The sequence below is a fragment of the Pleurodeles waltl genome, chromosome 1_1 (genome assembly GCF_031143425.1).
Source record: "Pleurodeles waltl isolate 20211129_DDA chromosome 1_1, aPleWal1.hap1.20221129, whole genome shotgun sequence".
Taxonomy (NCBI): Eukaryota; Metazoa; Chordata; class Amphibia; order Caudata; family Salamandridae; genus Pleurodeles; species Pleurodeles waltl.
This window is the reverse complement of record NC_090436.1, coordinates 251187142-251259230: the sequence shown is the minus strand read 5'-3', so window position 1 is coordinate 251259230 and position 72089 is coordinate 251187142.

Below are 72089 nucleotides of genomic sequence, written 5' to 3'. Positions count from 1 at the left end.
AGATAACAGTGTTTTGTTTTGAGCAGAAACATGTTATTGCATTTTTAAAAAGGTTACAGTACTTAACTGCAAATGTTTAAATAAGTCTAGACATATTTAAACATTTCCATTTTTATAAAATATTTGTGAAAAATTCTGAGGGGGCCCCAATGATTTTTTTTTTTCAACTGGGGGGTGCAGCATTAAAAAGTTTGGAGACCACTGCTCTAGAGGGTAGAAAGTGCACTAGAACTGGGGAGTTGAAAAAAAATAATAATTGCATGAGGATACCAGCCCATCTGGCATTAGGCCGCCCCCACAGCTCATAGCCCAAGCAATCTTTCTGTCCATCTGAGGTGGCAGATTAGGTGATTTGCCCATATCTGCCTTCCCCAGGCCCCCCCACCCTGGGGATGCAATGGGCATTAGTATTGACCCCTTGCACTTCCTAAGCTTTCTGGTAATATAGAAGGGCCCACAGACGCTTGAGTGCCCTCTTCAACACAACGGATCATGCCGGCACTCATCATACACCAGGATGATCATGACGGGGCATTTCCCATTTGTATAGGTTGGGGCCCCTTGCAAATGAGGAAGCACTTTGCCTTTGCAACTGCACCATATTACACACACAGGCGCAGAGGCAAAAAACACTTGGGAGGCACACTGATTGTACACCACATAGAGGCAGGTGACAGTCAGTGTGCCACTTAAGGAGGATGACACAGGATTCACAGGTACTCCCAATCCACCCCCCTACAAAGAGCGGCCATTTCTACCTACAATGTAAGATGGAGCTGCAGTTTCAGCACCTTAGTCCCATCTTTCAACAACAAGCTCTCCTCAGGTCAGGCACTGCAGCACAAAAAGGTCAGTATGCCCAAAGTACAATTCGGGCCCAGGATTTGTTTTAAATAATTGTGTGGGAGCCACACCTCCCAGCCCTGGAGCCTAAACATTCTTTGTGCCTCTCAGAGCTCAGTATTTGATGTTTCACCCATCCTCATATCAATTGAAAAGACATTTGGATTATTTTGGGTGTCGTGACATATGTGCCAGCAGAGAAGGAGTAGCCCACACTACTCTGCCTCCCTTAGGTGTAAGACATATTATCTGGTTTAGAACCCAATACAAAGACAGGCTGACGTCCCATAACATTACATTTTTGGACATAGGTCCCTATTGTTAGTGGGCTTCCTGCCCGTGAAGCAGGAATACTGTATAGCAGGTGACACATCGTGTTGCTGCCTGTTAGAAATGGGGTCTTTGGTTGGCAGACAGGTTAGTCCCTGTCAAAGCGAGAACCCTCTCTCTAGTCAGGGTAAATCACACACAATCCAAATTATCCTATGCCCACCCTCTGATAGTTTGGCACTGAGAAGTCAGGCTTAACTTAGAAGGCAATGTGCAAAGTGTTTGTGGAATAAATCATGCAATAACACAGTATAAATACCACAAAAATACACCACACAGGTTTAGAAAAATATAGAATATTTATCTGAGTAGAATAAGGTCAAAACAATCAAGATTTTGATAAGTAACAGTTGAAATATCACTTTTATAATGATAAGATGAGGTTTAAGTTCTTAAAAGCAATAAGTGTCTCTTGCAAGCACAAAGTACCTGGTTTGCGCCTAAATTATCGGCACAGGACGACAGAGGAGGAGATGCATGGAAAACGGGGAGGTGTGTGTCGGTTTCTCCGGCTGCACACAGACAATGCGCCAATGCTTTTCCACGCAACAAGGGCTTTGCTTCGATTTCCGGCGTGCAGGCTTGGATACTTTTCGGGTTCCTGGGCGTGCAGGACGAACCACAGCAGCTGCGTCGATCCAGTGAACGATGCGGGGAAATTTCTGTTGCATGGCAGGCGCTGCGTCGATTCCTCTCGCAGGAAGTCAGGCTGTGTCGTTCCGGCTTGGCTATGCGTCAAAGTTCTGGTCGCAACGCTGGTGCTGTGTCGATCTCCCCTCGGGGAGCTGGGCCACATCGTTCCGGTTCATCGCGAGGTGATTTACTCACTATGATGCAGGCTGTGCGTCGATTCCGGTAGGCTGTGCATCGATTTTTTACCGCACAAGGACTTCTTTGCAAAGATGAAATCTTTTTGGCCCTGAGACTTCAGAAAAATAGGAGGTAAGCTCAATCCAAGCTCTTGGAGAGCACTTCTCAGCAGAGCCAGAGGGCAGCAGGGCAGCAGGGCAACAGCAAGGCAGCAATTCTTTACAGCAAAGCAGTCAGGTGAGTCCTTTGGGCAACCAGTCAGCTTCTCTTGGCAGGTTGCAGGTTCTGGTTCAGAGTTTCTTCCCCAGTTGGTATCTTGTCCAGAAGTGTCTGAGTTGGTAGGGTCAGGGACCCAGTTTATATACCCAAATGTGCCTTTGAAGTGAGGGAGACTTCAAAGAGTGGCTTAGAAGTGCACTAGGTCCAATTTCAGTACAATCCTGTCTGGCAATCCATTGTGTGAAGGTAGGCCCCTGTCCTTTGAAATGTAAGTGTCAGGCCCTCCACTCTTCCAGCCCAGGAAGACCCATTCAGTATGCAGATGTGTGCAGGTGTGACTGAGCATGCTGTGTTTGTGGTTGTCTGGATAAAATGCACAAGGGAGCTGTCAACCAGCCCAGACGTGGACTGTAAGGCACAGAAGGTTTTAAGTGCAGAGAAATGCTCACTTTCTAAAAGTGGCATTTCTCAAATAGTAATATAAAATCCAACTTCACCAATCAGCATGATTTTGTATTACCATTCTGGCCATACTAAATATGACCTGTTTACCCATTTCCAATCAGAATCTACCACTGAGTTTGTGAGGATATTCGTAGTGTTAACCTATGAAAGGAGCAGGCCTCATAACAGTGTAAAACAAATTTAGGAGTTTTACACTACCAGGATATATTGAACACATATGTTCATGTCCTGTATTTTTTCTTACATAGCACCCTGCCCTATGGGTTACCTAGGGCCTACCTTAGGGGTGACTTATATGTACAAAAAGGGGAGTTTAAGGCTTGGCAAGTACTTTTAAATGCCAAGTCCAAGTGGCAGTGAAACTGCACACACAGGTCTTGCAATTGCAGGCCTGAAACATGGCTACGGGGCTACTTATGTGGGTGGCACAATCAGTGCTGCATGCCCACTAGTATCATTTAATCTACAGGCCCTGGGCACATGTAGTGCACTTTACTAGGGACTTATAAGTAAATTAAATAAGCCAATTGGGTATGAGCCAATGTCACTATGTTTGAAGTGAGAGAGCATATGCACCTTAGAACTGGTTAGCAGTGGTAAAGTGTGCAGAGTCCTAAAACCAGCAAAAACAGTGTCAAAAAGTGGAAGGAGGCAGGCAAAATGTTAGGGGTGACCACCCTAAGGCTGTCAGGTCTAACATGTGTCCCCCCCAGCTGAAAGTGGGGAGAGCTACCTAACACCCTGGGAGCTGTCATCACTAGGGTAGAAGTATCTGGAGAGACCATCAGCGTTGGCGTGGTCAACCCTGGGCGATGCCCCACCGTAAAGTCCATCCCTTGTAGGGAAATGGACTACCTCAAGAGTTTAGTATGTTTGCCCCTCATTTGCAAGAGCCATCTGAGGGGCCTGTGGTCTGTCTGAACCTGGAAATGAGTCCCATACAAGTATGGTCTCAGCTTCTTCAGTGTCTAGACCAGAGCAAATGCTTCTCTCTCAATAGCACCTCAACCTCTGTTCCCGTGGTAATAGTCTTGTGCTATGGTATGGCAGGCCTGAGACATGGTTAAGGGGCTACTTATGTGGGTGGCACAATCAGTGCTACAGGCCCACAAGTAGCAGTTAATCTACAGGCCCTGGGCACATGTAGTGCACTTTATTAGGGACTTATAAGTAAATTAAATAAGCTAATTGGGTTTGAGCCAATGTCACCATGTTTGAAGGGAGAGAGCATATGCACTTTAGCACTGGCTAGCAGTGGTAAAGTGCGCAGAGTCCTAAAAACAGCAAAAACAGTGTCAAAAAGTGGAGGGAGGCAGGCAAAAAGTTAGGGGTGACCACCCTAAGGCTGTCAGGTCTAACACTGCCCTAAGGGGTCAGGAAGTCTCTCCTGTGTCTGAGAATTGGGGTTGCAGCCCAGGGACCTGCACCTCATTAAGTTTCACACTTTTTCCCCACATGGTCTGATGGACTTTCGGGCTCCCTGGCTTCAGCTGTGTAGTTTTGGGGTAAACACCTTATTTGTCCACCCGGGGGGACAGAAATCCTACAAGACTACCAGGGGAAAAGGTGAGAAAAACAATAGGGTGCTAAACCTTCTTGGCATGGGGAGTCACTCCCTGACACTAGACAATATTTCTGCTCCAAGAGGCAGGCAAAATGGGAGGAGGGTTACCTCCTATCTTCCAGCCCATATGTCAAAACCTAGCCCATAGTAAACAATTGAATGTCCAAGAAAAGAACAGACGCGTTGCCACGTTTCTTAACCAGTCTAAAGCCCTGATTCTGAATTGGTTGCTGTTTTCCAATCCCTGGGTAAACTCTTGTCTGCGCAGGGGTCAGAATTTTTAGTAGTTTGTATTGAACACACCCGGTGAATCCTGGGTGCATTAAATGGCTCAGCAGTCATTACATTTTGGCAGGTAAAACCTATTGGAAATTAACAGGGGAAAAGTGTACGGTGTCTGGACTCATATTAAGTGCTATTTCTCAGAAGTGATGACCTGGGTACACTCTGGCCCGTGTCACCTTCTTCACGTGGCTGCACAATGTGTCATTTCTTCATTTACAAAATGAATTCAGCTGTGTGTTCGTGGCCTCCATGCCTGGGGAACAAAATAGAAGCGATGAGATGCTAGCCTGTTTTTCACTTAGGGGTCGTTTATTGGGGAGGATTACTAAATGACTGGGAGCTTGAAGCCTGTCATTCTGTTTCTTGTTAAGTAGAGGTGATACAGCTGGCTCACACGGCCTTCGTTATTTCAGGATGGTAGGCTACACAGCTTAAAGAATTTCAGTTGTTAAGGCATGCTTACTTCAAATGTTAGGCATTTGTAATTTAAGAGCATGCAGTTCTCAAAGCAATGTGTCCGAGCACACGGGTCTGATTTAAACATGACAATAAATGTATTCCTAGAACAGGTTCATTTTTCTGTCCGTTTAATTAAACAGAATTACGTTTTGGTAATTTCTGAACAAAAATAGTCTTCCTGTGAAGTTGGATGGCGGATACTTTCGAGACTTTCTCTTTACAGAATGTGAGCAGATAGTACCTAATTCACAAAGTTAGTACCTCATTCACACAGTTAGTACCCAATTCACATCGAAATGTGCTTAGGTGTATATCTACCCATTGTAAACAGTTCCTAATGTTAACATATAGGTTCTGTACAAGCTTCATAACATAAATACCTAAAAGTATGATTACTTTTCTGACACAGACCCGTTATCCCAACCCAAAGTGCACGCATTTGCCACATTGCAGAGAATCTAGGTATGTAAAGTTTGGAAATTGAAGTAATATAACAAAAATTGACCTTTTCATTTTTCTTTTTCCTGGACATATATTTTTTGTTATGTGTGTTTGTAGGAAAGTCCTCCTTTTTGCCCTGGTCACCCCCACACGTTTTGGACAGGTACTGGTGGTTACTGACTCTGATGGCGCCCTGGGTACTGCTTACCAGTCCCAGGGCCAGTGCTCTGTGTAAAGTGGATATGCAAATTAGGCTAATTATAATTGGCTAAGTTAACCTACCTATAAGTCTCTAGTATATGGTAGGGCATGTAGGTTTAGGGACCACAGCATAGGTAGTGCACCCATAGGTGTACTGCTGAGGTGCCCAGTGTCATTTTAAAGGCAGGCCTGCCTTGCTGGCTGCTTTTAAATTAAAGTTATATGCAAATTCGACTTTGGAATTAAAAGTAGTTCCAAAGTCTTAAACTACCTTATTTTTACATATAAGTCACCCCTAAGGTGTGCACTATGTGCCCCTAGGGCTGGGTGCCATGTAACTATCAGTAGGGACCTTATAAAAATAGTTTTATAAGCCCTGGTGAGGTAAAAACAGGCAAATTCGTTTTTCCCTCATTGTAGTAAATGGCCTTCATAGGCTACAATGGAGAGACTTTATTTTAATTTTTAAAGTCCCCTTAAATGATGGATACCAAGAGTTTGGTATCAAATTAATTGTTATAATAAATCCCACAACTTCCAGTTGTGGGATTTAATATAACTTGTTCAGGTAAAGAGTTTTAAACTTTACCTGAAAAGTTGCCAATTTCAGCCCTGCATTGTTTTTGTTGCTGTGCTCTGATTGGCCAGCCTCTGGCAGCCTGGCCGCGCTGCCTTGATGAGGTGTGAAGTGGCCTGGCTTCACACAAAGAGATGTGCCTGTGGGAGGGAACTTCCCCTCAGCAGATGGTGAGGCAGGAAGGGGGAGGGCTGCCAAAGTGGTCTTCAAAGGCAGAGAAGGACATTTAGAACAACCCACAACACCCCAACATCCTGCAACCCCAGACAACTAGGTGCCCCTTTGATTAGATTAGGAAAGGGCAGGAGAGGGGTGTGTTTATGATTTTTAGCCACACCAGTGGGTGGGCTCAGCCAGATGTAACCTCCAAAAATCAGATTCAGCCATGATGGATTTTTGAAGAATGTTGCCTCCTGGGATTGATTTTTGCCACACTTACCAGGAAGGGGTTATCACAGGGGAAAGGACTCTGCACCTGATTTGAGAATCAGGACCCCCCTGCTTTTCACCCAGGAGCAAGGATAAAACTGGCAGACCTGCACCCACACCTCAGATCCCCATCAGATTCCAACAAGGAAGAACCAAAGGAGAAGAAGGACTGCCCTGCTGGACCCCTGGCCTGCACCTGGAACCTGCACTCAGAAGGACTGCACCAGCTGCACACTTGGGCTTCACCACAAGAAGGACTTTGCCTGGCTTCAACTGGTTCAAGGATGGACTCCCTGTTTGCTACAGGTGAAAAATTGCTAACCAGAGTCCCCTGCACCAACTCCTGAAGAAATCAACCAGCTGACCCCTGCCCAGTGGCCAAAAAGGAGTTTGTGCCAGGTGCATTCTGGGAGTTGTAGTCCGCACCTCCCAAGGATCATCTCAGAGCTTTTGGACCCCTGGGGTGAGCTGTGGACCCCAAAAGAACCTTAAAAGAACATCTGGGAGAAGCACCAGAAGTTTTGAGAACTTTTGAAAAAAAGCTCCATAAAGGGACCGACCCGCCGCGTCAACTCTAGCCGGCTTGCCTCAACCGCGACCCAGCCTGATTTGCGGGTTCATCTCGGTAAAGAAAATCTCCCAAAAAGAGACAATGGGCCATATGTGCAAACACATTTTCCCATAGACATAGTATGGGGAAAACCCTTTCGTACATCTGGCCCTAAGTCCGAAGGTAAAAAGTTGACCGAGACCTCCCAGCCAGCGTGTCGGAGGGGGGCTCCAGGGACGTTGGATCAAGATCCAGGTTTACCCCGGTCGAAGGATTTTCACCTTGAAAAAACGACTAAGTCCGAAGGTAAAATTCTCCACCGAGGATTCCCGCGACGCATATCCGGAGAAGGGCTCCAGGAGGTCAGATTGGACTGGCAGATTCATCCCGCTGAAGAAAATCTTCAGAAAAACGACTAAGTGTGAAGGTAAACTTTTGACCGAGGCCTCCCGTGGCCTGTAGCCGAGCCAGGCTCCATCACGGTCGGCCTGAAACTTTTACTTTGCCCCGGTCGAGGTGCAACCAGATGACCCAATTGGCGCTTTTGGTTTTTAGGCGCTAAAAAACATTAATTCTTTAAAAATTTATATCTCTGGTTCCCCTTATCCGATTTCATTAGTTTTTGTGTAATTTTAAAGATAAAAATATAATCTACTGTTATTAATTGGTTTTTGATTTTTAAACTGTTTCCTGTGTTTTATTTAATTACTGTTTTGTGATATTTGAATGCTTTACACTCTGTCTCCTAAGTTAAGCCTTGACGCTCGTTGCCAAGCTACCAAGGGTTGAGCTGGGTTTAATTTACTGAGACCTAACTGGACCTAAGTGGAGGTTAGTGGCCTATTGCTAAGTGTACGTACCTACCTGCCCTTACCAATGACCCATTTTCCAACAATGTTAATTAAAAAATCAAAAGGTATGGCCTCACACACCTCTTGGGTGTCATACTTCATCATGGGCCGTCCTTACCCGCCAAAGCATTCTGTAATAGCAGGCTGACTCACCAATAGGTTTGCAGGGAGCCTATACAGACGTGGATTGGGATAGGATGCACAAAAAGTAAAGGCTATAAATCGCCTCAGGAACCTTCACTCAGGTAGTGTCTTTTATTTAGCTATTAAGAAACAAGATGATTTGAAACTCAACAATGCCTAGGAATCATAATTACTCCTGTGTTTAGTGGGTCAACATGTTTCAGACACTGGTCCCACCTGGGGTCCACGGCTTTCTTGAGGACCAGGGATTCCTATTTCCTATATTCCCACAACACACATCATACATAGATGGCATGTAAACACAATACCCATTGCTTTACATTGTCTCTCCGGCTAATTAAGGAACGCTTCATCACCGTGTGTTTAGAGGGTCCTGCTGTGACATATAAACAGAAATAAAAATTGAAATTAAAATGAAATTGACAACAAGAATAGACAATGTATAAAGCTGGATCTTTATTGGTGGACCAAAATGAGGTACACTGTGCAAAGAGTCCAAGCAATCCCTAGAGGCATTGGAGAGGCACAAATTACATCCTAAATGCTCTCTTTTTGGGTTGTGAGGTTGAGCAGTGAGGCATACCAGAGGTAGCGATAAGAATGGAAGGCACACACTCATGCAGTAAGTGAGACACACACCCAATAAAGAAATCTGACAGCAATTTATAAAAATAACCCACACTTTTATATAAATTTGGATACTAAGATCAACGGAATCAGGTAAGTACTTTTCGAGTTAAGAATTTTTAACATTTTCCAAAGTATACAGTGCATTTTCAGGAGGCTGCAATGCAATCCTATGGAAAAACAAAGACGGCAATCCAGGTACAGTACAATGGCTTACAGGACCACTCTCCTGGACTTAAAGGGTATGGGCAATGTCCAAGGCCACACCAACAGGTCACCTCAGGGAGCTCTGGTGCATTTGGGTGCAGAGGTGTGTAACGGCATCGGGTGTCCCATTCACGCCTATGGGGATTATTCCAGTTACAAAGTAGCTGAAGGGATGGACTGGAAGGACAGTCCAGGGTAACCCACAAGGGGGCTTGACCCTGGAGATCCTCTTGCACATGGGGACACTGTCGGTCCACTCTTTCTTGGGCTGTAGGGTATGGGAGCAGGGGTGTCTTCTGGCATTGGGTTCAGCACTGGAATTCCTCGCCGTTACAGGGGAGCCCCACAGAAACACTCTGCAGGCGTGGACTGGGTGTCCAGTCCGACCCAGCTAACAAGTGGGCTCAGGCTCACAAAGTGGGGAGATGTGGGGACACCCTTAGTTCTCCTTTTCTGGGTCCAGGTCATACGGGGGCAGAGGTGTCCCAGGGTGTTGGGTTTGCCTCCTGGTGACTCGCAGTTGCAGGGGAGTCTGCAGAAACAATCTGCAGACACCCTTATGAAGTCCACAGTGGACAAGCACAGGGTTGGCTTCTCTTCTGGAGGGTCTGAGGACCATGCTAAAACTGTTGGCCCCTACAACATTGGCTAGGCAGCTCGGATGCAGTGGTGATGTCCGGCATTGGGATTTTGGCAATCCTCTCAGTTCTTTCTTGGGTGTCTTCGGATGCAGGAGCTGCTCCCCTCCTCCAAGGGAGTTCCTCCTGGCAATTGGTGAAGCACTGGCAGTCCTCCCCATTTCTTTTAGGCTGCAGCAGCAGGACAGGTTAGTTGTTCCTCGAGGGTAAGATGCGGCAGGCAGGCCGGCAGCGCTGACGTCAAGTAAGTCATGTTCCTCAGTTCTCTGGTCCAGCAGCCTTCTTGTGCACTCTTCTTTTGGGCCCAGTGAAGATCTGAGGATCTGGTATCACGAGGTCCCCTAAATACTCAATTTAGGGGGTGTTAATGGGAGTGCAGAGTAGTAGCCAATGGGCTACTTACCTTTACGGTCACTACACTCCCTAGATGACCACCTCCTGTGGGGAGTGGGCATCATACTAACCATAGTTCCTAAATTCCACCACACACAAGATGGTAGAATTTCTAAAGTGGTTTCCACTTCAGACTGGCCATCCTACGGGTGTTCCCAGTCTGAAAGTGTGACACGTCTCCTGCATTGCAAATTTTCCCCTCTGTCCAGTTGCCAGACGAGCCCTGAGGACGGGGGCTGGCATCTTCCTATAAGGAAGGCCAGTTCTGCATATCAAAGGTGATGGGCTTTTTTGAAGCTCCTGCCTTGGAATGCAGGTCATCCTAGGGGGAGGAGTGGGTCACATCCAAGCCCGGACATGCTTTTGTTTCTGGCCTCTCGAGAGTGGAGACTTTCCCCCGGGATGTCAGATTCTCATCTGTTGGTGGCAGAAAGGCCAGTGAGCTCCCCAAGAGTTGGTATGTTTTTCAGGGTGCACCTCTAAGGTGCCCTCCCCCCAATACATGCATTAATAAAGCCATCACTGGAATCAATGAAGGTTTATTAATACAAGATGTTTAATACCAAACATCCCAAGGTTCAGAGAAGCCATCAGGTAGCTGGGGAACTCCTAGTGACCAATGTCCTGTACATGTATTTAAAATGGCTTCCCTGTACACTTACTATGTCTAGAAATTGACAAAGACATAGTAGGGGCATATTTGCTCATGCATTCGTGCCCTCACTTGTAATATAATGCACTCTGCCTTAGGGCTGAAGGCCTGCTGTAGTGGTGACTTACAGATATTGCAAGCAGTGTTTTAGGGGACATGGCACACAAGTGTGTCCCATGTCATGTTTTCAATTTTGGGAGCACCTTGTCATGCAGCCTGCAGCCTGCAATGGCAGCCTGTGTAATGTGGGTGCTGGGTCCCTCAGAGTGGCACAGGTTGTGCTGCAGCTCTGAGGGGCCCTTTTCATTACCCATGCCCAGGTACCAGGGGAACCATTTACTAGGGACTTACATGGGGATTAAGGGCCTGGTCACTTGGGGATCAAATGACCAGGTGTCTTGTTTAGTACCAGCCAATTACGAGAAGTCATGCTGAAGACGTGAATAAGTCTGTGAGAAAAATATGTGAGCATTCTGGAATGCACAACGGTGTGAAAACAAGTGAGTAGGGATCACACAATCACATGCAAATCCTATAACGCATTAATTATTTCACAGACCCTAACCTGATTATGGGCCTGATTTAGATATTGGTGGAGGGGTTACTCCGTCACAACTGTGACGGATATCCAATCTGCTGAAATCTAAATCCCATAGGATATAATGAGATTTAGCTTTCGGCCAACGGGATATCCGTCACTACTGTGACGGAGTAACCCATCTGCCAATACCAAAATCAGGCCCCATGTCTTTTCACACCTAAAGTGTTCTGGTTCCGAGGAGGTAAATTTCCTGGTTTCAAAGAAAAAGCCACACATGTATTCCGGAAGGGAGTGAAACTTTTATGTAAAGGGAGTCCTTCCTTGTGTGGAGCAGTGGAATCTCTAGGATTCTTTTTCTGTTGGGGGGGGGGGGTGGAGACCACACAAGGGTTCACAGATAAAACAGTGGGGCCACCTACAATGGTAATCACGAAGATTGTGCACATGTGAGGAATTTGGCCTGAACTCCAAAGATCACAAACGTGACCCTAAACAATCACTCCCACACAATGAACTCACAGACACCTAGAAGTAACTCTTTTGACATAATGTACTATCCATGATATTAATATTTGCCATGAAAAACTAAGTAAATCCTGAGATGTAAATCGGAGTAGTATTGTTATTTCAAGGTTGAAAGGGCAGTGTCTGTTTTTTCCAACTGGGGCTGTTGCCACGTGGTAGGGTTCGCGGGGTGGAGGGAGGTTGTGGGTAGAAGCAAGACAGTGACATTCCCCAGTGATGCCATTAGAGTGGAGTCACACACAGCAATGGATAATGACAAAGAGCTAGGGCAGGGTAAGTGATGTTCTTAGATCCTTAGTGGCAGTAACTGGGCTACACCTGGTTTACTGAAATGTAAAGTTTCTTCTGTAGTGAAAGGGTCCCTGGGACAGCATTTGTTAGAACACTAAGGAAGAACCAGGTCATCTTGCTGAAAATTGTAGGACAAGCAACTGCAGGAAGTTTTGTACAATTCATCCAGGGCTTTTTGGTTTTACTTATTTGACGAACTCTGAGCCACGAGTGCACCCTAAGAAGAAGAGAAGTCTAGTCAGAACTTTGTATAGCACGACACTACTGCAAAGGCTGTCTCATGCATTCACAGAATTCCTGTCTGCCTTACAGTGTACTGCAGAAAGATAGCTTCTCCTGTTCTGGCTTGGATGTGTGGGTCTGATAAGCAGCTTCAGAGAATAGAGACGCTATCCTCCAGCTGAACCAGAGATCCATTCTTTGCCTGTGAATCCTGACTGACATTTTGGAACTTTTGTTCTTGAAGGTGGAGTAAGTGCAGGAGTTTTTGGAGACAAAAAGAGACAGTGTCACCTAGAAGCCATCACTAAGCCATTGCAACTGTGCATGTGAACTGCCTGTGCAAGTAAAACATCGCCCCAGTTACTGGGTAGCGAGAGAAAAGAAGGCACTTTGGATAAGGTGATTTTGTGTGCTGCAGAAGACTCCCAGAAATCATTAATAGGCTGACATTTTGCTGTGGACTTGAAATTAAGTTACAAGTGTAGTGAATCCTACTTCATTTTAATGGGATAACAGGAGTTAGCTTAGCCTTTGGCTTGCAGACTTGTGCCCCTGTCACCTAGTGACTTTTAACCTACTTAGCTTGCTCTGTCTTAGCACATTTAATTATTTATTTCTTCTAAAATGGCTGCCTTGTTTAGAGTTAGGCCACTTGTTATGAGTTACATTATCAGTGTCACTGCACTAAGGCGTCAAGAACAAGCACCAAAGACAAACAAACAGTAGGTGTTCATACTTAGGGATTTTTCCTCTCCATACTTTTGAGGGATTGTTTATATTAATTCCCAAGCATGTCTGTTATCTATTGTTTGGGAACACACCTACGTCAGGGGTCCTTGAAGATCTGTACAAATATATCGCACTTTAGACAGATAATCAGAGGGATTCCGACCAGAGGGCATTGCCACCATCGCTGATATCGATGCTGCAGTCGTCTTGACGCTGACCCAGTCTTCGTGTCCCGGCGGAGTCTGAGATAGAGACCTCATTCCAAGATAACGAGGGTTGGGGGCTCCTCTGATGGACATGGTATTGGCAGATTAGGTTTAACAAACCCAGCTCTCCTTTAGGTAGGAGGTTAGGCCTTTCACATTAGGGTATTAGGGCATATTACATCTTGTATGTCTTTTCTATGCATTGCAAGATGGTGGGGGTCTTTGTAATAATGACTCTCGTCTTAAAAATTCTGTTACTTGCATTATTCATTATCCTAGTCATTGCAGCCCATGCAACTTATCGCAAATTGCAGTTATGTTGAATAAAAACTATTGAAACTTTACTGCATCTTTGTCATTGCCTGTGTTTGTATGAGACATGATACATCTGTGAGAAAGGGGTGATCTCCGTTTAACCACGACACTCCCTGAGATGTCTTACTCTCTAGTCCATGCGTAAAGGCTGCCCCAAATCACTTTCTATTATTGAGTTTCTGGTGAGGTGCTGCTAGTGAGCCGGTAAGGTTGGGACAACAGTTGCGACTTGTTGTAGGAAAGACGTAGTCGCCTACAAACAAAAGTACTGTCATCCTTTAACCAGCAGTCTTGCCTAGAGCAAGAGTCCAAACTACGACACAAGAAGCCTCCAACGTATTCAAGACAATGGCTGGTATCTGAGGAAGCAGTCTTGAAACTCTGCCCTTTTACCCTCAATATGTGTTTTGGAAAGAACATTGGCGGCTGATGAAAGTCAACAGAAGATTTACTTTTTATAATAATATATAAATAATATATTAATAATATTTTCTAAAGATAGTCTTTTCACTGATATTTATGCTTCTGTGGAATTAATTTATTTCAGTGCAACACAATATGCACTAGTATTCATTAAGGTTGTTTTTAGGGACAACCTAATTAAACAAAATCCTGGTGGGGGTGGCTGGAGCACAAGATGGCCACAGTCTTGGTAGGTTTGACCTGAAAGATCCATTTCTCTCCCATTTGTATGATCCTGGGCGGCCAAGGGCCCCATATGAGGGTGCAACCAAGGGCGTTGCTTGGTCAGTAAGCCTGTGTGGGTGTGAGCTTCAAATTTTCCAACAATCACCCTGGCATATCATGTTAATCATGTTATAAGAAGCAGTTCATGAGGTGGGCCTAAGGACCAGCGGAAAGGGGAAAGGAGTGTGGATTTTGAAGGGTACTCAAAGTACAATATTTTGTAAAATAACCATGTTTTAAACAAAACATAGATGAGTGTATATGTGTGTGTTTCTGTTGGAGTGAGTACTTAAAAATCCCAGATGAAATCCGACAGACATCTTACCATACCCAACTATTTATTAAATAAGACATTTATCAAGGGGGTGTAACACCCCACACCTGCCCTGGAGCTACGTCCCCGGGTGTAACCGCTGATGGACTGGTCTGGCAGCATACAGAGACAGCTTTGAAGGGTGTATTGGAGTTGTACCCTTCCCTTACTCTAACGTCGGTGATCTTTGGCAGGGTCCCTTACTGGCTCCGTGAGAGACTCCCCAGCTTGGAAAGAGGATGGGTTGTCACATGTGATGCTGGACATTTGGTGTAGCAAGTAAATTTGTTGTGGGACGCTGTTGGTGCTTGGCATCAATATACACTGATGATTACGGGACATATTTATGAAAGGGTTACATAGCTTTTTCACCATGCAGTGGGGTGCAAAAGCGGCAAAAACCTTAAAATGTGATTCATCAACTCAGCAAGATCACCCCTGGGGGTGTACCATGGGTGGTGCATTGGTGTTACCACGCAACACCCATGGATTTTGATGCACTCCTAGATTTACCATAAATGGTAGACCTGTGAATATACAAAAACAAAGAGGGAGAAGGAGGTTGTGGGACTGGATCTGTCTTCCTTATAGCCTATATAACATCACAACAGAGGCCCAGCTAAAAGAACTACCACAGGATAGGTAGGAAAAAGGATTTTCTTGTTAGAAAAACCCTCACCAACCAGTGTTACCCCTTGGTGGCCTGCTTCATCATTGGGTTTCTTCCCGTTCTGCTACAGAGCAGGGCGTGCTACGACCTATGGGATACATTGGAGCACTGATGTAGTCTTGTCAATGTGAATCACAGCAGGGATAGGAGTGGTGGGAAATTGAGTAAGTTAAAAATACCTGTCTCCTAGTAATACCAATGATTTAATAGATCTCTTGGAGGCGGTATGATTAAAAAGGGGGCTGCGGAAGTGTGGGATGTTATGTACCTGACATTGAAGAACAGGGGACATCTTTATGAAAGGGTTACATAGCTTTTTAACCATGCAGTGGGGTGCAAAAGCGGCTCAACCCTTCAAATGTGATTTATCAAGTTGGCAAGATCTCCACTGGAGGCATTCCACGGGTGGTGCATATGTGTTACCGCACAACACCCATGGATTTTGATGCATTGCTAGATTTACCATAAATGGTAGACTGTGAATTTGCCAAAACTGCTACTCCTCTGAGGTGAGATTTAACAAAGTGAATGTGTTTATTTCTCCTCATTTATTTTTCTTCCTAAGTATGCTGCATTCTGCAGCACATATAAAAAGAGGAACGTGCCTTAGGGGATTGTTTATATGCAGGAACGTGTCCCTTCCTGCACAAAAACAATCCTGCTTACAATGCAGGCACCCTTACACCATGGTGCAGGGGTGTCTGCTTTGGCGCTAGGCAGCCAAAAGTGTGCCAGTGTTGGGAAATGACAGGAATGTGCTTTATATTAAGTATGGTGCATTCATGCCCTTTCTGTTTTCATGCCATCCAGCAAGGTGACTTGCTGTGCTGCGCTCTGTGATAATTTCATAAATATTCCCCTCTGATTGTGTAAAGAACAAAGGGCCTAATTTAGAGTTTAGCGGGTGGGTTACTCCGTCACAAACGTGACAGATATCCTGTCCGCTATATTATGATTTCCATAGGATATAATGGAATCATAATACAGTGGATGGGATATACGTCATTTTTGTGACAGAGTAACTCCTTCCGCCAAACTCTAAATCAGCCCCAAAGTTACTGGTGAAATAAGACACAACGATCACCCAACTTCCACAAACCTGTTCATAGTTGATTGTAAAAGCAGTATGCAAATTTATATATTATTATCCTCTGCTGCAGCCATGTTGTTGGATACGAAACCAAATGCATTTTTACAGCGGAAAACACTTTAATTCTTACTTTTCGGCGGGACATTGTTAAGTCCATTTTCTGCAATGGAAGAAAGACACTCCAAGATTAAATGTACAGCTGGTAGGTTTAATCCTAAATGTTAATTAAACCCCATCCACAGGAGGTTTCCTCACCAAGTGGAAACTTAGATAACAATAGCATGATGGGAAAACCCACAGTTGGTCCAGCGCCGGAGGATGAAATTATGTCGCTTAGTGAAGTGCTCATAGACTGGAAAAGGCACCAGAGGGGTTGGAGATTTCACATTTGCAGATTGCCACCAAGTGTGTAGGGCCCTGCACATTTTGATGTCCAGGCAGGTCTCTCACTTCTATGGTGGACCCTGGAGGGAAGCAATGAGTGACAAGGTCGGACTGACCGTACCGGGCTGCGGACTTTTGCCAGAGAGGCTGCAATTATGGAGGCCGGTTTCTCAACTAGTTGGAGGGCACTGTGTTTTGCAAATTGTTATGGGCTTAAAAGCAAATGCTGCAGAGTTCCTTTTATATCCAGCAGTTTTCAGGCAACAATACAAATGTCAAGATAACTCGGAGGACTAATGTTCCTGCCTGAGAAGGATCGTCCTCCAAGAAGACTCAGAAAGAGATACCTGAGAAATCTACAAGGATTTTGAATTGTCAAAGTGGAAGAGAATGTTAATGTGCTCTCCGTCTACTATACTTAAAGATGTGAAGGAAAACAGTAGTAGTATTGAGACTGGTAAGTGATGAAAAAACTGAGAGTTTGACTGGTTGACTGGTCGGTGTGCAGAAAGCTATTGTGGCAGTGAGCGACAGGATTCAACCATTGTAAGGGCATGGAGAAATAACTAAAGGTGCTTCGCAAACTAGGGCCTCTTTCTTCAACTGTGTGGTTGGCAGTATCATGAAATTAGATGCTGACATAGAAGTACCGGACGATGTTAGGCAGAGTACCTCGCTAAAGGGTACTGGGGGGCCCCCATTCAGATCCAAAAGCAGAGAGGCTGACCGAGACATTTAAGGATTTGATGGAGCTGTAAGAGGCTGCATGCCAAGGACAACTGATGTAACAGTCCTACAAACTACCCACAGGGGCAAAGAATAGAAACTCTTCGGGACATGAGACTATAACGGGGCTCTTTGTTCAGAAGAGTGATGTAAAAAGGGAGCTACCAGCGGCGTATCACAAAAGTCAAGTGCGGACCCAAAGCCTAATTCAACCGGGCATGCTTGTCCATGGGCAAAATTTGAAGAGAATGGTGTCAACGACTGACAGTAGTGGAAAAGGAGGACAACCGGAAAGGGTGGATGTAGAAGAGTAGGAGGGGAGAGTACAGGGAGATAAAGACATGAGAAAAATGGAGATGAATGTTGGAGGGAAACTATGAGCTATAAAGAGTTATGAAGTTATAAAAAGTTATAAAGATATGAGATTAGGGGTAGAGATTTAGATGCAAAGGAGCTGAGAATGTGAGATTTGGAGAACTGGATATGATAGGAAGAAGCTGCAAAAAATAAATATGAGAAAGCTAGAGGGGGAAGTATAGGGGACCTTTTTTAAATGGATGAGAAGTAAGAGGGCGACGAAAGGAACATTGTGAATGATGCCATTGGGAGATAAGAGGTGAGAAAATGGTCTTGTGGTGAGATGCATAATTGGAAAGATAGGCACAACACATTGTTTTAGGTGAGAGGGACACTAAGAATACTTGAGAGAGCGGCTACGGTGCGAAGACAAGTAGGGCATATAGAACCAATTGTGGGACTATTAGAAAAAAAATCAAGGAGTGAGCGAATGAGAGCGCTTGAAGGTGGAGCATGAATGAGGTGAAGATGAGGCGAGAATACACGAAATGGGTGAAACATGCAAGAAATTACTGGAAAGGACAGAGGCAATCGTATGAAAGAGGTGAAACTGAGAGGGCGATTGGAGAAGATGTCAGTAAAAATGGGGCATTCGCAGAGGCAGATACAAGGATGGGCCTCAGACAAAGAAGGGAGGTGTGTGTGGTAGAAGAGCAAAGGTAGAACCTAGGGGCCAGATGTAGCATGCATTTTGCATGGTGCAAACTGCGAAAATCGCAGTTTGCGCCATGCAAAATGCAGATTGCGATGCTCATTCACAATTTGCGAGTCGGTACCGACTCCCAAATTGTGAATGCGACTCGCAAATAGGAAGGGGTGTCCCCTTCCTATTTGCGACTCGCATCAATATGCTAAAATGCTTTGTGACCGCGAATGCGGCCGCAAAGCAATTCGCAGTTACCACCAGTGTCACACTGGTGGTAACCCATTCGCAAAACAGAAGGGGTCCCTATGGGACCCCTTCCCCTTTGTGAATGTTCCCCAAAAGGGTTTTTCAGAGCAGGCAGTGGTCCAATGGACCACTGCCTACTCTGAAAAACCGAAACCAAATGGTTTCGGTATTTTTTTATTTTGTAACCTTTAAGGAAAACGGGCTGCAAAATAAAAAAATAAAAACTGCTTTATCAAAAAAGCAGTCACAGACATGGAGGTCTGCTGACTTCAGCAGGCCACCATCCCTTTGAGTGCAGGGACTCGCTATGGGGTCGCTAAATGCGACCCACCTCATTAATATTAATGAGGTGGGTCTCTGCGACCCCATAGCGACTCGCAGTCGGTGTCTGAGACATTGTACTGCATCCGATTTTGCGAATCAGAAATTGTGGAAAATGCTACATCTGGCCATAGATTCCTAAACATATAAGAGAGTGCAAGAGATAGCAGGGATACAGAGGCAGACACTAGGGGCATATTTGTACTCTTTTTGCGCTGAATTAGCATGATTGTTTTACGCTAATTCGGCGCAAACACAGCGCCATATTTATATTTTGATGCTAGACCGTCTAGTGTCAAAATATTGGTGTTAACGTAATTTTTCGGATGCATGAAACCTCCTTGCGTCAATGAGATGCAAGGTAGGCGTTGCCATCCAAAAAATGACTCTAACCTCCTAGCGCCATATTTAACCACCTGGGCAAAAAAGAATCACGAGTGGGAGGCAGACCCAAAAAATGACGTTAACTCTGATTTGCGTCCAAATGTAACGCCTGGGTCAGGGTAGGCGTTAAAATGAGGCAAACACATTACTACTAAAGGAAAACACACAGAAGCAACATTACCAGCCCACAGCAGAAGATGGAGGTGATAATGAGCCAGCTTGCGAGACAATGCGGAGGACAGCAACAACTACAGCAATCACCACAACGCGGACCACAAAGGCAACGCAGAAGGCTGGTGAGGGTCTTCAGAACCAGGACAACCGTCCTTGGCCTCAGAGACCAGGACATCATAAGGACCTAAAGACTGAACCGGCAAGCCATACTACACCTGCTGCACCACATTGATCCACAAATCACAGCCAGCCTGTAGACCCTACACAACATACCACCTGTGACAAAGCTGCTAGCTGTCCTGCACATGCTGACAAGTGGCTCATTCCAAACAACGGGTGCCCTGGTTGCTGGTGTCTCACAGCTGTCATTCTCTGCTTTCCTGCCAAAGGTGTTAGACGCTATAATCTCCCCGACACCACGCCACATTAGCTTTCCTAACACCCACCAAAAGCATGAGGAGACAAAACAGGGGTTCTACCAAATCCATGGCTTCCCGCATGTGCTCTGTGCAATTGACTGCAGAAGTGTCCAGCTCGTACCACCTGCAGCAACAGAGCACCTATACCGGAATTGCAAGCACACACATTCCAATAATGTGCAAGCCATAGTGGATCCCTGGGGACTATTCATAAACATTTTGGCCAAGTATCCTGGGAGTGTCAATGACGCCTTCATATTCCAGCACAGCAGGATCAATGAACAATTCCAGGATGGACAATATGGAAATGGCCTACCTGTGGGTAAGTCAAAAACCTAGCAATATACACACACCCCACCAACCCTGTAGGACACACAAGACATACACCAATACATTAACACATGGCCAGGTTCACACAGATGTGCAGGCAACAACACATATGCACCATGCTGTAGTACAGCACAATCAGTGCACACCACAAACACATACACCCACATGTACGTAACACATCCACTACTTGACAAGTAGACCACGTGAAGGACAGGTGCAGATATGTACTCTTTGCTAACAGAAGAACTACAAAGACAACTACAAGTGCCCACAGGTTGCCTACTACGTATACTTTACACACAGTACACCAAATAAAGAATAGCACAGCCATGTCAATGGCATACACTATGCTCATGTTACGTAAGTCTCATATAGGTACAGATAGATCCCTCAAATCATGCCGTGCAAGTCACTGCCAGAACAAACATAAATGCTAGACAAATGCTGCTTATACCAACTACATCTCATCAACACATACCTGAATTTCCTGTAGTGTGCATAGACATCTGCCTGACGCATTGGCTCACAAACATAGGAAAACAAGATCAATGCCCATTTCATACCATGTGCCAGATGTGTGTTAAGTGGCACCACACCTACTGTAGTGTCACCTCACATGCACCACATACTGACCCACAACACCATCATGTCTGTACCATAAACAATAAATGGCCCACCATGGGGCAGAGTCACTGTCAGACAGTGCAGATCATGGATGCCATAGTGGGACCCTGTAGGAGTATACAGGACATCACTGACCTCACATGCACTGTGACAAGAGACACATTTGCTTAGTGTTAGAAATTGGGTCTTTGGTTGGCAGTCAGGTTACCCCCTGTCCAAGCAAGGACCCTCACTCTACTCAGGGTAAGTCACACACAATCCAAATTATCTTGTGCCCACCATCTGGTACTTTGGCACTGAGCAATCAGGCTTAACGTAGAAGGCAATGTTTAAATAAATCATACAATAACACCATATAGCACCACAAAAATACACCACACAGTGTATAGAATAACATATAATATTTCTCTGATAAGATGCAGGTCAAATCGATTAAAATGCAATAAGTATATGTTGAGATATCACTGAAAAGTGATATAAAGGCCCTCATTACAACCCTGGCGGTCCGTGATAAAGCAGCGGTAACACCGCCAACAGGCTGGCAGTAAAAAAAATGGAATCATGACCACGGCAGAAACTGCCAACACAAACAGCCACTTTAACACTCCCACCGCAACAGCCGGTAGCAACAAACACAGCGGCGGTAACCGCCAACAGCCAGGCGGAAGACAATGTACCGTCCACAGCATTACAACAGGCCTATCAGCCACCTTTTCCTGGGCGGTACCAACGTCATCAAAAGCACAGCGGAAACAGTACATTGAAGGGAAACGACTCACCTCTTGACATTCAAGGAAGAACCACAACACCATGGAGCCCGAACTGCACTTTTTTCCAATGCTGGTGTACCTTCTCATATACCAGGAACACGAACGCCGGCGAAGACGACCACAGTGAGTACTGCACCTAGCCCAAAAGGGAGGGGGGAGGAAAAAGAGAGTGACACACACACACGCAACACGCAACATCCCCACACCCATCCCAACACCATACACACAAACAGATGCAACAACATCACATATACACCCCGTAACCCTCAGGAATAACGCAAGGACAAAAGGAATGGATTCAAATGAGTGTAATAGTACAGTTTGAGATAAATACGGCCTTAAACAATAAACAGTATGTACAATATATACAAAAGGAGGGACAATGACCACTCCAAAATGTCCGTGGCCCAAGGGGCCATAACACATAGGCCAAGGCCACACTTGACTCCTGCCTCAATATGTAGAGAACACTGCAGGTGCATCAGGTCAAAAAAACACAGGCACCTCAGTGGGACGGGATGGGGGGGGCACCTCAGCCGGAAGATGGTACAGCACCACTGGCCTGGAGGGGGCTACATGCCCACTGCTTGGTCCTGGGGAGTGCAAAGCCACAGTCTCTCTAGTGGGAGGTTTGCCCACTGCTTGGTCCTGGGGAGTGCAAAGCCACAGTCTCTCTAGTGGGTGGTTTGCCCACTGCTTGGTCCGAGGGAGTGCAAAGCCACAGTCGCTCTAGTGGGTGATTTGCTCACTGCTTGGTCCTGGGGAGTGCAAAGGCACAGTCTCTCAAGTGGGTGGTTTGCCCACTTCTTTGTCCTGGGGAGTGCAAAGCCACAGTATCTCAAGTGGGTGACTTCTCCACTGGTTCTGGAGGGGGCTTTGTGCCCAGTGTGCTTCATCCTGCCAAGGAGGGGGTGAATGGATGCCTTCTTCCACTGGTTTTGGAGGGGCTTTGTGCCCAGTGTGCTTCATCCTGCCAAGGATGGGGTGAGTGGATGCCTTCTTCCACTGGTTCTGAAGGGGGCTTTGTGCCCCGTGAGCTTCATCCTAGATGGGGCAAGGTCACAGTCTCTCACCTGAGTTTCACACCGACAGGTGTTACAGGGGCCAGAACGCACTGCAGCCAATGTAGTCACTACTACACATTGCTCACCGGCAGTGACAGCTGCTCAGTGGATGTCAGTTGCACTGCAGGTGGTGGTACTGTCAGTGGTGGTGGTAGGCTCCAGCCCTTCATCTGCAACCTCGGACGGCTGCTCACTGGGGCTACTGCTGCTGGCAGTGGTGCTGCTGGCAGCGGGGCAGGTGGCGGCCCTGGCCGCTGTGGTGATAGGCTCCAGCCCTTCACCTGCAGCTTTGGACGGCTGAAGTGCCATGGCTGGTGTTGTGTGCCTCTTCCTGCCCTTGGCAGATGGTGGTGCCTCCTTGCTTCTTCCAGCTGGTGTTTTTTCTTGCCCTTCCTGGCTGGTGGTGCCTCCTTCCCCTTTCTGGCTAGTGGTGCCTCCTTTCCCTTGCAGGCTGGTGTCCCCTTGCTAGGTGGCAGACCCTTCTTGGCCTTGGCAGGTGTTGCTGGCACACTGGCTGTGCTGATGAGTGCCTCATTGGAGCCTGTCACACCAGCATAGCTGCAGAAACAGCAGTGGTAGTGGACTGGGTGGCTAAGGTGCTGGGCTGGGTTCTGGCCACCCTGGCCCGAAGTGAAGGACGGGGGGAGGGGTCGGGAATAGGTCAATGGTGGTTTGGAAAAGCTTCTTAGGGACACTGGGGCGGGAAGAGGGTGAAGGTGTGGGAGTCGAGGAACAGGGAGTGGTTGTAAGAGGTGTCTGTCTGCTGTGTTTGGGTGCAGGCGCATGGGCTGGATGTTGTTGTGAGGTGGATGGCTGTTGGGTGTCTGTGTGCTTGCATTTGTGTACTTTGGGAGGAGGGGTCACAGACACAGTGGGAGAGGACACAGGGGATGTGTGCATGGATGTGGGGGTGGTGACTGCTAGTGAGGGGCGTGTAGTGATAGGCGTGCTGGTGATGGAGGTAGTGGATGAGGATGTAGTGAATGCAGGTGTGAGTGGAGACACTACTGGGAGGGAGGTGGACGAGGAGGGGGACACAGTGGAGGCAGTGGATGTTGGTGTGTCTGCATGTGGACGGTGCTTGTGTGAGTGCCTGTGAGATGATGAGCCATATGTACGAACACATTTTCCCATAGACACAGAATGGGCAAAACTGCTTGCTATATCTGTCCCGAAGTGGTGTGCTTGTGTTTGCCTGAGCCACTTCTGTGTGTTGATTTGGGTAAATGCTGGTCTGAAGGTGTGCTTGGGATAGGCTGGGTTTGAGGGGATTGGGACTGGGTAGAGGAAGTTGGAGGGGGGAGGCTGGAGACAGGTACAATGGCTGCCATTGGTGATTTGGCCAGAGCCTGTAATGCTCTCTGTTGGGCTGCCACGCCAGAGTGAATGCCCTCCGGGTATGCATTTGTTTGTTGCAAATGTCCTGCTAGACCCGTGATGGCATTCAGCATGGTTGACTACCCAACAGAGTGGGATCTCAGCAGGTCAATAGCCTCTTCACTGAGGGTAGCAGGGCTGACTGGGACAGGGCCAGAGGTGCCTGGGGCGAAGGAGATGCCCACCCTCCTAGGTGAGTGGGCACAGGAAACAAGCTGAGGAGCTGCTGGGAGAGCGGTGCTGGTACGGGGGTGGCAGATGTAACTGTAGTTGGGGTGGACACAGAGGTGTCCGCCACCGCAAGGGAGCTTCCATCAGAGGAGGATTCGCTGTCGGTACTGTCCCCTCCTGTCTCCGTCGTGGTGCTCCCCTCGCCCTCCGTCCCACTGGTGCCCTCACTGTCGGTGGATTCGGCCTCCAGGCCCATGTGGGATGCAGTGACAAAACAAAAAGGGGGGGGAGAGACAGAGGATACACTTGGTCAATGTAAGCAACAACACTACCGTTGGCGTACACAACTCACATGGAACAGCCCTATGCACTAGTCCATGCACTACCAGTTACAATGCTAGTCACCAGCCCATGGGGTACAATGCCTAATGCCATTAGCTGCACACCTGAAAACCACAGGACCCTGCCCAATAGTAGATGCGCACCAACATTATTGTGGTTGGAGTGCATCTGAGCTTGCCCATCATGGAACCTACCCTGCTATGTTCGCCCAGGCCTAGGGGCACCCACAGCCCACATCCCCCACCCAGGTAACACTTTAACGTGCGCAAAGTCAAGAATCTGAATCTGTACTCACCCCCTTGTGGCTGCTGTGATGCCTTCAAGCACCCATCCAACTCCGGATAGGCCACCGCCAGGATGCGGAACATCAGGGGGGTCAGGGTACGACGGGCACCCCTTCTTCGTTGGGAGGCCAGCCCCAGCTGGGCCTCTGCCGTCTTCCTTGCCCAGAGGCGCAGGTCCTCCCACCTTTTGCGGCAGTGGGAACTCCGCCTGTCAAAGACCCACCACGATCCGCACCTCCTTGGCGATGGCATGCCAAATACCCTTTTTCTGATGGGCGCTGACCTGCAGGAAATATACAGCAGAAAAGGGGTTAGTCATAACATCCGGATTGTCATACGCATGGCCCACTATATCCCTCCCATCCCTTTACGCACAGACATTGACCACCATACATGCAGCACTCTGCCCAGGATCCCTCAGGCCCCCCCCCATACATGAGGCTCACACACATAGCACTCCATAAATTCATGAACCACGCATCATGCTCACAGTGTACTCACCTGTTGGTCTAAAGGACCATAAAATAAAGGGTACTGGGGTAGGACCCCATCCACCAGTCTCTCCAACTCCTCCGAAGTGAAGGCAGGGGACCTTTCCCCAGACACTCGAGCCATGGTCGCTTCCAGACACAGGTCACAGCAGCACTTGCACTTGTAGGTCCTCTCCTGTTGAAGGTCAGGTGGCAAGTGAGTGAACAGATAGAAAATGGCGGTCACGTCCGTAACGGTGCGTACCGTCACCACCGGCGTGCATCGCCATTGGCTCCTGGAACCCGTAGGCCCCAATGATGACCAATGCGGTGTTGTACGGCGGTCCTCGACTGGCAACCGCAACGGCGCACAACGCCAGCGGAATTACCTCATTTCCACTTGTCCCCCCTCACAGGTCAGGCAGCCGCCATTTCAGAGGGGCACAGGCCATGGCACCGAACTGCTTCACAGCAGACATATGCACATCAACTGACTTACAAGTTCACATACTGTTTCTGTAAAACTAAAATTGCATATTAATCTGAGTACATGTTTGGATATGACATTCTGCTCACCGTTTTTCACTCTAGAGTTCAACCATTGAGGATGAATAGGAGATGGAGACATCCCACCTTGTACAGACCCCTGGTGGACCTGGCGACAATAGAGGACAGGCATATTATCCTAACCTACAGACTTGATAGGGCCACAATCCAAGAGCTGTGTGCTCAATTGGAGCCAGACCTGATTTCAGCCATCCGCCACCCCACAGGTATTCCCCCTCTAGTGCAGGTCCTGTCAGTGCTCCATTTCTTGGCAAGTGGTTCCTTCCAAGTGACTGTGGCCATGGCATCTGGGATGTCACAGCCTATGTTCTCAAACGTGCTGACCAGAGTGTTGTCTGCCCTGCTGAAACACATCCGCAGCTACATCGTATTCCCCCAGGTGGAGGATTTGGCTACAGTGAAGACTGACTTCTAAGCACTGGGACATATCCCCAACATCATTGGTGCTATTGATGGTACACAAATTGCCTTTGTTCCCCCCCCCCCTGGAGAAATGAACAGGTGTTCAGGAATCGAAAGAGCTTTCACTCTCTGAATGTGCAGATGGTGTGTTTGGCGGACCAGTACATCTCCCATGTCAATGCAAAGTATCCTGGCTCTGTGCATGATGCCTTTATTGTGAGGAACAGCAGCATCCCATATGTGATGTCTCAACTCCAGAGGCACAGGGTGTGGCTTATAGGTGAGCCCATGGTCCCCACCCAGTTGATGTAGGTATACGGGTGTGGGGGTGTCCCTAAGGGTGAGTGTGTGGCTAACAGGTATCCCTAGATATTTACAGGTGACTTTGGTTACCCCAACCTCTCATGGCTACTGACCCCAGTGAGGAATGCCAGGACAAGGGCAGAGGAATGTTACAATGAAGCACCTGTGTGACCAAGGAGGATAATTGAGCGCACCTTTGGCCTCCTGAAGGCCAGATTCTGATGCCTCTATCTGACAGGTGGATCTCTGTACTACTCACCCAAGAAAGTGTGCCAGATCATCGTTGAATGTTGCATGTTGCATGTTGCACAAACTGGCTTTGAGACGCCAGGTGCATTCTTTGCAGGAGGATGAGCCTGGGGATGGTGGTGTGGCAGCGGTGGAGCCTGTGGACAGTGACGAAGAGGAGGCAGAGGAAGAGGATGTGGACCCCAAAACTACAATAATCCAACAGTACTTCCAGTAACACAGGTAAGACACTGTAACTTCACCTTCCATTGAAGTTTTGTGTTGGACATTGTACATGGCAACCTGATTTCCCTATTTCTATGGCCACTTACTGTTCCTTTTGGCATTTCTGTTTTCAGAGACTTGTGCCCCACTCTGGCTCCTGGTGTGTTTACTGCTGCCCACTACAGGTCATACCTATGTAAATATAACTGTACATTTCAAATGCAAAATACAGCTTGTTTAACTAATACATATTTCAATCGATTGACAGACTCCATACTTGTAATTGTTCCAAGGGTGTTTATTTCTGTGATAATATGTGTAGGCGGTATTGCAATGGGCAGGGTTGATGGTAGGGAAATGTCCAGGATAGAGTCTAGTCTATTGGTATCACAGATGCATTGTCCAAGGGGGCATTGGATTTGGAGCAATGTCAGTTAAAGGTGGACAGGGTTACAGAGTGGTACACAAGGGTGACAATCAGGTGAGTTCTATTTCCTGGCGGGGGTCTTGGCAATGTTCTCTGACTTCTGCCTGGATCGCAGGGACCTTTTGTGTGGTGGTTCTCCTTCTGCAGGGGGTGGGGTGCTGGTGGCCTGTCGCTCCACTGGCAGGGCCTCTTGTCCACTAGCGTCGGCAGAGGGCTGTTGTTTGGTGTGGCTAGTGTCAGGGGCCCGTTGGTGTGCCACTGCCTCCCTCATGGTGTTGGCCATGTCTGCCAGCACCCCTGCAATGGTGACCAGGGTGGTGTGGATGTCTCTCAGGTCCTCCCTGATTCACAGGTACTGTCCCTCCTGCAGCCGCTGGGTCTCCTGCAACTTGGACAGTATCTGGCCCCTGGTCTCCTGGGAATGGTGGTATGCTCCCAGGATTTGGTGAGTGCCTCGTGGAGATTCGGTTCCCTGGGCCTGTCCTGCCCCATCACACAGCAGTCTACCGGCTTCCCTGTTGTCCTGTGCCTCTGTCCCCTGAACCGTGTGCCCACTGCCACTGACCCCAGGTCCCTGATCATCCTGTATTTGTGGGGTTGCCTGGGTTCCTTGTAGTGGTGGACACACTGCTGATTGACGTGCCCTGGGGACTGAGGGATGGGCCCGCTGGGTGGGTGCTGTGCTGGTGTTTCCTGAGGGGGGAGGCTCTGTGGTGGTATGGGACTGTGCCTGGGTCACCGACTGTCCAGAGGTCCCTGATGGGCCATGTTGGTCATCCTGATCCAGGCGTGCAGAGCTGCTGTCATCACTGTGGGCCTCTTCTGGGGGGGACTGGATGTTGCTGGCACCTCCTCTCCGGTGACGTTGTGTGGGGGTCCTGTGGGGATGTAAATGCAGTGTTATTGTTTCTGCATGTGACATCTTGTGCATGGGTATGTTTCCCTCTATGGTTGTTATTACCAAGGCAGCTTTGGCTTGTGTGAGTTGTGATTTGGTTGGCTAAGTGATTGTCACTAGTGTGCATGCTGTGGTGATGGGTGTCCATGCAGGTCTGTGATGGGGTCCATGCATTGGTGTTGCATGCAGGGCTTGGTATTGGGATGGGTGGGTTGTGATGGTGGGGTGTATGTGAGAAAGTGGAGTGATGGGGTGAGGGTAGGGGTAGGAGTTTGTGATGGCATGCAAATAGGAGGGGGGAACAAAGTAGTAAGGATTTGACTTACCAGAGTCCTGTCCTCCTGCTACTCCTGCCAGGCCCTCAGGATGCATGATCGGCAAGACTTGCTCCTCCCATGTTGTTAGTTGTGGGGGAGCAGGTGGGGTTCCACTGCCAGTCATCTGTACAGCTATCTGGTGTCTTGTAACCACGGAACGCACCTTCCCCCGTAGGTCATTCCACCTCTTCCTGATGTCATCCCTTGTTCTGGGGTGCTGTCCCAAGTGTTGACCCTGTCCATGACTCTCCGCCATAGCTCCATCTTCCTAGCAATGGACGTCTGCTGCACCTGTGATCCGAATAATTGTGGCTCTACCCGGATGATTTCCTCCACCATGACCCTTAGCTCCTCCTCAGAGAATCTAGGGTGTCGTTGTGGTGCCATGGGAGTAGTGTGAAAGGTGTGTGTGATGGTGTGTGGGGTGATGTGTTGGGGTGTGAGCTGTGAGGTGCATGGATGGTGTATGAGTGATGGTGTTTTGTGGCTCAGATTCAGGAGTGCTCCTGGCTTGTCTCTCTCTCTCTCAGTTGTCAAATTCTTTAGGTCGTAAAGGGTTGTGGGTAGTGTGGGTGTGTGTTTTATAGTGGTGTGGGTGTGAGGGTATGGTGTGTGTATGTGTGTCAAGTGTGTGTAGTTTGAATTGTCCAATGTGGTGTTGTTTTGTTAGTGTGTGTGTATTTTGAGCGCAGCAGTATGTACCGCCAATGGTTTACCGCGGATGAGTAACCGCTGCGGTGATTCGTGGGTCATGATGCTGTGGGCATGTTTCTGTTGGCGTAATGGTGTGGGTTTTGGTACCGCCAGTTTATCATTGACCTTTGGGCTGGCCAACTTGTGTGTGTGTCTGTATAGTGGCAGATTTCTATGTGTGGGTCATAATACCCGTAGCGGTATACCGCTGCAGTATGTTGGCGGCAGTCAGCATGGCGGTAAGCGGCACTTACCGCCAATGTCATAATGAGGGCCAAAGTGTCTTAAGTCTTTAAAAGCAAACAAAGTCTCTTTCAAGCACAAAGTACCTGGTTCGCATGAAAAATCTCAGCAAAGAACCGCAGAGGAGGAGGTGCGTGCGTCGAATTTCCGGTCGCTACACTGCCGCTGCGTCGATCTTCTCATTGCGAAGTCGGGGTGCGTTGTTCCAGTTCGGCATGCGGTGAAATGTTCACCACGGGGCAGGCTGTGCGTCGTTTCTGGCAGGCTGTGCGGTGAATTCACCGCACAAGGAGTCCTTCTTGAAGAGATGAAGTCTTTTTGGTCCTGGGACTTCAGGGAACAGGAGGCAAGCTCTATCCAAGCCCTTGGAGAGCACTTCTTCACCACAGCCAAAGGGCAGCAAGGCAGCAGGGAAACAGCAAGGCAGCAGTCCTTCACAGAAAGCAGTCAGGTGAGTCCTTTGGGCAGCCAGGCAGTTCTTCTTGGCAGGATGCAGGTTCTGGTTACAAGTTTCTTCTCCAGGAAGTGTCTGAGTTGGTAGGGGCAGAGGCCCTATTTATATACCCAAATGTGCCTTTGAAGTGGGGGGGACTTCAAAGGGTGGCATAGAAGTGCGCCAGGTCCCCTTTCAGTTCAATCCTGTATGCCAGGGTCCCAGTAGTGGGTGTGGCAGTCCTTTGTGTGAGAGCAGGCCGTCCACCCTCCCAGCCCAGGAAGACCCATTCAAAATGCAGATGTATGCAAGTGAGGCTGAGTATCCTGTGTTTGGGGTGTGCCTGAGTGAACGCACAAGGACCTGTCAACTAAACCCAGCCGGATGTGTATTGTAAGGCACAGAAAGATTTAAGTGCAGAGTGGCATTTCTAAAATAGTAATATTAAATCCAGTTTTACCAGTCAGCAGGATTTTATATCACCATTCTGGTCATACTAAATATGACCTTCCTACTCCTTTCAGATCAGCAGCTACCACTGAAACAACTACATAAGTACATGTCCTGCCTTTTGCCTACACAGCACCCTGCCCTATGGGTTACCGTAGGGCATGCCTTGGGGGTGTCTTATATGTATAAAAAGGGGAGTTTTAGGCTTGACAAGTACTTTTAAATGCCAAGTCGAATTGGCAGTGAAACTGCACACACTGGCCTTGCAATGGCAGGCTTGAGACAAGGTTAAGGGGCTACTTAAGTGGGTGGCACAATCAGTGCTGCAGGCCCACTAGTAGCATTTAATCTACAGGCCCTGGGCACACATAGTGCACTCTACTAGGGAATTATAAGTAAAATAAATAGTCCAATTGGGTGAGATCCAATGTTACCATGTTTAAAGGAAGAGAGCACATGCACTTTAGCAATGGTTAGAAGTGGTAAAGTGCGCAGAGTCTGAAAACCAGCAAAACCAGTGTCTAAAAAGTGGAGGGATGCAGCCAAAAAGTTAGGGGTGACCACCCTGAGGCTGTCAGGTCTAACATGTGTCCCCCCCAGCTGAAAGTGGGGAGATCTACCCAATCTTCTGGGAGCTCTCATCGCTAAGGCGGAAGTATCTGGAGAGACCATCAGCATTGGCATGGTCAATCCCCGGGCGATGCTCCACCGTAAAGTCCATCCCCTGTAGCGAAATGGACCACCTCAAGAGTTTAGGATTCTCACCCCTCATCTACATGAGCCATCTGAGGGGCCTGTGGTCTGTCTGATCCTGGAAGTGAGTCCCAAACAGGTATGGTTTCAGTTTCTTCAGTGCCCAGACCACAGCAAATGCTTATCTCTCAATAGGACTCCACCTCTGTTCCCGTGGTAATAGTCTTCTGCTAATAAAGACTACTGAATGGTCTGAGCCCTCGTCATTTACCTGTGCTAGAACAGCCCCTATGCCATGCTCTAAAGCGTCTGTCTGCACAATAAATTCCTGGGAGTAGTCAGGGGCCTTGAGCACTGGGCCGTGCACATGGCTTCCCTCAGCGAATCAAAGGCTTTCTAACAAGCCTCTGTCCAATTCACCAACCTAGGTTGCTTTTTAGAAGTAATTTCTGTCTAGGGTGACACAATGGTACCATAGCCCTTGACAAATCTGCGGTAGTATCCAATGAGGCCTAAAAAGGCTCTCACTTCAGTCTGTGTTCTAGGTGGTTGCCAGGCCTTGATAGTTTCAGTCTTGGCCTGGAGTGGCTGCACCTTGCCACCACCTACTAGGTGTCCCAAGTACACCACGGAACCCTGCCCAATCTGGCACTTACTAGCCTTGATTGTCAGGCCTGCCTGTTGCAGAGCCTGAAGCACCTCTTTGAGGTGGAGCAGGTGTTCCTCCCAGCTGGAACTATAGACAGCTATGTCATCTAGGTAGGCTGCGCAGTAGGAATCCTTGCCAGCTAGGACCCCGTTAACCAACCGTTGGAAGGCAGTGGGGGCATTTTTCAACCCAGAGTGCATCACCCGGAACTGGTAATGGCCATCAGGTGTGGAAAAGGCAGATCTCTCTTTAGCCCCCTCAGTCAGGGCGATCTGCCAGTACCCTGAGGTAAGATCAAACGTACTCAGGAACTTGCCAGTGCCTAGTCTGTCAACAAACTCATCATCTCGGGGGATGGGGTGAGCATTAGTCCGTGTGACTGAGTTGAGACCCCGGTAGTCCACACAGAACTGGAGTTCTGGCTTCCCACCAGGGGCAGCAGCCTTAGGAACCAGCACCACAGGGCTGGCCCAGGGACTACTGGATTTCTCAATAACCCCTAAGGTCAACATCTTGGAGACCTCCTCTTTGATGCTGGCCTTCACCTTATCCGACAACCTGTAAATTTTGTTCTTCACAGGGGACTGTCTCCCGTGACAATGTCATGGACACATAGATGGGTAAGTCCACGAGTAAGGGAAAAACAGGAAAAAGAACTGCTCTAACAACTCATAGCAGTCTCCTCTCTGGTCTAGATTCAGGGAGTCAGAGAGAATGACACTCTCCACTGACCCATCACCTTCTTTGGCAAAGAGGAGGTCGGGTAGAGGTTCACTCTCCTCTTCTATGCACTCATCTGTGACTATGAGCATACTGACCTCAGACCTCTCAAAGTGAGGTTTGAGTCTGTTGTCATGGAGAACTCTTAGGGGGTACCTAGGGATCTTGAGGTCCACTAGATAAGTGGCCTCCCCTTACGCTCCTTGATCTCAAATGGGCCAGACCAGTGGGCCTGGAGAGCCCTAGGCTCTATTGGCTCCATCACCCAAACCTTGTCTCCAGGTGAGAACTCAACCAGAGTGGTCTTCCGGTCGTACCACTCCTTCATCACCTCTTGACTGGCCTCAAGGTTACTTTTGGTCTGCTTCCGGAAGCGTTAGATTTGGTTGCGGAGGGCCAGCATGTAGCTGACTACATCCTGGGGAGGTGTCTTGGGAGCTTTCTCCCAGCCCTCTTTAATTATGCTCAGTGGTCCTCTGACAGAGTGACCATAGAGAAGTTCAAAGGGGTGAACCCCACCCCTTTCTCGGGCACCTCCCTGTAAGCAAACAGCAGGCATGGTAAGAGGACGTCCCACTTATGTCTCATGGCTTCAGTCAGGCCATTAATCATGCCTTTAAGGGTCTTGTTGAATCTCTCAACAAGCCCATTGGATTGAGGATGATAAGGGGTGGTAAACCGGTAGGTCACTCCACACTCATCCTACATGGATTTCATGTATGCGGACATGAAGTTTGTGCCCCTGTCAGACACAACTTCCTTAGGGAATCCCACATGGGTAAATATTCCCAGCAGGGCTCTGGTCACCACTGGTGCAGTCACTATTCTCAGAGGGGTTGCCTCTGGATAGCGGGTGGCATGGTCCACCAAAACCAGGATGAACCTGTTGCCCAAGGCAGTTTTTGGGTCCAAGGGGCTAACAATGTCGATGCCCACCCTTATAAATGGGGTGCCAATGACGGGGAGTGGGATCAGGGAGCCTTAAGCTTTTTCCCTGTCTCCCTCTAGTCTGGCAGGTGGGGCAGGCTCTGCAGAAATTATCTGAGGCCACCCTCATTCTAGGCCAATTGAAGTGAATGACAAGCCTGTCAAAGGTCTTGTCTTGGCCCAGATCTCCTGCCAGGGGAATGTCGTGAGCCATACCCAGTAGGATGGCCCGGTAATACTGGGGGACCACCAGCACATGTGCTGCCCCAGGACCTGGAACCTTAGGCTCACTGTAAAGGAGATCATTCTCCCAGTAAATGTGGTGAGTGCCAGAGGCTTCACCAGCTGCTTGGGCTTCGGCCTGTTGTCACAGACCCTCAAGGGCGGGGCATTCTTTCTGCGCCTTGCAGAAGTCTGCCCTGGTTGGCCCACCCTCTACTTGCCAGCCAGCAAGTTCAGGTAGGTTGCCCAGGGCAGCTATGTCCTCTCCAGTTGGCTCAGGAGCCTCCTTCTCCTGGGCCCCGTCCACCACCGTGGGAACTTCTGAGGTGGGTTTCCCATGCCTCTTGCCCTTCCTCTTTGCAGCTGTCTGGGCCATTGGTCCAGGCTCCAGACGCCCTTGACTCCCTAGCCGGGCAGCCACGGACCTTATGGTCATGCAGACCCACTCAAGCAACCCTAACATCTCCAGGTGGGATGTGAGGTCTACCTCCTTCCAGGCAGTATGCTCAAGATCATTGCCTAACAGACAATCTACAGGCATGGCAGGATTCACAGCTACTTTCAGAGTACCAGAGACCCCCCACTCAAAGGGAACCAGAGCCACCACTAGGTGACTCTCACGATTGTCAGCGACTATGACCTGGTGGAATGTATTAGGGACTATCTGCTCTGCTGACACCAGCTGATTCTTGACAGTAGTCATACTGGCTCCTGTGTCATGCAGAGCTTCCACCCTTTGCCCATCAATGGTGACCCACTGCCTATACTTTGAAGTATTTTCTGGCATGTGGGCTTTAGGCACCATCTCTCTTTCTCCCAGGGACACTAGGGAAACCTCTGTCTGCCCCCCAAAGCTAACTGGGACTGTCTCCCCCCGAGCACTACACTAGCCAACCCAGGTATCTGTTCAGTGATGGACTGTGCTCTCTTGGGACACTGGGAGTCACCCTTAGAGTGTCCATGCTGGTAGCATTCTAAGCATTTGGGGATGAACTTCCCTAATGTTCTATCAAAGTACCCTGGCTTCTTCCCGAATCTAGAAGAGGAATGGTTACCACCCCCCCCACCCTCTAGGAATTGTTTTGGGGGGCTTTTGAGAACTCCTTCTGTTTCCGTTTATCTCCCCCCTCTTTCTTCTGGTGGGAACCCTGACCACCTTTGTGGGTGTCCCCTCCAGATGCCTTCTTGGACACTCTGGTGCTAATCCAGAGGTCCGTCTCCTCAGCAAGCTTTCTGGGATCAGTCATCTTACTATCTACCACGTACTGGTGCAACTCTGTAAAAGAAATACTGAGCATATGCTTTCTTAGGATCAAGTCATATAACCCTTTGTAATCATCTACTTTGCTGCCCCACACCCATCCATCCAGTGCCTTGTTGTAGAACTCATAACAATCCACCCAAGTTTGTGTTGAAAGTTTGCTGCTGTCCCTAAACCCCTGATGGTATTTCTCAGGGGCCCGGCGAAACTTGGCCAGTAAAGCGGCTTTCATGTGTGAGTAGTCATTTCTATTCCATGGAGCTAGTGTAAGAAGTGTGTCCCTCCCCACTGCTAGTACATAAAACCACAAGGCCACCCCCCAGTGCTCCTCAGAGGACCTATGGGCCCTTAGTGCAACTTCATAGGCAGCCAACCACTTGCCAATGTCATCTTCCACCACAAAACTTGGCACCACATTCTTGGGTATACAAACCTTTTCCTCCCCAACAGGTCCTGCATGTATGCTGCCACCATCACTGCTGGGCTCAGACTGTCTTGCCTTGATCTCCAGCTCCTTGAGACTCAGTTCATGAGCCAACAACAGTTTTTTCTCAGCCAAGGCTCTCTCAGCTGCAGCATCAGCTCTCTCAGCTTCAACCCGTTTGGCTGCTCTTTCAGCCTCAGCTTGCTTGGCTTCTCTCTCTGCTCTCCTTTCCTCCTGTTGAGCCTCAATTTTTAGTCTTGCCATCTGCAATTGAAACTCTCTCTCCTCTCTCCTTTCCTCAGCGGTCAGGCCTTGATCAGAGCCACTGCTCTGCACTGTTTGGCAGGGGTCACAATTGCAGTGGTAACATCATCCACTGATGGCAAAAAATCCTCTGGGGAGCCATCTTTTGGTTCCTCCTCCTCAGCATCCTCCTCTGAATGGGCTTCTGCCCAGGCCCTCTGTGCCATTTGAAATTCCTCCTTTCTGGAGGCACCTTGGGTGGGTACTTCCATATCCCTGCAGAACCCTTTCAGCTGTTTGACAATATATGTCTCCAACAGGGCCAGGTCAAAATCTCCTGCTTGAGACCCAGCCTGAGACATGTTGAGTGAGGATTTTAGTTAAAAATTGTCAGGAAAAATCAAAATTGCAAAAAGAGATAAAAATCAAGTTGACCTTCAACTGTGAGTAGCTAGTGAAATACTTAGCTACTGTATGTCACTGCACAAATACAAGTCCTATCCTCACCGCTGATCACCAATGTTAGAAATGGGGTCTTTGGTTGGCAGTCAGGTTACCCCGTATCCAAGCAATGACCCTCATTCTAGTCAGGGTAAGTCACACACAATCCTAAGAGATGACGTCTTTTTGGTACTGAGACTTCAGGGACGAGGAGGGAAGCTTTATCCAAGCCCTTGGAGAGCACTTCTTCACCACAGCCAGAGAGCAGCAAGGCAGCAGGGCAACATCTAGGCAGCAGTCCTTCACAGAAAGCAGTCAGGTGAGTCCTTTGGGTAGCCAGGCAGTTCGTCTTGGTAGGATGCAGGTTCTGGTTACAAGTTTCTTTACCAGGAAGTGTCTGAGTTGGTAGGAGCAGAGGCCCTGTTTATATACCCAAATGTGACTTTGAAGTGGGGGATATTTCAAAGGGTGGCTTAGAAGTGCACCTGGTCCCCTTTCAGTTCAATCCTGTCTGCCAGGGTCCCAGTAGGGGGTGTGGCAGTCCTTTGTGTGAGGGCAGGCCCTCCACCCACCCAGCCTCCCAGCCCAGGAAGACCCATTCAAAATGAAGATGTATGCAAGTGAGGCTGAATATCCTTGTGTTTGGGGTGTGTCTGAGTGAATGCACAAGGAGCTGTCAACTAAACCCAGCCAGACGTGGATTGTAAGGCACAGAAACATTTAAGTGCAGAGAAATGCTCCCTTTCTAAAAGTGACATTTCTAAAATAGTAATATTAAATACAACTTCACCAGTCAGCAGGGTTTTATATCACCATTCTGGACTTACTAAATATGACCTTCCTACTCCTTTCAGATCAGCAGCTACCACTCAAACAATGTATGAGGATAGCCCCAATGCTAGCCTATGAAGGGAGCAGGCCTCACAGCAGTGGGAGTTTTACACTACCAGGACATGTAAACTACATAAGTACATGTCCTGCCTTTTGCCTGCACAGCACCCTGCCCAATGGGTTACCTACGGCATTCCTTAGGGGTGTCTTATATGTAGGAAAAGGGGAGTTTTAGGCTTGGCAAGTACTTTTAAATGCCAAGTCAAATTGGCAGTGAAACTGCATACACAGGCCTTGCAATGGCAGGCCTGAGACAAGGTTAAGGGGCTACTTAAGTGGTTGGCGCAATCAGTGCTGCAGGCCCACTAGTAGCATTTAATCTACAGGCCCTGGGCACACATAGTGAACTCCACTAGTGGAGGGAGGCAGGCAGGCATAAAGTTAGGGGTGACCACCCTAAGGCTGTCAGGTCTAACACTTAGTAGCTGAGCTCCATCCCAAAGCCTGCACTGTGCATGTGTTCACAGCATGAATGCTGAATCGTGTTGGAAGATAGGAGAGACACTGGTAGTTATGTTGATCATCCTGAAACAATGGAATACACACCCTTGGACATCGGATGGCTGCCACAAACATTAGCTGCCACTCTGCTTCACCAAGGGACCTATGTAAAATCCCACAGTGCCATTGTCATGGCCTGCACTGTATGTACAGCTTGGCAGATGATCATTTGTTAATGACTTGAAGCCACAGTGTAAATCAGCCACCCTCCCATGCAGTATGTAGCGTGGAAGGGGTGTGCAATGTGTGTTGCTGCAGGTCTGTCACTACAAGATAAATAGCATGATGAGGCTGACTCAGATGTAGGTGTCACCTAAAACCTGAAGCAGTGCCAACATCAAACACCACCCCAGGGGTGCTGTTTGCAGGTTGCATTAAGCAAGTAGACCTTGCTTTGAACTCATACGATTGTGCCACCAATGCATGCTGCATACTGCTGCACACACAGAGAGAGCCAATTGTCTATCAAAACAGCATATGTATAGGGTGGTGTCCCTTCCTGCTCACATACATCCACCTCCAATGCTGCAGGAAGGTGCTGCCAATTTTGGAGACGTGTTGTGCATTGTCACTTGCCCATTTTAATGGGCCTTAGTGTCGCATCTCATCTGCAATGACACATGTCAAAATAGATTGCATGTCGAGGCTCTGTAGTGCTACAATGTTGCCACCACATCTGACCCCATTGTGTTGTGAGGATGTGTCATGTCCCCTCTAGTAATAGCACACTGATGCAAAGGTGCACTCCACAACGCATGGAACGTACATACCGACCATCAGTTAGAAATCCAAATTATGTGTCCCAGGTCCTTGAGCCAAACGCAAGATTGTCATGACCAACTAACCAGTGGTGAGAAGACCTTATACAAGGCCAGGAACTTACACCATACCACAAACACATATGAGTCACAACCAACTCAAAATATCAACTGCCACGCTACATGGCAAACCTGTTGCAAGCCTTAACAACAACTTACTCCTTTAGGCCCGTATTTATACTCCGTTTGCGCCGAATTAGCATCGTTTTTTTCGACGCAAATTCGGCGCAAAACTAACGCCATATTTATACTTTGGCGTTAGACGCGTCTAGCGCCAAAGTATTGGCAAACAGCGTCATTTTTTTGCGTGAACGCCTTCCTTGCGTTAATGAGATGCAAGGAAGGCGTTCCCGTCTAAAAAAATGACGGCGACGCAAATGCGTCGTATTTATACTCCCGGGCAAAAATCACGCCCGGGAGTTGGCGGGTCCAAAAACCCCGCATTTGCGCCACTATTTAACGCCTGGGTCAGGGTAGGCGTTAAGGGGCCTGTGGGCTCAAAATGAGCCCACAGGTGCCCTCCCCTGCCCCCAGGGACCCCCCCTGCCACCCCTGCCCACCCCAGGAGGACACCCAAGGATGGAGGGACCCACCCCAGGGACATTCAGGTAAGTTCAGGTAAGTATAATTTTTTATATTTTTTAATTTTTTTTGGGTGGCATAGGGGGGCCTTATTTGTGCCCCCCTACATGCCACTATGCCCAATGACCATGCCCAGGGGACACAAGTCCCCTGGGCATGGCCATTGGGCAAGGGGGCATGACTCCTGTCTTTACTAAGACAGGAGTCATGAAATGGCGTCTGGGCGTCGTAAAAAAATGGCGCAAATCGGGTTGAGGCGATTTTTTTGCCTCAACCTGACTTGCCCCATTTTAAGACGCCCTAACGTCATTTTTGCCCAACGCCGGTGCTGCCTGGTCTACGTGGTTTTTTCCACGCACACCAGGCAGCGCCGGTCTGCTTGCGCCGGCTAACGCCATTCCATAAATACGGCGCCCGCATGGCGCTTCAGAATGGATGGCGTTAGACGGCGCTAAATTTTTTGACGCTAAACTGCGTTAGCGCAGTTTAGCGTCAAAAAGTATAAATATGGGCCTTAATCTTTTGCAGTGGATCAGGGTTATGACATATTGACCCCATTTCCCAACCCAAGCACAGCAGCAGAGCGTGCATATAAAGAGGGACATTGGAGGACACAGCCTATTGTGGAGAGGACATTTGGCATCCTGAAGTCAAGATTCAGATGCCCAGGCATCACAGGAGGCAGCCTCCTATATGTCCCACACATCGAGATCATTATGACATGTGCTATCCTGCACAACATATGTGGACGGGTGAACATCCCCTTGTATGAGCAGGTTGATGACCTGCCTGAGGAGGAGGAGAAGGATGGTGGCGCAGAAAATGAGGGGGAACAGCACAACACAGCTGCTGGGAAACGCAGCAGATTGCACATAGTTAACTTCTTCTCTTCAAAATCACTTAACTCACCTTGTACATTTTGTCAATAAACATCTCACTTATTCACACAATCCTGCCTTGGTCTCTTCAATCACCACAACGTATACCTCAGGATTGTGAGTCTAACCTCAGGGAGCATGATACTTATACTAATCTGAAAAGTACTGTTGCAACATCACATGTGATGTGTAAGATTGTACTGCTACCATCACACACATCACAAATAGCCTCATCACTTGAATGTGACAATTGAAGGACACAATCTATGGACCACAGCATATGAGTTACATCCACATTGTCAGCTTGTACAACAATAGCTAATCACACACAACTACAACATGTCCAAATAGGAGCTAAACAAGGGCCCCACACATGAGGCAGTGGAGGTCAAAATTTAGAAATACAGTAATGTTTGAACAGATCACTGTCACAACTCGTTGTGAGAGTTGTAATGTCTGCATGGAGCATGTGTGACATCAGGGGGGACATCATTGGTAACAATGGTCATCATTATTCTCCCAGGTATGACAAGCAATGGAATAATTTGGGCCTGCGCAATACATCCATAGTAATCAGTCCTGCACTGCTATGGAGCCCAATCCTGACACATGGTACACATGACCTCACACTTTGCACGGACACGTCTGTGGAATGCACATCAGAATGGATGAGAACATATGCAGCTAGGGCTGCAGGTCCTCCACACAAAAACAAGAACCATTGCTCAATGTAATGAGTTTGACAAACATTTGTGGACAAAACATAATATAGGTGGAATGTAGGCAGAGCGTGTCAATCACAGTGTGTACCAAATATGTACACATGTCAGACATATGTGCAGTCCACACACAAGTCACCATAAACTCAAATCTATGTACGGAGACAGTTGTTGGGTAACAATTCCTAGGTAGCATTTATCAACCATCATCAACAGTGCCTGAGCTGTGTATGTCGTCTTAAATGTTATGCTCTGTAAGACACACATCACATAAGTAAACACAATTCACAATCACAAACCTGAACTATTGCATTGTACTGACTGCTATACATATGTGGATACATTGTTGTCACACATGCATGCATACCCACCACGTGCAACTATTTGCATGCTGTTGACTCTGTAACACACACATCGGTGTAACAGACCAATCATACCCTCATCACATTGTTGCATGGACTACCACATGTGGCCATACACAATATGCCACACTGCAGCACACCCCATTTCATTTGTAAGTTGATACAGGGTGCATCCATAGACAATGGAACAAACCATGTAATCAGGAATTGAGTCACAAAAATTGGCACAAATGAGTCTAAAAAATCAGCAAACGCAAAGTATATGACACATGGGCCCTTAGCATGAATTCCACCTTCGCACTCTTCTCAATGCTGATTTTCTGTTAATTCGACGCATAAGTCACGCAAATATCACATGTGTCAAATAAGTACAATCATAACAGAAAACATGACGCACTGGGACAGGAAGTGATGTAATAGGAAATCTTGTTCACAGGCATGGTACAGTGGGTTTACTGTCACTTTCTCTTTACAGTCTGTGCCTCTTTTGACTGTGTGGTTGTGTCCTGGAGTTGGTGGTGTGATTTTCCTGCGTTTTGTATCTTGTGGTGTCCCTGCTGTGGTGTTTTTTCTATTTTAGGCTGTACTTTTTCCCAGTGTCTGCAAATGTGTGTGTTTTTTGTCTATAATTGTACTTGTACTGCTAGGTGTCTGTTAGGGATAGTTGTTAAGTTGGGTTAGTTGAGATTAATTATTGGGCCTTAAGTTTCCTTTATTTTTCATTTTATTTTTTGTTATCACCAACATGTATCTGGATAATATGTCTGGTAGGGGGAGGTTGACAAGGGTGGGGGAGGAGGAGTTGGGTGGCTTCGTGTGGCTAGTAGCCCACTGCCTGCCATTGATGTTGGAGATAGGGGGCTGGGTATTTCAAGGTTAAAGGACCGAGGCAAGGCCGCTGCTGTGCGGCAAGGTGCTCAACCACCTGAAGAGGGTAATTCTGAGAACCAGGAATGAGCACCAGCTGAAACATCGCTGGGCAGATCTGGTGGCCATGGAGCAGGATCTGCTTGATCATCTCGGTGTGGTGATCGGTGGCCCTGTTGGTGAGTCTCCCATTGGCATACTATTTACTGTTCACCACTCTTGAATGACAGTAGCAGATGTGTTGAAGTGCTGCATGCAATGCATGTGGACAGGTTGCATGCAACCAGAATGAAGTGTAATAGCGCCAGTCTAGACATGGAGTTCACATGTTCTACCATTAAAAAGTCATGCACAACCATCATTAAGTCGCACATTTCAGGTGCCATGGTGACACCTGTGCCCCAGCATAGTGTCATGTATGATACGCAAAGACACCGCCAGCCTAGCATATTTAACTGGATTGTGTCAACAAAGTAGGCCAATGCATGTATAGCGCTACATTGTCATCATTTCACACACATGATCCCTGCCATCGTGTTAGCAAAGGCGGCTTACCCGCCTAAGGGGGCATTGTTAATGGGGCATTTGATACCATCAGACAACTTTGCCACATCAGTCATAGATTACTCAACGCAGGATCATTGCAGACTAATAATTGAGCCACATGTCCATCACAAAGTGCCTCTGGGTCCCTTGCAGGACAAGTCTTAATACCTGAGTCAATTGTCTTGCAAAGCCAAGGGTAGTGTCATTTATTTGTCACCCCACTCCCTCTCATACCATGGAGTTCCATCTTCTATAAATTGTCCACATATGGTTGTTGCAGGGTGTAGCACTACATGAGTCTCAGGCCCAGTGTAAGTGTGCATATGTGTGGCTCTCACTCACCAAAGTGTCAGTGTCATCATGAGTTTGCAGTGGTGTGTCTGTTGCACTGTTTTACACCAGGATAACTTGTTCACTCCTCGAAAATAGTACACACTGTAATATGTTGCCCAATAGTAGTGACAGTGATATGACACTAAGCATGGTTTTCCATCCATATCTTATAGGTGAACCTGCCCCCTATACCTTCGGCGAAGTGGCAAGATTTGAGGATCCAGATGTATCCAGTAAGTGTGATAATGTGTGTCCTGTGTAGTAATCGAAGTGATAAGCTGTCAAATGATCAGATATCAAAGTAGGCTGGATGGTGACATTGTGTCCCATTTAAAGTTTTCCCATCCACAAGCAGAGAGACATATCTTGTGAGGTTTGTGGTGCTCAAAGGGCAGCATTGTGTAAACAAGGTGGTGACAGGCCACATGTAGGGCTATATGCGACTAAGAAATGCAACGCTGTGAGACTATTAGCATTGGGACACACCGTTATTCTCACAACACAGTGATGCACCATTTTGAATACAATTTGTGCATCCCTGTATTATAATGCATATGTAGGACTGGGTGTGTAATTGTCCTCCAACGTTGTGCTCCATATTTTGTACTCCATTTACGTGACACTTATGTGGAATGTAATAGGCGTACATGCAGGACAAAGCCAGACGTGTGCTGGCATGGATATGGGTGTGTAAGGAATTGTACTGGCAGATCAGGTATTGATGGGTGTCAATACCTGGACACATACCTGTAGATGTGATAGTCCTATGGATACCAGCTTCCTAGTTGGCAGTCCTCCTAACAGATAGTCCACTCCCTGTCTCCATGTATGAGTGGGCATGCCTTGGTGGATGACCAGGACAGTTGAGATGATAGATTGCATGGCCATTCCCCCTGAGGCACAGGGGGAGAGGAACAACACATTTGTAGGTAGATGTGATGCTCACAGTGTAGGTGACAGTCATATTATTCAGGCTTGCATGTGTACCTATCAGCACTGACCCCTTATGGTTACCAACTTCATCCCATACTCCCAATAACATATTCAAGTTATTGGTGATGTATGGTTGAAAATTGACACAGATGATGAGGAATTTGGGGCCTGGTCTATGTGAAGTTGATGCTGTCTTTCCATTGTAACACATGGCACAAAATCAATGTACACCTAATGTGGTTTGGTTCCTAATCTTGTTGTGCGTCGCTTTGGTGTCAATGAAATGATGTTAAGGATTGTCGTTGTATTTATCAGGGCCATTGTCTTTTTCAGAATGTGAGCTGGAGTGCATGTGCAATTAGATGTATAGTCTAAGCTAATAATCTGTACGTACTCCACACAATGCTGACACTGATGGTTGCCTGTCTCAATTTAACAGCTGCCAACATGAACAATGAGGAACTACGGGCATTCCAGAAGAGGGCAGTCCTCTATAGACACATACTGGCAGTGGAATCTGGGTTCCGGGGGATGGCACGCCGCTATTGCAGAGAGAGATCCACTGGGGAATAGCGGGCATTTACCCAAGGGGGACCCACACTGGCAGTGGCCACACAGAGAGGACCAAGCTCCACAGCTGTGCAGGGGGGCACAGCTGCCACCACCATTACAGGCCCAGCTGCTACACCGTCCACATCTGTACCACAGCCCACACCACCTGCTGCCATGGACATGAAAATTATCAAAGATCTACAGAGGGATACAACACTGTTCCTGAAAAAGTTGGACAGTCTGGAGAAGGATGTGGCAGCAAACACGAAAAGACTTAAGTTCATCAAAAAAAACATCAAGAGGGCAAAGCTGTAATTGGCTTTGTGACTGTCACCCCCAGTTCTGTCCCCTCCCTCCTCATTTGTGTTAATGTTTTATAGTGAGTTTTAAGGGGTTAGTGTCAGGTTAGATTAGGTTAGTAGTTTAGTTAGGATAGGTGGGTTTTCTACTTTTTACATGTTACTTTGTGGGTGGGTGGGTGTGGGGGTAATGTTTGGACATATGTGTAGAAAAAATATATATACAAAAATAAAAATACCATACATATATATTTTTGTTTAGATACACTTGGTGTATGTGTATGTGTAGTTTAGTATATGTTGTCCTGCATGTGTCTCATGATATAAGTGGGTTGGGGGGCAATGTGTGTTGTTAAACGTGTTAGGTAAGTTTAGCATAGGGTAGTTAGGGCCAGTTGTTTGTTCAGTATAGTTAGGATAGGTTAGGTTAGGATATTTTTTTTTCATTCTTATTAGTTTAGTTTTATTCTTATTAAAAATCTTTGGGTATTCCCTTACTTCATGTGTCATATGCTTGTGTCTTAGGGTCTTCCCATAAGTGCCCAGTGAAAACTGTGTGTTGGCCTAAGGATTCTGCCCTGCCTCCAAATCTCCCTCTTGACATGTTCATCACCTGTTTACAACTGAGCTGTCACATTGGCAGCTCCAACACATCTAATTGTCTATGCATCTGCCATCCAGTGTACCCACCACTCAAGGTGACTATGTTAGCTTTGTATTGGACAGGTAGGTGTGGTAATTCAGCTGTCATTGTTTGGGTCCTGTGTAGAAATGTTGGGCACTGTGGGACATCTGACAACTGCCTACATTTTCTTTCTATCATGCTAAGCTGGCCACTGGCAATTACAGATAAGTTTAAGTTCCTCTGTTTCACACCAGTGTGTTCTACTGGTACTCCCAGCTGATGATATTGTCCGAGAACTGTTTCACAGCCATTCTGCCTATATGTAGTGGGTGAAGCATACATGTGTTCAACATTTTTGACATACCCAGTGAATTGCTTGTAGGAGATGAGACCAGCATCGTCGTTCATCATGTAGGAACCTTGTGCATAGATATGTGCCACCATATTCCTGCACTCTTTTACTGACACTCTGTGACTAAAGACATGTTGCACACATCACAATTCCTAAGCGTAGTAGATGTGTCACAATACACAAAGACATGCTGGTTTGTAGGTGGTGTTTATATACAAGTGTTGTAGTGCAATATTTACAATGTCCAGGCCTGTGACCTCATTAGTGAAATACATACAGTTGTGACACAACACAAGTCCAGGATTGAGTGACATGTCATGGGATATGCTTGGGTAAAGTGTCGTTCAGTGCAGGGGAACATGAGTTGCCAATTGAAAAATGAGAGACAATTGCATTCCATAGTAGAAAGGTCAACAGTGTGTCAGTGAAGAGAGCATGTCTCCAATTGTGCTAACACTGGCAGGATGTCAAGCACAGGATGAAGGGAAATCACTGCCCATGTGGCATAAGCTGGTGCTACTGGGAACTCCTACGGGTGAAGGTGTGGCGTCTCCTCTGCCCTTGATGGTGGTGGTGGGGAGGTAGAGGGGGTCACACACACTTCAGTGGTTAGAGATGTTGTAGGAAAGTACCATCTTCCTTGGCATGTTACCCCCATTTTTACTTGTATTTCAGTATGTTTTTGCCTGTCTCACTAGGATCCTGCTGGTCAGGACCCCAGTGCTCATAGTTTATGGCCTAATGTGTGTGTCTGTATAGTGCTTGACTGTGTCACTGAGGCTCTGCAGCATTTCTTTTGCCACCCATAGGGAGCGCAGACAAACCCTTGCACAGGCCTGCCATTGCAGTCTGCCTGAAATAACGCACGTTATTTCACAGCCATTTTCACTGCACTTAAGTAACTTATAAGTCCCCTATATGTCTAACCTTCACTTGATGAAGGTTAGGTGCAAAGTTACTAAGGCCCATGTTTATACTCTGTTTGAGACGGATTTGCGCCACTTATTTTGGCGCAAATTCAGCGCAAACCTAACTCCATATTTATACTTTGGTGCTAGACCCGTCCAGCGCCAAAGTTATGGAGTTTGAGTCATTTTTGGACATGAAAACCTACCTTGCGCTAATGACATGCAAGGTAGGTGTTCCTGTGCAAAAAATGACTCTAAGGAATGTGCGCCTTATTTATCCTCTGGCGTCCAAATGACGCACAGGATGAGGCGGGCCTTAAAACAAGGTGCCTAGCCGGATTTGAGCCGTTTTTTAACACCTGGGTTAGGGCACGCATAAAGGGACCTGTGGGATCATTTCCATGGTGGGAGACCATGGACACAGTCCAAAGGTGCCCTTCTCTGCACCCAGGGACACCCCCCTGCCACCCTCGCCCACCCCTGGAGGACACCCATGGATGGGGAGACCCATCCATGGTGAGTGCAGGTTAGTACAATTCTATTTTTTTTTAAGTGGCACGGGGGGCCTAACATGGGCCCCCTACATGCCACTGTGCCCAATGGCCATGCCCAGAGGACATAAGTCCCCTGTGCATGGCCATTGGGCAAGGGGGCATGAATCCTGTCTTTGCTAAGACAGGAGTCATTTCCATGGGGGTTGTGCGCCAAAAAATGTTGCTAGTCAGTTTAGAGCCAATATTTTTTACTCAAACCTGACTTGCACCATTCTTTGGCGCAACACCTCAAGTCTTCCCTTCGCTTCCGCTGCCCGGGTACCGTAATTTATTTTGACGCTAACCAGGCTGCAGCGCCGGCTAACGTCATTCCATTAACAAGGCACACGGCTGGTGCGTTCGAATGGCATTAGCCGTCGGTAAACTTTTTGACGCAAATCTGCGCTAGCGCTGATTTGGTCAAAAAGTATAAATATGGGCCTAAGTGTGATGGCATCCTTGCACTAGCAAAGGTCCCCCCACATAGTTCAGGGCCATTTCCTGGGACTTTGTGAGTGCGGGGATGCCATTACACGCGTGCACTACATATAGGTCAATACCTATATATAGCTTCACAATGGTAACTCCGACTATGGCCATGTAATATGTCTAAGATCATGGAATTGTCGCCCCATTCCAAATCTGGTATTGGGGAGCCAATTCCATGCATCCTGGGGGCTCCACTATGGACCCCCAGTACTGCCAAACCAGCTCTCTGACGCTTGCACTGCAACTACAGCTGCTGCCACCTCACAGACAGGGTTCTGCCCTCCTGGGGTCTTGGCAGCCCAGTCCCAGGAAGGCAGAACAAAGCATTTCCTCTGAGAGCAGGGTGTTACACCCTCTCCCTTTGGAAACAGGTGTGACAGGCTGGGGACGGGTAGCCTCCCCCAGCCTCTGGAAATGCTTGAAGGGCACAGATGGTGCCCTCCTTGCATAAGCCAGTCTACACCGGTTCAGGGACCCCTTGGCCCCTGCTCGGGCACGAAACTGGACAAAGGAAAGGGGAGTGACCACTCCCCTGTCCATCACCACCCTCGGGTTGTGCACAGAGCTCCTCCAGTGTGTCCCAGACTTCAGCCATCTTGCTTTGCAAGGTGTGGGGCACTCTGAAGGGCTCTGAGTGGCCAGTGCCAGCAGGTGATGTCAGAGACCCCTCCTGATAGGTCCATACCTTATAAGGTAGCCAATCTCCCTCTCAGGGCTATTTAGGATCTCTCCTGTGGGTTCTCTTCAGATTCTGCTTGCAAGTTTCCTTCAGGAATCCTCTTCAACTACTTCATCATACTCTTACCTCGGATCAACCGCAGCCTGCTCCAGGAACCTCTGTAACACCAACAAAGTATCCACAAGGGATACTTTTCCTCTGCAACTTCAGCTCCAGCCTGCAACTGCAACAGTTTCCACAGTGTGCACGCTCTGAGGGCTCCCTGTCTTCACCCTGCACCAGAAGGACTGAAGAAATCTCCCGTGGGGGTGACAAAGTCACTCCCCTGCTCCAGCAGGCACCTTCTAAGACGACGACCGGTACACTTGGACTCCTCTCACAGCAACAAGCTTGCTCCTAAGGACACAGAGGTTGGACCCCTTCAATATAGACTGACCTGAGGTCCTGCTGACGCACTTTGGAGGAGGTAAGACCTTGCCTTCCCTGAGAGCGATGGTACCTCTGTGTACTGTGTCTTCTTCACCTCCTGAGGCCTCTGTGCACTATTTGCAAAATTCCTTTGTGCACAGCCTGGCACAGGTCCCCAGTAGTCCATTCTGCGATGCCCAAATTGCTGAGTTGTTCTCCAGTGGCGTGAGACCTTCCTTTGTTGTGCTGCACCAACTGCGTTTTGCACCTCCTTTGTCCTAGTGTCCTGGGACTTCCGTGGATGCTGTCTGGCACCCTGAGGGCTCTCTAAAGTGCTGAGAGCCCCCTCTTCCTGCCCACACAGTGTTGAGGCCCCCAGGTCCCTCCTGGGTCCAGCCAGCGCCATTTTGACGCAAAACGCACTTTTGTTGTAACCAAGGCTTGTTGGTGACTTCCAACACGAAATCATGTCTGCATCCTTTTATTTGCATCACGCAGAAACCCGCTGGCATCTTCTTAAGGTGCATTTCTGCTGTCTTAGACTAACCGGGAACTCTTCTTTTGCACCCTCTTCTGCGTTGGCAGGGGCTCCTGTCCTTCCTGGAACTTCTTTCAACTTCTAGACTTGGTCCCCTTCTTTTGGAGGTCTTCAGGTCCAGGAATCCAGCAGTTGTTGTTTGCAGACTGTGTTGGCTGCTGCAAAATCCCAATCACGAGGTGTAGTGTGTCCTAAGGAAACGTGTAGTACTTTACTCCTGCTTTTCGGGGCTCTGGGGTGGTGTAATTTACCTTCACTGTATTCTTACTCTCCCAGCGATTCTGCACACACTACACTTGTCTAGGGGGGAATTTGAGATTCACAGTCCACTTTCTTAGTATATGGTTTGTGTTTCCCCTAAACCCATTTTCTCCCAGTGTATTCTATAGCATTTCCTATTGTTTGTATTGCTCTATGACTATTTACTTGTCTAATTGTGGTGTCTAGTATATATATTGTATATAATGCTTACCTCAAGAAGGAGTATTGTCTCTAAGATATTTTTGGTACTGTGTCACCCAAATAAATACCTTTATTTTTGGTAACACTGAGTATTGTCTTTACTTGTGTATAAGTACTGTGTAAATATAAGTGGTATTGCATGAGCTTTGCATATCTCCTAGTTCAGCCTAAGCTGCTCTGCTATAGCTACCTCTATCAGCCTAAGCTGCTAGAACACTACTACATTTCACCAATAAGGGATAACTGGACCTGTTATAAGGTGTAAGTACCCAAGGTACCCACTACAAATCAGGCCATCCTCTTACATTGGTGGTGCAGTGGTGGGATAAGTACTTGCAATTGCTTTACCACTTTGTTACCTGTGCTTTTCACAAGAAAAGCGTGCTCCAATACTTAGAGCATACAAAATATCTACCTAAAAACAATTTTTTTATTTTCTAAAAAGTTCTTTAAACTTTGCAAAAGTTTTTACAAATTCTTAAAAAGTTTTCTTCTTTTCTCTAAAAAGTTAGCTCTGCTTTCTAGTAACTTTTTACTCACTTTCCTAAAATGTTTTCTTTCAATATGTCTTCCATAGATGCTACCCCTAGAGATGTGAAAACAACATATGAAAATCTTCACTTTAAAAGTTTGAGGGGTCTCTGTATTGAAAGAAGTTTAGGGATTGGGAAGAACCCCAATAAGGAGTTCCTCTTAAATCTTCTCCTCCAAGATGACCAGGGACTCAGCACTGGTCCAGATCAGACAGGGGAAGAGGTAGAGGATGACTCCAACCAGGAAGGCTCAGAGGAGCAGAATGACAATCCTGGGGAGGGTCCTTCCACAGACCTATCTGTCAATAAGCCCCCTACTATAACTGGTAGTGGGAATGGTTCACACACAAGTAGGGCTCCCTTAACCCCTAGAGGCAGGCCACTAGAGTGGACCCTGTTAGAGATAGGTCTGCATCTGCACAGTCCCATGTTACCTCTGTTTCAGAGGCTTCTCATAATTCTAACCCTGAGGACCAGTCCCTAGATAGGGAACTCAGAAAGCTGAGGTTAAATGAGGCCAGACTGAGGCTAATGCAGCAACAGTTGGCCTTAGACAGGGAATCCCTGGCTGTGGTGAAAGAAAGGCAGGGTTGGGGTTTAGTCCCCCATGGTGGCAGCAGCAGATTTAGAAATACAAATGTTAGGGAACCTTCATTTGATTCTAGAAACATGCACAAAGTTGTCCTTCCTTACAAGAATGGTGATGACATCTACTAGTGCGTTGAATTTGACAATATGAAAAATTTAAGCTGTCTGGAGTATCGCTTACACCTACTACACACTGTGCCCATGTTTTAAAATGATCTGCGAAAAAAAAATCTTCTATAGTCGTAAAGCCCAGTGCTTCCCATTGTAGAATATTGCCTTGAGTTATTTCCACTCCTAAACACCCAATATTTCTTAGTCGGAAGAATAAAAAAGCCTCATCAATTTGATATTTACGCTTTAACTGTAATATAATTACTTGAATCATAGCCGATAGTTTATACCTAACCCTTTTTGGTAGAATTTAAAAAAACGCAAAGGATGTACATTACTTTCTAGCATCATGTGATTGAGATAGAAATTACATTTTAACTTTAGCCCTGCTCTCGACACCCAATCAAATACCGCTGCTTCATAGTAAACTGCTATATTAGGTAGAGTTAATCCTCCATCTTCCACTGCCAAAGATAGCTTAGCCAGTTGGAGCCGGGGCTTCTTATGATTCCAGATGAATTGTCTAATTACTACTTCAAGATTCACACAAAAAAATTTCGGGACTCGCAATATTACACTTGAAAAAACAAATAATAGTAGAGGAAGGATTGACATTTTAACCAAAGTGGCCCTTCCTATAATAGTCATAGAAGACTCCTGCCATTTGCGTAGCAAACATTGAATTTTTTAAAATACATTCATATGATTCAGCTGAAACAAATCTGCCGGACTCAGAGATACATATATGCCAAGATATCTAATAGGATGGGAGGCTGAAGATGCAACACGAACACCCTGCGGCAAGACTGAAAGGTCAGCATTGTACAGCAAGGCCTCTGATTTGGATTGGTTAATCTTATAGCCCTCTAACTTGGAGAATGCCGTAATCTTTGCAAACATTCTATCGATATTCTGTTGTTCCGCCCTAAGATACAATATCATATCGTCCGCAAAAAGTTTTACTTTGGGTGCTGTTGGTAGAGGGGGTTTAATATTTTAATCTTGTCGAATCGCTGAGACTAAAGGCTCAATAAACAGTGCAAATAAAACTGGAGAGAGGGGACAGCCCTGTCTCGTGCCTCGTGCAATTTGTACTGATCCCACTACCTGAGCATTGACAACATTTTTTGCTTGAGCCCCTTTATGCAGAGTCCGTATAATCTGAACACATTTCCTCTGAAAACGAAACTTTGCAAGCACTGAAAATAACACTTGCCAATGAACCAGATCGAACGCCTTTTCTGCATTGAGCATCATAATAGCTGCCGGATGAAAGCTATGCGACAGATAATTTATGGCCTGTATTAGGACATTCGTATTGGTGGATAGTAGCCTACCTGGTAGAAATCCACACTGGTCCTCGTGTATCAATATGTGGGCTACCTGCACTACACGAGCTGCCAGAATCTTAGTAAAAAATGTATAGTCCTGATTTAACAAGCTGATTGAATGATATGAGCCAGGATATTCCAGTGGTTTGTATTTCTTAATAAAACTAACCACCCTTGCACATGAAAATTCGGAAGGAATCTCTGGTCCCTCCAGTACTGCATCAAATAGCTTTGTTAATATATCAACTATTTGATCTTCCAGAATTTTATAAACTTCTGCCGGAAGGCCATCTTCACCTGACGTTTTACCATTAGAAGCATCCCTTATTGCTTTAATAACTTCCTGTGAAGTATTAGGGGACAAAAATAAATTCTGTGCCTGGACGTCAAGCCTTGGTAGAGAAACTGTATCTAGATAATGATGGATTTGTAACTCATTCGCTTGTGATGACTCTGTATATAATTTATAATAATGTGAAAATAATACTTTTTCGATCTGTTCTGAGTGTGTAACCATCCTAGCCTGGTCTTCATCAAAGATGGCTTTAATTTAACTACTCCTAGCACGCTTTTTAATTGACCAGGCTAAAAATCTTCCGGCATACTCGCTTTCTTCGTATTGACGTTGATAAGTTGTATGACTATTGAGCATTTCCTTAGATATGAAAAATTATTTTAGATTTGCCTGGGCCCTTTCTAATCCTAGTAATGTCTCCGGACTTGGAGACAGTTGCTTTTGTCTTAGTGCCTGCTCTAGTTCCTGTTGCAACTTAGAACTTTTCTCACAAACTGTTTTTCCTAAATGAGCTTTGAAAGAAATAGCCTCCCCTCGTATGAAGGCCTTGTGGCCCCCCAAATATAAAAAACCGGGGCAGATCCCTCATTTATCTTTTAAAATTCTGTTACTGATGCTTTGAGGCTGGTAACCCAGTCTTTCTCTGCCAAGAGAGATCTGTCCAGGCGCCATTGTGAACGGTGATGCTGATTAACCGAATCTTTGAAATCATCAAAATCGACCCAAGGAACGCCATGATCTGAAAAAGTGTTTGCAAGAATTCCTGTTTGATGCCATTTGAATATAAATGAGACTAGAATAAAATCAATTCTTGATGCTGTATTATACCTTTTGGAATAACACGTGTACTGTTTAACATCAAGATGATCAGCCCGCCACACATCTACCAGGGCTATCTGTTGAATTAATTTTGCAAGAAGTTGAGAAGTTTTAGGTTTCTTCTGTGTTTTGTTCTTAAGTAATGAATCCCATTGAGTATTTCACATTACGTTAAAGTCCCCTCCTATTATGAAATACCCTTGAAGAAGGGAAAGATGCGTATATAATGTCTGCATTGGCTTTATATCATCCTCTATCGGGCCATAATAACTTACAAAATGGCACTCTTTATCTGCCATTGTTGTGGAGACTATTATCCATCTTGCCTGTGAATCGCGGACAACTCTATTGATTTTCCCTGCAAATTTACTTGAAAAGAAAATTGCCACACCCCATACTGCGGCATCCGCTGAAGCATAAAAGGAATTGACAATGTGTGGCGGAAGTCTAGGTAACTTGGAATTGAGCTTTAAATGTGTCTCCTGTAAGAGAAACACTTGAACCTGAGCCGTTTCCAGCCAGCTAGTCACAGCACGAAATTTCGTATAATTATTGGCCCCATTTAAATTACAGGAGGTTACTCTTAATTTAGGTCCCATCCTTACACAAGATGTAGATCTTTCCTGCCATACCCCGTCGCCCTTGAGCTGTTAGTTTAATAGAACTTCTACTGTCTTGTGTCTTTTCTTCAGGTAAGTACTTAAGTTGAATAGCTAACACCTGCATTTTTGTTCTAACTCCCTCCCACCCCCCTCCCCTCTGTAAAGCTCCCCCCCATCCTCCCTGCCCCGGCAGATCCAACCCATCATGAACCCATCGGACACATTACCACTTCCATCTCCTCCGGGACCCCTACAAAGCTATGATTAGTCATGATCTGTTTTCCATCTCATCCAACTTCATTTGGAGATTTTCTAATTCAGATTGAACCTGAGATGTTGTTGACTCCACTTGATTTTTAATATCCTCTAGATCTGAGACCCTCTGTTCCATCTGTGATACTCTAGTCGAAAGAAGAGTTAAGTATTAAGTTGAGTCAGCTGATCTTTTGTCTCCCTACGGGTTTCTTCCTGAGAGACTTTAATTGCTCGAAGTTCCACTAAGATCTGTCCCATCACCTCCTCCATTGTTGCAGTAATATTTGTAGCAGGTGCAGTGTTTTCCGATTTTGTAAAGAACTGGTTGGCGAGACCATAGTATTGGCTAGTGGACTCTCTGAGGTTAGAATAAGCACTGTTGAGCCACGTAACACCCTAACAGGAACACTGACGGGAAGTGTTACGTTATTTTTCACCAACCCTTCTCCTAACTGAGTTGTTTTCTCAAGACCTCCCTCTTTTAATGTACCGCCCTCAGCTGCTTTGAATAATTGTTTCACATTGCTGATAGTATTTGAAAAAAAGCAGATAGGAAAGTTTTGCGATGGATTTCTCCTGGAGTTTAGGTGATAACATTAGGTGAGGAGGAGGGAGAGCGTCTGGTACTACTAAATTTGGTGGTGGAGAGGGAGTTGCTACTATTGAATCGTCTTGGGAATGCAACTCCGCGGACCACACCGCTGATTGTGCAGAGCCGTCCACCATGCCGGGTTCGAGCATGCCAGGGAGACCCAGACAAGGCGGTATAGAGTCCTGATTTGCCACGGAGACTCTGAAGGAGCCTAATCCATCTAGCTCCTGAGAATTGTGCCTATGCCTGCCAAGGGCCGGAATCAGACTTTTTGATTTTGCTCCTTTTGGATTCTTTGGTGTTATCCGGGTTTTGAATCCTCCATCCCGCGTCATACATTTCATGGCAAACTGGGGTGGGGCCCTCTGGTGATGATAAGGCCAAATGAGACTGAAGTGGGATGAGAGGCTGAAATAGAGGGCGATAAGATTCTAGAGCAGTGGTTCCCAACCTTTTGATTTCTGTGGACCCCCACTGAATAATCATTAGAATCCGGGGACCCCCACCTGAGTCATTACTGGAAGCTGGAGACCTAATTTGTCAATATTTGTTACTATTTTTTAATTTTCTAGGCTCTCAGACCCCCTGAGAAGGCTTTGCGGACCCCCAGGGGTCCCCGGACCACAGGTTGGGAACCACTGTTCTAGAGGGTGACAGCTGAATAAGTAGTTGGGTGCCCTGAGTTTAAGGTGTGGGGACCAAGTAAAACAACAGACCACGGAAGTAACGGGAGTAGCAGGGGACCCCCAAGCCACATCCACCTAAACGCTTCCATCGCGCTCCTGTCGACCCAGGCAACTCGTGGTATGTCGCTGCCCCGCCTAACCCTACCACAAACTGGGCTCCTTACCCCCTCTCTTCTGCCAGGGTCCACTGTTTACACTTGTTCTCTTACAACGAGTATTTTTTTTATCCCTATTTAGAATCAGTGCCAAGTACGTCTCTGCAATAGTCTCCTCCTCCTCACACCGGCCTTTCACAAATTCCTGCACTGCAACCCCCGTCCGCCTGAGGCACACAGTGCTGCTCAACACTCCAATACTCCACTCTAATCCTCCACTTACTGTGTGAGAGACGAAGTTGAAATTTCGTCTCTCTCCTCTCTCCTGTCCTCCGTTCATCCACGCCTTGCTTGCGAACCTTCAAAATGATGAACGGTGAATCGAGGGCTGCTTTATCCTGGAAGTGGTGGTCTTGGAAAAGAGGCAGTCCTAAGCTCACGAAAGCTCCATGGAGTTCTTTCCTCCTGCGGCTTCCAATCACCAAAGTGCTGCTACGGGAAAATCACCAGCCTGCTTCTCCGACAAAAGTGAAATTCTTCGGGGGAGTCTCCTCATAGAAAGCTATCGAGGCTGGGGGGGGGCATCACCGGCCATTCCGTCGCCGCTCAGCCACTCGGTTCAATGAGGCACAATCTCCTGTGTGTCTCACTCAGCCGCCATTGCCGCTCGATGCAAGGTCTCAGTTGCAGTCACGGAGCATGACGGGAGCTCCACGTGACCCCTCTTCCGCAATTCAAATGTACAGTAATGTCCAAATAGGAAAGACCTGTAGTTGGCTGCAGTGATCACACCAGGAGTGACAGTAGGGCACCAACATCTACAAAATGAGTTGCCAAAGGGTACAGTGAGTGGGCATAGAAATGGGAAATAGCAGCATGCTAGTGCCAAAGATAATCTAAATAATGACAATGTAATGTGAAGTACCACTGTCTTACCTGTGTGTCATTGGAAGTATTGTCGAATCATTGCAGTTCTGTTGTCCTCATCCTCATCCTCTGGGGTCCACGGGTGCCACACGGCCATCTCCAGCCTCCTCCTACTGCAGAAAAGGCACATGGCGCCTCAAGGCAAGGTTGTGCAACATGCAGCATACCACAATTATCTGGCAGACCTTCTTGGGTGAATAGCACAGGAATCTCCCAGTTAGATGGAGGTACCTGAACCTGGCCTTCAGGAGGCCAAAGGTCCATTCGATTATCCTTCTTGTTCGCCCATGTGCCTCATTGTAACATTCTTCTGCCCTTTTTCTGGCATTCCTCACAGGGGTCAGTAGCCAAGATAGGTTGGGGTAACCTGAGTCACCTGCAAATATCGAGGGACAACATTTAGCTACACCCTATCCTATATGGCCCACACCATACACCAACATCTTCTGGGTGGGAACCAGGGCTCACCTATTAGCCACACACAGTGCCTCTGTAGTTGGGTTATCACATTTGAGATGCTGCTATTCCTCAGGATAAAGGCATCATGCACCGACCCAGGATACTTAGTATTTACTTGGGAGATGTACTGGTCTGCCAAGAACACCATCTGGACATTCATGGAGCGGAAACTCTTTTGATTTCTGTACACCTGTTCATTTTGCCAGGTGGGGGACAAATGCAATATGTGTTTCATCAATTGCCCCAATTATATTGGGGATATGTCCCATTGCATAGAAGTCAGCCTTCACTGTGGCCAAATCCTCCACCTGGGGGAATACAATGTAGCTACACATATGTTTAATCAGGGCAGACAACACTCTTGTCAGCACTATTGAGAACATTGGCTGTGACATTCCTGCTGCCTGCTGTCACTTGGAAAGAACCTGTTGCCACGAAATGGAGCACAGATAGGGCTTGCACAAGAGGGGGGATCCCAGTGGGGTGACGGATAGCAGATATCAGGTCAGGCTCCAGTTGGGCACACAGCTCTGTGATTGTGGCCCTGTCAAGTCTGTAGGTGAGGATAATGTGCCTGCCCTCCATTGTTGCCAAGTCCACCAGGGGTCTGTACACAGGGGTATGTCTCCATCTTCTATTCATCTGCAGCAGTTGCAGTCTAAGGGACAAAAGAGTGAGGAGCCGGTCACAAACTGAACATCGAGCCACAACAGTACAATGCATGATGTTAATTTGTAATGGGTAAGTGGTATTTGTCCTGTATGTCCAATTTTTAACTGCGACACAGTAATTATCCAGGCCCTGCCTCTCCCCCCTGGCATGGCATCCACCTGTCCTGTGAGGAGGGACAGGTGGAAGTGAGGTAATTCCGCTGACGTTATATGCCGTTACTCGAGACGTTTGGGAACCGCCTTGCAACTCCTCATTGGTTAACTTTGGGCCCTATGGGGTACAGTGGCCAATGGTGATGTACGCCAGCGGTGACGGTATGCACCACCGCGGATGTCACTGCCATTTTCTATCTGATCACTCACTTGCTACCTGACCTTCCTTAGGAGAGAACCTACATTGCATGTGCTGCTGTGACCTGTGTCTGGAACCTACCATGGCTCATATGACTGGGGAATGGGCTTCTGTCTTCACCTCGGTGGAGTTGGAGTGTCTGGTGGATGGGGTCCTACCCCAGTACGGACTGCTGTATGGGCCTCCAGACCAACAGGTGGGTACATTGTGACCACGATGCATGTGGCATGAATGCATGGAGTGGTGTGTGTGAAGGCCTTAAGTAGGGGGGTTGGGTGGATGTCCCCTGGGCAGCATACAGATTGTGTACTGGGCAATGTGTGTGTCAATGATGATGTGAAGGGGTATGGTGGGCCATAGATGTAACAGGCGGGACGGTCTGACTGATACCATTTCTTGGGGGTCTACGGCAGGCGGAGCACCCACTGTCACAAGCGGTGGGAGGACCTGAGACTCTGGGCATGGAAGACAGCTGAGGCCCAGCTGGGGATGGCCTCCCAACGAGGAAGGGGTTCCCGTCGAACCTTGACCCCCCTGATGGCCTGCATACTGGTGGTGGCCTATATGGAGCTGGATGGGCGGTTTAGGGCATCACAGCAGCCACAAGGGGGTGAGTACAGTGCCCATCATTACAACTTATGCATGGTAGGGGGGTACCCAGGTGGGGGATGTGTGCTAGTGGGTGCCCCTAGGCCAGGCCTGACATTGCAGTGTAGGTCCCATGTTGGCCAGGGTTCTGAAGTGATAATCATGCTACCTAGCTTGTTGGCATCCACTACTGTTCAGGGCTTTGTGGGTCACAGGTGTGCTGCATTTGCTGGTATGTGCCCCTCCTCATGCCTTGGTGGCTGGCATTATAACTGAGGGGACAGTTCTGACACAGATACCTTCTCCGATGGAAGCTCCTGGTGGTGGCAGACACCTCTGTGACCACCCCAGCTACAGGTACAGCCGCCAACCCCTGTAGCAGCACCACTCTCCCAGCAGCCCCTCAGGGATTTGACCGTGCCCGCTCACCCAGGGGGGTGGGCATCGCCTTCACCCAAGGCACCTCAGGGCCTGCCCCAGTTACCCCTGCTGTCCTGAGTGAGGAGGCTATTGACCTCCTGAGATCCATCTCTGTAGGTCAGTCAACCATTATGAATGCCATCCAGGGGCAGGCAGCCCAGATGCAACAGACCAATGCATTCCTGGAGGGCGTTCACACTGGCTTGGTGGCCCAACAGAGATCAATCCAGGCTCTGGCCTCCTCTCTGATGGCAGCCATTGTCCCTGTTTCCACCCTCCCCCCTCCAACCTCCTCTTCCCAATCCCCTCAACCCTAACCTATCCCAAGCACACAGTCAGACGAGCATGCACACAAGACAACACACAAGAATTTCACAGGCAAACACGGGCACCGCACATCATCCCACAGGCACTCACACAAACACCATCCAGATGCAGACATACCAACATCCACATTTCCCACTGTCTCCCCCTCCTCCTCCTCCACCTCCCTCCCAGTTGCATCTACACTCACACCTGCATGCCCTACATCCTCATCTACTACCAGCATCACCACCACACCTAGCAGAACACACACCTCACTGGCAGACACATCCACAAAGCCATGCACATGTCCCCTGTGTCCTCTCCCACTGCGTCTGTCACCCTCCCTCCCAAGGTACACAAACGCAAGCACTCAGACACCCATCAGCCATCTACCTCACAACGGTATCCAGCCCATGCACCTGCACCCAAACACAGCAGACAGACACCTCCTACAACTACTCCCTCTTCCTCCACTCCCAAACCTTCTCCCTCTTCCCACCCCAATATCCCTAAGAAGTTTTTCCTCTCCACCATTGACCTCTTCCCTGCCCCTCGCCCCCCATCCTTCACATCTGGCCAGGGTGGCAAAAACCCAGACAAGCACCTCAGCCACCCAGTCCACGGGCCGAGTAGTCTCCACACCCACTCTTGGTGGGAAAGGATCCAGGTCACCAGGCAGCCTCAAGGAAAGGGTGCCTGGCAAAGCTGCTGCCCGAAAGGGCATGGAGCCATCCCCAGCTGATGCCCGGAAGGGCAAGGAGCCATCCCCAGCTGCTGCCAGGAAGGGCAAGGAGCCATCCCCAGCTGCTGCCAGGAAGAGCAAGGAGCCAGCACCAGCCGGCAGGAAGGACAAGGGGCCTCGTGCAGGGACTCGGACGGAGCCCCCACCACCAACCATGGTTGTGCAGCCGTGCAAAGCTGCAGGGGATGGGCTGAAGCTTCCACCCACCACCACCAGCAGCAGCAGCACCACCACCACCAGTGGGCAGCTATCCGAGGCTGCAGAGGATGGGCTGGAGCCTCCCCCCGACAGCTGCAGGGGATGGGCTGGAGCTTCCCCCACCAGCAGCAGCAGCACCAACACCACCAGTAGGCAGCCATCCAAGGCTGCAGGGGATGGGCTGGAGCCTCCCCCCACCACCAGCAGCAGCAGCAGCAGCAGCAGCACTACCACCACCACCAGTGGGCAGCCGTCCGAGGCTGCAGGGGATGGGCTGGAGCCTCCCCCCACCAGCGGCTAAAGCAACAGCACCACCACCACTGAGGAGTCGTCACCACCGACGGACGGTATGTAGTCCTGCCTCCATGGGCTGCTGTGCGGCCTGCCCCCTGCAAATCCAGTGGGTATGACACCTAGCTGAGAGATTGTGACCTTGCACTTCCCAGGATCAAGAGCACAGGTCACGATGCCCCCTCCAGAACCAGTGGGTAAGACACCCAACAACCCCATCCTCCCCAGGATCAGAAGCACAGGGTATGATGCCTCCTCCAGAACCAGTGGGTAAGACACCCACCAACCCCAGCCTCCCCAGGATCAGAAGCACAGGGCACGATGCCCCCTCCAGAACCAGTGGGTAAGACACCCACCAACCCCAGCCTCCCCAGGATCAGAAGCACAGGGCACGATGCCCCCTCCAGAAAGAGTGGGTAAGACACCCACCTGAGAGACTGTGGCCCTGCACTCCCCAAGACCGAGCACAGGGCATATTGTCTGTAGGAAAGTATCATCTTGCCTGGCATGTTACCCCCATTTTTCACTGTATATATGTTGTTTTAGTTGTATGTGTCACTGGGACCCTGCCAGCCAGGGCCCCAGTGCTCATAAGTGTGCCTGAATGTGTTACCTGTGTTATGACTAACTGTCTCACTGAGGCTCTGCTATCCAGAACCTCAGTGGTTATGCTCTCTCATTTTCTTTCCAAATTGTCACTAACAGGCTAGTGACCAATTTCACCAATTTACATTGGCATACTGGAACACCCTTATAATTCCCTAGTATATGGTACTAAGGTACCCAGGGTTTTGAGGTTCCAGGAGATCCTTATGGGCTGCAGCATTTCTTTTGCTACCCATAGGGAGCTCTGGAAAATCCTACACAGGCCTGCCATTGCAGCCTGAGTGAAATAATGCACACATTATTTCACAGCCATTTTCACTGCACTTAAGTAACTTATAAGTCACCTATATGTCTAACCTTTACTTAGTAAAGGTTAGGTGCAAAGTTACTTAGTGTGTGGGCACCCTGGCACTAGCCAAGGTGCTCCCACATTGTTCAGGGCAGATTCCCCGGACTTTGTGAGTGCGGGGACACCATTACACGCGTGCACTACACATAGGTCACTACCTATGTGTAGCTTCACAATGGTAACTCCGAATATGGCCATGTAACATGTCTAAGATCATGGAATTGCCCCCTCTATGCCATCCTGGCATTGTTGGCACAATCCCATGATCCCACGGGTCTGTAGCACAGACCCGGGTACTGCCAAACTGCCTTTTCAGGGGTTTCATTGCAGCTGCTGCTGCTGCTGCTGCCAACCCCTCAGACAGGTTTCTGCCCTCCTGGGGTCAAGCCAGGCTTGGCCCAGGAAGGCAGAACAAAGGACTTCCTCAGAGAGAGGGTGTTACACCCTCTCCCTTTGGAAAAAGGTGTTAAGTCAGGGGAGGAGTAGCCTCCCCCAGCCTCTGGAAATGCTTTCATGGGCACAGATGGTGCCCATTTCTGCATAAGCCAGTCTACACCGGTTCAGGGACCCCTCAGCCCTGCTTTGGCGCGAAACTGGACAAAGGAAAGGGGAGTGACCACTCCCCTGACCTGCACCTCCCCTGGGCTCCTCCAGTGTGCTCCAGACCTCTGCCATCTTGGAAACAGAGGTGCTGCTGGCACACTGGACTGCTCTGAGTGGCCAGGGCCAGCAGGTGACGTCAGAGACTCCTTCTGATAGGCTCCTTCAGGTGTTACTAGCCTATCCTCTCTTCTAAGTAGCCAAACCCTCTTTTCTGGCTATTTAGGGTCTCTGCTTTGGGGAATTCCTTAGATAACGAATGCAAGAGCTCATCAGAGTTCCTCTGCATCTCTCTCTTCACCTTCTGCCAAGGAATCGACTGCTGACCGCGCTGGAAGCCTGCAAAACTGCAACAAAGTAGCAAAGACGACTACTGCAACTCTGTAACGCTGATCCTGCTGCCTTCTCGACTGTTTTCCTGGTGGTGCATGCTGTGGGGGTAGTCTGCCTCCTCTCTGCACTAGAAGCTCCGAAGAAATCTCCCGTGGGTCGACGGAATCGTCCCCCTGCAACCGCAGGCACCAAAGAACTGCATCACTGGTCCCCTGGGTCTCCTCTCAGCACGACAAGCGAGGTCCCTTGAATCCAGCAACTCTGTCCAAGTGACTCCCACAGTCCATTGACTCTTCAGTCCAAGTTTGGTGGAGGTAAGTCCTTGCCTCCCCACGCCAGACTGCATTGCTGGGAACTACGTCTTTTGCAGCTACTCCGGCCTCTGTGCACTTCCGGCGGAAATCCTTTGTGCACAGCCAAGCCTGGGTCCACGGCACTCTAACCTGCATTGCACGACCTCCTGAGTTATCCTCCGGCGGTGTGGGACTCTCTTGTGCAACTTCGGGTGAGCACCATTTCACTCCACTTCATAGTGCCTGTTCTGGCACTTCTCCGGGTGCTGCTTGCTTCTGAGAGGTCTCCTTGTCCTGCGGGGCGCCCCCTCTGTTCCCTGGCGCAATTGGTGACATTCTGGTCCCTCCTGGGCCACAGCAGCATCCAAAAACCCTAACTGCACGATTTGCAGCTAGCAAGGCTTGTTTGTGGTCTTTCTTCAGGAAAATACTTCTGCACAACTCTTCACGACGTGGGACATCCATCCTCCAAAGGGGAAGTTTCTAGCCCTTGTCGTTCTTGCAGAATCCTCAGCTTCTACTGCCTAGTAGCAGCTTCTTTGCACCCACAGCTGGCATTTCCTGGGCATCTGCCCATCTCCGACTTGCTTGTGACTTTTGGACTTGGTCCTCTTGTTTCACAGGTACCCTCGTTTGGAAATACATCATTGTTGCATTGCTGGTTTGTGTCTTTCCTGCAGAATTCCCCTATCACGACTTCTGTGCTCTTTGGGGAACTTTAGTGCACTTTGCACTCTTTTTTCAGGGTCTTGGGGTGGGCCATTTTTATAACCCTCACTGTTTTCTTACAGTCCCAGCGACCCTCTACAAGGCCACATAAGTTTGGGGTCCATTCGTGGTTCGCATTCCACTTTTGGAGTATATGGTTTGTGTTGCCCCTATCCCTATGTGTCCCCATTGCATCCTATTGTAACTATACATTGTTTGCACTGTTTTCTAAGACTATACTGCATATTTTTGGTATTGTGTACATATATCTTGTGTATATTTGCTATCCTCATACTGAGGGTACTCACTGAGATACTTTGGCATATTGTCATAAAAATAAAGTACCTTTATTTTTAGTATATCTGTGTATTGTGTTTTCTTATGATATTGTGCAAGTGACACTAGTGGTACTGTAGGAGCTTCACTTGTCTCCTAGTTCAGCCTAAGCTGCTCTGCTAAGCTACCATTATTTATCAGTCTAAGCTGCTAGACACCCTATACACTAATAAGGGATACCTGGGCCTGGTGCAAGGTGTAAGTACCCCTTGGTACTCACTACAAGCCAGTCCAGCCTCCTACATTGTCCCCTCCAGAGCATGTGGCAAGTCACCCACTTGAGAGACTGTGGCCTTGCACTCAGCAGGACCGAGCACAGGGCATGTTGCTCCCTCCAGAACCATTGGTGTTGTTCCATCTGCCGGCTGAGGACCCCCCGTTCCCCGTGCCCCTGAGGTGCTTGCCTATTTTCCAACTGATGCCCCTGCAGTGTTCTCTCTGTGTTGGTGCAGGTGACAAGTGGGGCCTTGGAATTTGGCCTGTGGCCCACGCACAATATGGACTGGGCAGTGTCACTTGAACTGTACATATGTATATACCATTACATTGTATTTTCTCATTTCTACTGTGTTGTTATTATTACACTCACTTTTGCACAATCATGTTGTCCTTGCATTACTCCTCAGGGGTAGGGGGTAAATATGTTTTATTACTGCAGCTGATTGTGTGCATGGTGTTGGGGTTGGGAGGGTGTGTTGTGCGTGTGTGTGTCACTCTCCTTTTCTCCCTCCCTCCTCTGTGTGCTAGGCGGCTGTACTCACTGTGGTCATCTTCGCCATCGTTTGGTGTTCGTGGTGGAGCAGGACATAGAAAATCACTAGGAATATTTGAAGTTCTGGTTCCATGGTGGCGTAGTTCTTCCCTGTGTCTCCAAAGGTGAGTCCTTTCCCTTCTGTGCAGTGTTTCTGCCAGGCTTTTGATGTTGTTGGTACTGCCCCGGAAAAGGTGGTGGTTTCCAGGGTCCTAAAATGGTGGGCAGAACATTGACTTCTGCCTGGCTGTAGGTGGCTACCGGCGTGGTGGCTGTTGTATCCGCCCTGGCAGTCGGTGTGGTAAGGTGGCTGTCTATCTGAGTTCTCACCACCATAATCATAATTTGTCAGTAGTTACCGCCAGCCTGTTGGGGGTATTACCACCACTTTATCACCGACTGCCAGGGTTGTAATGAGGGACTATCTTTGTCTTTCAAAGAGGTTAGACACTAACAGAGAGCACTGCAATATATGTCTATGCTAATTTATGTCACACAATTTAGCTCATCATCTTTTTAGATGACACTTTAATTTGCCCCTATTACACAGTAAGGATGTTGGCAGCTCATGCTTCTTATAGATGGCCTTTCATAGCTTTAAATATTTATATTAATATCAACAACCACGCAAGGTAACAGCATATCTCTGGCTTACAATACTACAAAACAAAAACACTGATTAGCATTAGGAAGCCACACTCAGAAGACTGTTACTAATGATTGTCAATCTTACATTACTGAAACAGTCTGTCTCTTTTGTATTCCAACTCTGTCGTAACTCTGCGGTTCTAATGAGCATGTGAGGGAATGGGAAAGTGGAGAGACAATAGAACAACATCAAAACTTATAGCTCAGTAACCTGACGCACCTCCCTTCCCAGAGAAGATTCCCATGAACCATAACATGAGAACCAACAGAAACACTCATGCCCTGATTTATACTTTTTGGTGCAAAACTGCACTAACACAGTTTTGCACCCAAATGTTTAGCACCGGCTTGCACCATTTCTGTGCACCAGCCAGGCACCATATTTATGGAATGGTGCAAGTCGGTGCAAAGAATAGGCTAGCGAAAAAAAAAAAATGACAATAGTCGGGTGGTGATGACGGTATGGAAGAAGGGGGTTTTGCACCAAAAATGACGTAAGGCAGGTTAGAGTAAAAGAAAATAACTCTAACCTGCCTAGAGTCATTTTCTGATGCAAACCATCCATACGACATGCCTCCTGTCTTAAAAAGTCATGCCCACCACCCCATTGGCCAGCAGAGCGGAACAGGGACATCTGGGCATGGCCATTGCATCCAGTGCCATGCAGGAGGGGCCATTTCAGGTCCCCCAATGGCACTTAAAAAAATAAATACTTAACTGTACTTACCAGGGATGGGGTTCCCCATCCTCTGCTGTTCCCCTGGTGTGGGTCCCTCCCCTGGGGGATGGGGATGGCACCTCCCCTGGGGGATGGGGATGGCACCTGTGGGCTTATTCCATAGTGTTCCACCATAGAAAAAGGCCCACAGGTCCCCTACTCGAACCTGTATCCCTTTTTGTTCTGCTTTGGCTTGATGGGCATCAGCACTTTACTTCTGGACATCAAGTGGGTGCTCAACTCGTGCAATAGTAGAAGTCTACTCTCCTTCCATTTCACCATCTTTTTTGCATGTTAGCTTTCCCTATTCTCTCCGCTCATGTGGATTAACACTCAATAAGACTGCAGCCCCAGCCCTCATTCCACATTTATTTCAGGATAGCTGGAAGGTTTTCACCACCATGTCCGAGGCCAACTTCGGGATAGTCAGAAAGATTTCACCTCCATGTCTATGGCCCACTTCATTAATACACCCAAAAGGTCAGCCACAACCTCAGAGAGACCCGCCATAAACGCCTTGGCTTCAACTCCTGCAGAGATTCCTAGAACTCTGATTACATGGACCTCCAGGATCTTATCTCAAACATTAAGGCCTTATCAGTTTTCTGCTCATTTCTACTGATCATCCATCTGCAGTGTTCTCAAGCACTGTACTTCTCCCATTTTCTGATCTACGGACAAAAATCTTTGTGTGGATCACTGCATCATAAAGGAGAAAAATATCAAAATACAAATACGTAGCACTATCAGTCCATTCCTTACAAAGAGTCCATTTATTGCAGATGGAAGATTTAGTCCCCCCATCCTGGACATATGCGTTTTACAGAAAAAGCAATTGATTCACTCCAAGAGTTGTAACCTTATCTCCGACATGTACTTTGCGTGCAAGCTCTCAACAAACAGTATAAATCTTTTATCTGGCCCGTCATCCCTCAAGAGCTCTCTGACCCCCACTTACACTATTTCATCTGACTCCATCACTCTAGCGAGACTATTTGTCATTTCCACACATTGAGCAATATTCTTAGACACTTAAACATTACTTCTTTCGTTCTCCTCTTTTCCACAAGCCCCCATTTGGTCAAATCCTTCAATCATGCGCTAACAGCAGGAACTCTTGTGGAGGGGCAGTAAATCGTCCTACACCTTTTTCCGAGAACTAACCCCAACACTGCAAATTTGTATTGTATTTTGCTTTTCTGACATTTAGGAACTAGCCCAAGCATACAGTGATTCACCGCTGTTTCTATATTCATAAAAATCAGTTTTTTTCAGGATCTTAGTCACTTTTCTCCAATACATTTATTTGGGTCTGCACTCTCAAGTCATATGAAGAAACTCAGCATTATTATGACCACAACCAGGAGATCTGTTTGCATATACGCAATGGTTCCTAATTATGGTGAAAGATACAAATTTATATATAGAAATGCATTAGTTTGAATCTAACATTGATAGCTATCAGTTGAACCAGTACACAGATCCTCTCCCAGCCTCTGTGAGCGATAGGCTCCTGCAAAGCAGCTTCTCAGCGTTGGCGTATTTTCAAGGGAAATTTCACTCTATCCTGCTTGCAGACTTTTTATAACCGGAATAGTAATTTTCCCCCACCACCTCCTTCAGCACTACCTCAAGCATCTCACAGATGGGCGCCATTTTATGGAATTCCGTCCATATGTCCCTCACAGTCTTCATTAGTTTCTCAAACTGTCCATGTCCTACTCCAAATGCTTCTCAGGCCTCTTCAATGTGATCAACCTGCCACCCACATGCAGATCCCCCAGCCTGAGACATCCGCTTTCTTCACATTGACACATAGACATATCATGAGTTATGTTAGGAAAAGCCTGCAGCCACCTGATCTGTAGTGCTTTTGAGAAAGGGATAATTTAAGAACTTCATTGTTGCTTTTCATGCCGTGCCATCTGGCTCATTATAGCAATTAGTAATAAAGTGCAATGATTCTTTGTGAATTTATGTGTGTTCCTTTAGCTCTATTTTATTCGTAGTGAGATTCAAAGCTTTACATGTATTATTTGTTTAAATGTAACATTTAGAAATGCTTTGGACAGACAGTCTGTACTTGAAATGTAGTCAACAAAAAGACCGGATCCTGGAACTAGTACTTTATATATTTGACAAGTCAGAGGAAGATGGAAGATGACAAAAAGCTTTTGAAAGAGATAGACTCATTGCTATGTAGGCTAATCCTAGATACCCATTAGCTTAAAAAAGGCAGCCATTATTCGGTTAAAATGGGCACTTAGGGCAATGCATATTCTAAATCTATTTCAATGATATTTGCTGAAAAGAACAATATTGTTCAATACATTCTGTGATAGCAATGAATGATGGCAAACAGGAGGTGACCTTTGTCCTTGTCAACTGCTGAGCGAGAAAAAAATACAATCAGGGTGACTCCACAAATACTTTAAGTTTGACTTTCATCTGAGTCACAGTACAAGCAACAATGTACATGTATATAGGCACCTGGACAAACCATCAAAAACATTTAGCAAAACAGTTCTGTGAGCTGAAGCATCAGAGTCAAACGAGAGTTGAAGTATGTCCTGCCCAACAGTAATAATAGGTTTTCTTTACTGTCGATCAGTTGCACATATCGTTTAACAAGATTGACTGTATGTAGTTGATGTGTACGCCCCGTTGCCATGACTCTGAAGTAATTCAAAGGTACACTTCGAAAACCGTATTCGATTAGACTATTTCTTTGATACGGCAAATAAAACACAGCATCACTCCTTAAGAGTCTCGTTCACTATATTTCACTCTTACTCTGAGCTGCTATTTCCATTATTGCTGAACTTGTATTACAACTTCATAGGTCCTGTATTTTGCAGTGCGGAATTTATGTGGAGGACAGTTGTGAGAAAGTGAATAAATACTTGTGCATGCCATATTTGATGCGCTCCTTTTCATTTGTTTGCAGAGTTACACACGTATGGTATTGCATCAATGTTACATATACAAATATATGTAGATTATTTATGTTCAGACATGATAGGAGCAAGTATTTCCTTACCTAGGCAACCAAATCAGTAGAGTGCAGGCTCTGTTTAAACCTGTTAATTCTAAGTCTGCTAGTTATCTGTCATTAAGTGAAAATATATATGATGATGTGTGGTTTTAGAGTTAGGTTAAGCGGGCTCGACGGTGCTGCAGGCTGCTATAGTCATGCCAGTTAATGTACTGTGGGAAGTGAAGCTCATTCTTCTGTTTACTTTGATGCACTAGCACAGTACCATAAAGGATAATGTAGATTTTCCTAGTCTATGACGGAAAGTCTTAATTTTATTAAAGACACGTAGGCGAGTATTATGCATTTCTTTTCTTACTTTATTCTATAGTAGCAGTCAAGAAAAAACTACAAATCCCATGAGGCTAACACAAACAGCCAATGGGATTCAAAACGTAATTCAAGACATACCCACCAATAGGGGTACACATATAGCATTATAATGTCAATTGACTGCAAGCAGCCCTCTTTTCTTGCGAGCGAAGTCAATCAGAGGTAAATAAAGGGAATAAGGAACAAAGAATAAATAGAGTCATAACAAAGGCGAACACATCAGAACAGAAATCCAAAATTCCATTAAGGTAAGTATGCTCAGAGAATCCGGACGGGGAAGCTCCAGAACTTGAAGAGATTACAGGATTCAGCTGGAGGATAGCGTTGGAACAGGATGGACATCTAAATCGCCGGTTGATTGGTGGAAACTGGCACTGGAAGAAAGAGAGGGAGAAACAACATTTATACCAGAGGTGGGATAATACTCGCCTCCGTGTCTTTAATAAAATTAAGACTTTCCTTCACAGACTAGGAAAATCTACATTTTATGACAAGACCGGAGGCTCCTATTATGCGGGTTTAAAGCATATTAATTACATTGACTGAAACACTATCAACAGGTTTGCAATAGAAAACTTTAAATATATTATCATTAGACCAAGCTGCAGATTTCAGAATACACTCCAGACGAGAACCAGCCCAAAAAGCTTTGGAAGCCATAGCCCCTCTGGCAGAATGAGCTCCAAATCTGGAAATGTCAATACCTGCTAAGGACATGATCCATCTAACCCAACGGGCCAACGTAGCAGAAGAAATAGGGTTATAGGGTCTCCTAAAGGAGATAAGGAGTTGGGAAACGGAGGATGTTCTCAAATCTGCAGTCCTTTGTTCATAAACCTTTAAACATTGACCCACACATAGTTTTGGATGTTGAGGAAAGTAAGGATAGAAAGCTGACGATAAGTTAGTCTTAGTTCGCCGTACAACAGAGAATAACACCCCGAAGGAGTGAATTGCCGATTGGAGACGTCCAAAGCTTTAACGTAAAGATAAACGTTTGATGGAAACCAAACATAATAACATTGTTAATTTAGCAGATAACAATTTCAAGGGTAAAACCGAATTATCAGGTAAAGACATCAGGAATTTTAAAACCACATTAACGTCCCACAACTGACTGTACTTAGGAAAAGGGGGTTTGGAAAATGCTACTCCCTTCAAAAGTCAGCACACCAACGGATGTTCGCCAACTGGTTCCCGCTGACATGGATATGATTAGAAGATATGGCTGACCTGTAAAGGTTGATAGTTTGGAAAGCCTTACCTTTACTGGCCTCTGCGGCCAGAAAATTGACTACAAATATCACATCTGCTGAAAGGGAATCGATAACACCAGCTGTGCCATAAAGACCAGGCTGATTTGTAGGCCTACTTGGTGCCAGGGGCCCAGGAATTTGAGATGTATTGTGAAGCCTCTGACAAAATAAGAGGGGAAGATTGTGAATTCCCGAAACCTTCCAGGCGGATAGTATGAGGATGTTGTCTACAATAAGGGGGTGGGGATGATGAAAAGGGTCCAACAATAGGTCTGGGAAGTATGGAAGGAGCAAGGGAAAGTCCACAGAAAGTTCCAAAAGAGTGGGGAACCAGACTTGGGACTGCCAAAACGGGGTACTCAGAATTAAAGTGGCGTGTTGACGTCTGAGGTGTGCTAGAACCCTGCTGATCATGATGAAAGGGGGAAAGGCGTAATTGGGGGAAGAGACCAATCCTGTAAAAAAGCATCTGATGCCAAGGCTAAGGGATCTGGGTGCCAGCTGTAAAATTGAGGAAGTTGAGTGTTGAGACGGGATGCAAACAGGTCTATAGACAGAGGACTCCATAGTGACTGAATTTTATGGAAAATCAATGGATGGAGTTTCCAATCGCTGGCATCTCGAAGATGACGGGAATGCCAATCCGCTACTGAATTGAGAGCACCTGGCAGATACTCTGCATGAACCAAAAGTTGGTTTGAAAGGCAAAATTCCCAGAAGCTCTTGGCTAAATCCGCCAGGGGTTTGGATTTTGCACCCCGAGGTGATTTATATACCTGACAGCTGAGATATTGTCCACCTGAGAAGGATTGCACAGTGAACTTTTTGTTTTGCTAAACTTCTGATTGCAAAGGAGCCAGCAAGCATCTCTAAACAGTTGATGTGCAATTTGGACTCCTCGGATGACCAAATACCTCCAGTCGAGATGGGACCGCAACGGGCCCTCCATCCCAGACGGCTTGCATCTGATTCTAACACAAGATCTGGGGCTGATGGAAAAATACTTTTCCCATTCCAAGCACCTAAATGGTCTATCCACCATTGAAGCTCTGTACGTGACACGAGGTCTAGGGGAATGATATCCGAATATGATAGTCCCTTTCTCAAGTGTTGAATCTTCATTCTTTGAAGAGAACGGTAATAAAGGGGACCAGGGAAAATTGCCTGGATAGAAGAGGATAGAAAACCTCCTAATCGTGCTAAAGACCTGAGAGAAACGAGGGAGCTGCGAAGGATTTGGAGAATTTCTGACTTTATGGATTTTATTTTTGCAGCGGGAAGAAGAAGACTTGCTGAAAGAGAATTTATTTGGAATCCCAAGAATTCTATGACTTGGGAGGGAATCACAAGAGATTTTTCCCTGTTTATTATAAAACCTAAGTCCTCTAAGAGAGAGCAGGTAATATTTAAATGAACGAGAAGAGTCTGAGAAGACTGACTTAAGGTGAGGATATCGTCCAGGTAAATTAGAAGTCTTATCCCTTGTGCTCTCAAGAAAGCTACAACGGGCTTCAAGAGCTTGGTGAAGCACCAAGGAGCTGACGATAGTCCGAAGGGTAGAGAGGTAAAGTGATAAGTTCAGTCCAACCATTGAAATTGAAGAAATTTTCTGAACTTTGGATGAACAGGAACCACCAAATATGCATCCTGTAGGTCCAGACGGACCATCCAGTCATATCGGAGCAGGATATCTCTGAGGTGAAGAATGGTCTCCATTTTGAAGTGGCGGTATACCACAAACCGATTGAAATGCTTGAGATTGATAACTGGTTGAATCTTTTTGTTTTTCTTTTGAACTAAGAAATTGGGATGGTAAAACCCAACGGATGAGAATGGGTGATTGAAATCGCCTGTTTTTG